The sequence below is a fragment of the Rattus rattus genome, chromosome 3, assembly GCF_011064425.1.
Source record: "Rattus rattus isolate New Zealand chromosome 3, Rrattus_CSIRO_v1, whole genome shotgun sequence".
Lineage (NCBI taxonomy): Eukaryota > Metazoa > Chordata > Mammalia > Rodentia > Muridae > Rattus > Rattus rattus.
The window spans coordinates 172,344,077-172,407,104 of NC_046156.1; the positions used below are offsets into that span (position 1 = coordinate 172,344,077).

At 40.4% G+C, this 63,028-nt stretch overlaps 1 protein-coding gene and 1 non-coding gene across 2 annotated transcripts; both read right to left on the minus strand.

Annotated features, from left to right (window-relative positions):
• Window positions 1–4,953: 4,953 nt before the first annotated feature.
• On the minus strand, window positions 4,954–57,132 carry Nup155 (nucleoporin 155). The gene is made up of 35 exons (XM_032898804.1): window positions 56,863–57,132; window positions 54,125–54,262; window positions 52,964–53,060; window positions 51,006–51,076; window positions 50,160–50,252; window positions 49,274–49,440; window positions 48,523–48,628; window positions 46,841–46,914; window positions 45,958–46,049; window positions 44,922–45,019; window positions 44,329–44,481; window positions 40,979–41,079; window positions 37,496–37,666; window positions 35,809–35,919; window positions 34,721–34,815; window positions 32,497–32,585; window positions 31,747–31,809; window positions 30,572–30,719; window positions 28,120–28,186; window positions 26,743–26,858; window positions 24,940–25,037; window positions 23,231–23,361; window positions 21,371–21,562; window positions 20,328–20,466; window positions 19,358–19,493; window positions 17,811–17,964; window positions 17,505–17,609; window positions 16,619–16,773; window positions 15,022–15,151; window positions 14,057–14,170; window positions 12,998–13,118; window positions 12,345–12,455; window positions 8,638–8,774; window positions 6,927–7,033; window positions 4,954–6,234 (listed from the first exon to the last, which is right to left on the minus strand). The coding sequence occupies exons 1-35, from the start codon at window positions 57,014–57,016 to the stop codon at window positions 6,096–6,098; spliced, it is 4,173 nt and encodes a 1,390-aa protein (XP_032754695.1). The 5' UTR covers window positions 57,017–57,132; the 3' UTR covers window positions 4,954–6,095.
• Window positions 15,530–15,634, minus strand: LOC116897498. Its single transcript, XR_004387519.1, has one exon. It is a non-coding gene; the product is annotated as a small nucleolar RNA SNORA14 (small nucleolar RNA).
• Window positions 57,133–63,028: the final 5,896 nt, after the last annotated feature.

Sequence of the window (63,028 nt, forward strand, 5' to 3'; positions counted from 1 at the left end):
ACATTTAAAATAATTTCATTAATAAATTTTTGGCTAAGAGATATGTCTGCTCCTGACAGTACCCTCACCCCCTTCATGGTTCAAAGAAGATATTGAGCATCACAACCTCCATAAACAGTTGCTCCAGTTGTGGCAAGGTAGCCTCTGGGCAAGAACTGCCCTAATTCATCTACAGACAAAATATACTGTCTAGGAAAAAGACACAATGTGGGATAGCTGACAGCTTAGCTCTGCCAAGACAGAGTAAGCTAGTCCTTTATAATTCCTGCTTCACTTTAAGGTCTGTCAGATGGTTCTTAGCCAGAAGGCTGAAGTCAGGAACATTTCAGGGTTAAAATTTTAGAGATGCGTGGGTGGCCCCATCCTTCACTATCTACTGAGGGTGTTTCCTATAGGTTGTGTCTCCCATTTGTTGGATATTTCAGCTAAAGTCATCCTTGTTGGGTCCCGGGAATCTCTCAATTCTCTGGCATCTGGTACTTTCTAGTGGCTACCTCCAGCTTGCTACATATTTCTATTCAATTTCCTGACCCTTTGTACTTCTGTCCCTTCTAATACCCCATCCTGCCCCCTCTCCTCCTCTCCCTCCCTCTACCTTTGTGATTGTTTTGTTCCCTGTTCTATTTAGGACTGAAGCATCTACACTTTGGTCTTCCTTCTTCTTAAGCTCCACATGGTTTGTGCTGTTGTATCATGGGTATTCTGAGCTTTAGGGCTAATATCCACTTATCAGTGAATACATACCATGTGTTCTTTTGTGTCTGGGTTACCTCACTGAGGATATTTTCTAGTTCCATCTATTTGTCTGCAAACTTCATGAAGTCATTACTTTTAATAGCTGAGTAGTACTTAATCATGTAAATGGATCACATGTATTCATTCTTCTGTTGAGGAACATCTAAACTCAACACAACTGGAAAATCTAGATGAAATGGGGGACTTTCTGGACAGACACCAGCATTTTTCTTATTCCCCTATCTTACATTTCATCTGCCGTTATTTGCACTGGTTGAAAATTCATTATCCAGAATCTAAGTGTTGGCAAAGGCAAAGACATTCTTTTTTTTTCTTTTTTTTTTTTTTTTTTTTCGAGACTGAGGACTGAACCCAGGGCCTTGCGCTTGCCTGAGCAGCGCTCTACCACTGAGCTAAATCCCCAACCCGGCAAAGACATTATGTTGTTATATCACTAAATTTTTCTTCCTTGTGATTTTATCTGTTACAGATGTCATAAATTTATAGGGCTAAGTTCCATTATTTCCTCCTCAGCTTGCTGAGAATTTGATTAAGCTTCTTGGGGTGGTCTTGTACATCCAGCTCTGGTTTATATTTCTTGAATCTGTAGGCTTGCAGTTTTCATAAAACATAGGAAGTGGTCTTGCAGGTGGATAGACTCTTACATGCCTGGCATCCTGTTTTCTGGCAAAGTAAATTTTTTTTAGTAATATATGGTTGTGTGAAAATTCTGAGTCCATGACTAGAAATAGGTAAATCTGAGAGCCCTTCGTAGGTCATTTTCTGTTAATTACACTTCTAGAGAATTGCTAACACAGTAACAGTACCCACATTCTTCCAGGAGTTATAGGGCAAAGAGACTAAGAATAAACAAAAAAAGTACAGCTCATTATGTTTATGCTAGTAATCCTAGCATGTGGAACACAAAGGAAGTTTTGTGTCAGATATCTGAATGAATGAGGTCTAAGCATGAGGAAAGCCAGACATTAACTTTTCAGGGTTTGCTTGGTTTGGTTTTTGGGAAGGTGTTTCTCTGTGTAGCCCTGACTGTCCTAGGACTCATTCTGTAGACTGGGTTGGCCTCAGACTCACAGGGATGTATGTGCCTGCCTCTGCCTCCTGAGTGCTGGGACTAAAGGTGTGTGTTACTGCTGCCCAGCCAGCTTTTCAGTTTTGTGCTTAAGTCAAGATTTTCGTTACATTTATTGTTAATCCTCTAATCCTCACATGTCACTCTATTATTTCTTCTAAGGGCATAATAAAGAAAGGGGTCAAACTAATGTATGGAAGAACTAGGTTTCGAAGTGACACCAGAATAAACACTCAAGCTTTGAAACAGTAAAATAATTGGACATATATGGGGATAACAGGAAACAGACTCGTTTAGAAGTTGATGACTAATATATTTTGAAGGAGGGAAGATGTTCAAGATGATATCATATTCCTAATTTACAAAACCAGATAGTAAGGACTGAGGTAGACTAAAGGAGCAAAACAGAGGGCAGAGCACAGAGAGAAAGAAATACACATTTAGGCCTGGTCAGGCCTCCAGAGAGCTTCAGAATTCAATCAAGTGTTGGTTGGAGTGTTATTATCAGGATCCTGGATCCTACATAGTAGGATTAATTTAAAATACAAAAATCATGGTAACTGTGAGATATTTTTTTTTTTCTTTTTTCTTTTTTTCGGAGCTGGGGACCAAACCCAGGGCCTTGCACTTGCTAGGCAAGCGCTCTACCACTGAGCTAAATCCCCAACCCCGAGATATTTAATTTCAAATATGCTGTATTGTGTTATAGTAATGATTTAAAATGAGAAAGTAAAACCAGTGCCAGTTAACATCTACTACCTGAAGAAAAATAAAGCGACTTAGAAACCGTGTTAGTTCTTACAAAATTAGTTTTAAGAGACTTATAATTATCTTCAACCACTTCACTTAATAGATAGGGAAAACCAAACTCTGAAGAGTTTTAGTAGAGAACTCAAAAGTATAAAAAGTTTTATTATAAAGCTAATTTAAGAAAAGCTATTAATAGAAACTATTAAAGAAAACACTAGTCTCTTTTAAAAACCTCAGATTTGGGGTTTTGGTTAATTTATTTGTTATGACTATGTCATCACTAGTGAAGGAGGGGGGCAACATGGACATACAAAATATCCTAAGGAAGAGAATAAACAATCTGTGATAGACTTCTGAGATTAAACTATAAAACATAAAGAGAAGCTTATGTAATTCCATGTTCAATGAAGAAGTGACTAGTTAACAATTAACCTGTCAAACACATATTAAATGCAAATCAGGCTAATATTGTGTATCTTGCATACACACAGTTTGTCTCTTCCCTAACCATTCCTCCATACTGAAACTATCTAAAAACACATCATGATCAACACCTTCGGTGGCCCACCTGTCTACAATAAATGTACTCTTCTAAGGTGTTCTACCAATGAATCATGCATTGCCTGTATGTATGCAATACTTACAGCATAAAGACAGTGTACTGACCAAAGCTGAACAATGTACACTTACATAGTGGATAATATGCTAGAATGCTGCCATTGTTACATCTGACCACTGACTTCCAGGTTTAGCTCCCTTTGGAGTTTCAAATCAGACATCTGAATGGATAGGCTATTTAGACGATTTCATTAGATGAATGTTCAAGTTTCAGCAACAATGGACTAGCAGTGTCTTTTCTTTTAGGAAGGCCATTGCAAACATTAGCTGTGGAACTAAAATTCTTATGCTCCCTGTAAGTGTGCTATAAGAATAAAGGGGAGTGTGTTCGGATGTCTGTCAATTACATCCTTGTTGACACAGTATCCTGCGGATCTATTAAGACACTATGCATGTATGTATGTATAGCCATATCTCTATTTTCAGTACTCCTGCCTAAACATCCTAAATACAGTGATTAGATGCAAGAGCTACCTCACCCAGATGACTAAGTATATGTAACACACATATAAATTCGTAAATGCGCTTACAACAGAACTGGAGACAGTGTCATCTATTTCTAGCACAAATGGATCCACATCTAAATTAAAGCATTTAAATAAGACCTTCATTTAAAATAAGCAGGGCAAAATTTTAAATGCATAAAACCATTAATATAACAAATTCATTCATTTTATAGACTACAAAGTTGCTTAAGATGAAAAAACTGAAAAATATGAGGTAGTGACACCCAATCAGCGTTATTTTGACCTTTTATAAAATATACATTCAAAGACTAAGTGAAAGTGGAGCTGAATTCTAAGGTATCGTGGAAAAGAAATCCGTAATCTCAGGAAAGGTAAAAGTAGAAATATATTCAAGATATATTTACAGAACTGCCCAGTTTCTATCATTGAAACAAACAGAAGAGAATACTCCCAATAGCATAGATAAGAGTGGAAGCAGGGTACGGTGGCACATGCTTGGATTTCTAGTACTTCGAAGTCTGAGGCAGGAGGATCAGACTGTGTTTGCAGCTAGCCTGGGCTATATGGTGAGACCTTGCCAAACAAAGGGGTGGCATCTGAGGACTGGGAACATAACTCAGTGGATGAGGTGCTCACCGTAGGGAGCTCTAGGTTTAACCCTGCACCACAAGTAGTAGGCACTGGGAAGCATGCTACAGTCTCAGCACTCAGTGGTAAGGCCGGAGACTGAAATTCAACTACTCTAGGCAGTTAGAGTTTGACAATAGCCTAGGCTATGTCAACATCTGTTGCAAAAATAAAATAACTAAGAAGTAGAAAGCAGTTTTTTTTCCTTTTTGGTTAGCCTTAGTAATTCTCAGTCTTTCCTTTTGTCTTTGATAATAATGTGGAACATTTAAGTTTAGTTAGCTCTTCTGACATTTTAAAGAGAATCCATGGGTTGAGGCTAATGCCTTCAGTGGAAGTGCACTTACCTGCTTAGCAGAAAAACTCTATTCAACTCACAAAAAAACACTGATTACTAACAATGTTGCTTCATATAGCAAGTCTTGGATAAAACTTGTGTTGTGGTTATTGGTAAAAAAGGAGGTTGGAAAAAGCAAATTATGCTTTTTCCTTCTATATGGAGGGAACTCATCCATATAGAAAACAGAAGATATGGGGTTGGGGATTTAGCTCAGTGGTAGGCGCTTGCCTAGGAAAGCGCAAGGCCCTGGGTTCAGTCCCCAGCTCAAAAAAAAAGAACAAAAAAAAAAAAAAAGAAAAAAGAAAAGAAAAAAACAGAAGATATCTGAGACCCAGGATTTTTTTTGTAACACATTTTGGATGCTGCTGCTGTTGCGGGCTTGAGAGGCATACAGTTTGACAGTGAGGATTCTAAGGAAACAGTCACTGTATAGCCATGGTTGAACTGTAACTCAATATGTAGACCAGACTGGCTGTGAACTCTGAGGCACCCCCGACCCCCTGGGTGTCCCAATTGATTAAAGGTGAGCCCCACCACAGCTGGATGATCATGAAGGTTTTTAAGTACAAACAAGTGTTACAAGTTTATCACATGCTCAAACAATCTTGGATATACATACACATCCTGCACACACATATATAAATGTATACATAAAATTTAATGTACATATTTATGGTAAGAGGGAGAGAAAAAAAAGGATGAGAGAACAGAAAGGGCCGTAATTGATAAAATTAGTGGTTCAGGAGATTTCTTTTTTTCTTTTTTTTTTTGGAGCTGAGGACTGAACCCAGGGCCTTGAGCTTGCTAGGCAAGCGCTCTACCACTGAGCTAAATTCCCAACCCCAGGAGATTTCTTAAAAAATAACTTAAAATGAATAATTAAGGACTGTTATAGAATCTAACACTATGGGAGAAGACCAGCCTATACGGTGTTTTTATTTTTTAAGACAAGGCTTCACTATGTAGCCCTTGGCCTGGAAATTTCAGTGAGTTCTAGAGATCCACCTGCCACTGCTTCCCCAAGTACTGGATTCAAAGGCAAGTGTCATCGAACCTGGCATGGCCTACAAGTTTTAATACTAACATAAACCTGGAGATAAATAATACAAATGCAAAATTGTTACCATTAGTAAAATTCAAAATCTTTTGTGTGTTAGAATCATACATAATCTTATTTCAGATTTTTATAAACTGATGTGTTTGTGTGTAGTACTGACTTTTTACATATTATACAAACATTTTACCACTGAGCTACATATCTGGGCCCAAGTTATCAATTAAAAAAAAAAAAAAAACAACTAGTCATAAAAAACAAATCATTCAGCAAATGCACTATTTGTAGATAACTACCATTCATTAAAAAAAAAAAATGCCTACCAAAATTCTTAGATACAACACCTGATTTCTGGACCCATCCGAGCTTTTATTTTACAGACCAAAACGCAAGCAAGAAAATATACTACAGTAATTAATGGAGCCGTTCCAACTTCGCTTGGAGAGATTTAAAATTCCCAGTGATGGCTTGTACTGCCACCGAAGAACTCATTGACTGAAGTTCAACCAGATAACCACAGACGGCATCCAGGCAGAGATTTGTAAACCTTCTCCTGTAATGAGAAAGATGCCACGTCACTCGTTTACTTGTTCAGTATTTATTCATTTATGTGTGTGAGTGCTTTGCCTGCATGTATGTATGTGCACCATGTACCTGTCCAATACCCGCAGAAGCTAGAAGAGGATACCAGATACCCTGCAACTGTTGTTAGGAATTCCTAAGCTGCTATATGGTTGCTGGGACGTGAACTCAGCAACTCTGCAAAAGCAGAAAGTGTTCGTAATCACTGAGTCTGCTTGCAAACAGAAAGGGAACTTGGCAAGGTCATCTACCTCCTAAGCACCATTCTCCATCTGAAGACTGTTAGCCCAGGGGGCAGTACAGGAGCATTCCTGTTAAAAATGGCTACATTTGCTCAGGTTTTTAAAGACTACCTTGAAATCATACCACAAATGTAGAACTGAAACGTCTCAGTCCTATGTCATAATACCAAAAGCAAAGGAACACACAGTATAAATTGTTTTCACTTTAGAAAATCTAGCATCACGGCTGAAAACTTTCTGCCCTTTCATGAATGCTAACAGTTAGGTTAGCTCTCAAATAGTTACTGCTAATGTACGACACTCATTCCCTAGTGCTCCTCCGTAATGTCTACAGCGTTCCATATCCATTCCCAACCCTTCACCCAGGTGCTTACTAGAAATGATTACAACGTTTTCACATGCAATATTTAATTATAGTTACCTCTCACAATTTAAAACTAGGCTAGGATTCTCAACATATCTTGTCAACAGTACATGGATACAATCCAAAAGGTGCAGTGGGCTTTTCACTCTGTTCCAGAATGGATCCTAGGAAAGAAAAAAAAAATGTGTATATGTATCCATCGACACAGTTTCTCTGACAACTTATCAAATGCGTGTGTGTATTTTTCCTAATTATTTATGTTGACTAAAGTCTTTGGAGTCCACATACTCAGCATTAGAAGCTGAATGTGGTGGTGGTGGTGCATGTCCTTACTCCCTACACCCTGGAGGCAGAGACAAGCAGACCTCTGTGAGATCACTCCAACTTCTAGATCAGCCAAAGCTACACAGAGAGACCCTATTTCAAAATTCCCCCCCAAGACCCCAGATATGTAGTTTCCAAATTATATACTAGATTAAGGTCAATATTTGAAACAGAGACCAGATTTGTGAGATGGGCTTAGTGGTGCACACCTTTAATCCCAACACTTGGGAGGCAGAGGCAGAGGCAGGCAAATCTCTGTGAGAGCAAGGCCAGCCTGGTCTATAAAGTGAGTTCTAAGACTGCTAGAGCTAAGCTAGGGCTGCATAGCAAGACCCTGTATCGAGAAAACAACAACAACAACAACAAAAAACAAACAAAAAAACCCTCAAAAGTTGAAAAAAAGAAAAAGAAAAAACACTATACTATACTTAAAAAAAAAAAGGAATTGATTTATCATTACAGCATATAATATGAAACTAAAGAAAAAACACTACTTCTATCAACTGTGGCCCACTTTCCTTTGAATGTATGCAGTATGGATATAAAGCAAAAAAAGTTACAGAACCTTAATCTGTTCTTACCCAAATGATAGAACATGCTGATGAGTATCTCCAGCCTTGTCTTTTAGTCATGTAAGATGAAGCACTGTTTTCACTATGGTCTAATTACAAGGCTCAGCTGAGTTATCACTGAACACGGCAAGATGCCTTGGAGGACACTGTTACAAGGCAGTGTTGTGTCACACCATGCGCTTAGGAAGATTAGGTAGGAGGACCCCCCCAAGTTCAAGGTCAACTTGGACAATAAAAGGCAAGAGCCTGTCTCCGGGAACCAAAAGGCACTGACAGCTACCATTATTGTTGCAAGTGCTCACTGACCACCTCTCTCATATCATACAGCACAGTGAGACAGGCTGTCTCACTGAACGCAGTCAGACGGCCCCAGGACGCACCTCACATAAACACACACCATTGCATTTAGTCTTTATAAGGTCCGGAGACTGACACTTGGGATAAAAAGCACTTTATTGGCTGAGTATCTCCCTATCCCGTACAGAAGATTTTTAAAAATGAGGTTACATGTATAAATGTGCTGTTATTTTGTGTGCTTAAAGCAAGTAGCTGAGAATTATGGTCTGGTCGTACAGCACTTGTCAAATGTACAAGGCCGAGGGATTTGATCTCCAGAAAAAGTCCCTACTTTGGATTATCTATGAAGACATAAATAATTATGTTTACAAACATAAAATATTAGCACTTCATTTTAGTTATTATATACTGTAAAAACAACTCTCAGCTAAGAGTCCAAAGTTTATTTTCCTTGCACCATTGAAGCATGTCTCCACTGAAAACATTAACCTGAATGCTAGGATACCTATACACACAAAGACCTCACTCTGTATCTTGGAAAAATTAGTTACAGAAGATCATTTTGTTTTCCTTACCCTTGATTTGAAGAGCTGATCATAAACTTCTAGTAGCCTAGGTAAAGGCACACCAATTTCATTCATGGTCTGTATCACAAACCCCACATCCCAGTTTAAAGTACAAACTTGCTGCTCCAAGAACTGCACAATGAAATCTGGTGGGGAAAAGTCAGAAATAAGAATTATTAAAAGATTCATTTTTACAGGTTTTTTGTTTTTTGTTTTTGGTTTTTTTTTCAGAGCTGGGGACCGAACCCAGGGCCTTGCGCTTGCTAGGCAAGCGCTCTACCACTAAGCTAAATCCCCAACCCCTAAAAGATTCATTTTTATTGCTGAATGATATGAGTGCTTTACTATATATACACGCATATATACTATATGTATAGTTGGTGTTAGTGGAGGCCAGAAATGGGCATCGCATCTCCCAGAACTGCAGTTACACATCTTTTTGAGCACTCATATGGATGCTGGGAACTGAATCAGGTCCTTGGCAAGAACAGTTGTTCTTACTGCTAAGCCAGCTATCAAGTCCCAGAAATTTGGACTCAACTCTTGATGCAGCAAACTGTCCAATAGATGAGTAGTGTCAATGGCAATCTGAAAATGAATTTCAAACATATTTGAAGGCCAGTGAGGTAGGTCATTTGGGAAAATGTTTCTCTTTAAAGCATCGAAACATGATTTGACACCATAAAAAAAATTCTAGATATGAAAAATCTCCTGAAGTTATACTGGGTCAGGTTATGTACAGATGTTAAGAGAAAATAATGAAATCTGAAAAATGTGGAGAGTCATTTCACTAGTGGAGAAGACTTGATAAGAGTAATATCTCTACTTAAGGAGTATCTATATATTCAACAGTCTGCTGTAAAGGACTATTCCACCCTGATTTTTTTTTTTTTCTTCTTTTTTTCAGAGCTGGGGACCAAACCCAGGGCCTTGCGCTTGCTCGGCAAGCGCTCTACCACTGAGCTAAATCCCCAACCCCCCACCCCGATTTTAAAATACATTTTTAATACTCTATCCTTCATGTACTTAATGTTTTTTGAGGCAGGGTCTACATAAAGCCATATACAGGTAGGCCTCAAAAATCTCGATAGAACTTCAAATGCTTGATCGTCTTGTCACGTCCTCTTGCTTGCTGGGATTACAGGCAGATATCAAACATATGGCCTTCAAATATGTTTGAAATTCATTTTCAGATTGCCATTGACACTACTCATCTATTAGTAAAGCAATTGGACAGTTTGCTGCATCAAGAGTTGAGTCTAAATTTCTGGTACTTGATAGCTGGCTTAGCAGTAAGAACAACTGTTTTTGCCAAGGACCTGAGTTCAGTTCCCAGCATCCATATGGGTGCTCAAAAAGATGTGTAACTGCAGTTCTAGGAGATGTGGTTTAGTTCTTTATATTTGTTACTTTATAGTTTTATAAATATAAATCTATAATAATTATAGAATAAATTTATAATTATGATACTTGAAATTTGAAAACCATGTAAACATCCACAGACAAGTGATGTCAATGAAAAAAATAACAAAAGAACACCCAGACTTATGCTTACTGTAGAATGCCTGCCTGCTTGCCTGCTGCCTGCCTGCCTATCTTTGAGGTAGGGTCTCTATACGGCTGTCCCGAAACTGTTTAGACCAGTCTGTCCCTGCCTCCCAAGTTCTGGGATTAAAAGTGTGTGCTACATGTTAGAGCAAATATTAAGATTTCCTCTCTTTTCTTTTAAAGTTGGGGGTCTCACTATGAAACCTTGGCTGAACCAGAACTTGTTATATAAACCAGGCTGACCTTTAGCTATTAGAATGTTGCCCATCTCTACTTCTTGGATCTGTGTAAAGTCTTGTGGGATTTGTTAAATCATTGAACCTCTACTACCCTAAACTCTTAAGACTCTCAATCAAAGCCAATGTCCCTTAAGTAGTCCCAATGTAACTATTTTCACATACTTATCAAAAAATCCAAAGAATACATAAACCCACTTGTTAATGTTACCTGTATATAATATGCATGAGTTTATGTGTACCATGTTTGTTTAAGAGCTCACACAGGCCGGAAGAGGGCTTTGTTCCCCTGCAACTGGAGTTACAGCTCTTTATGAATATTTATTATGTGGGTGTTGGGAACCAAAGCTGTGTCCTCTGAAAGAGCATCAAGCGCTCCTGCGCAGCCACTGTCCCTCATTTCTCCACACTGAAGTGGCGTGGACACAATGCAGCTTTAAACACCTCTGACAATATTTGGGATGGTCTAAGTCTGAATGTTCATTTCAAAAACAGCAAAAGATTTAGGGATGATATATAATTTAGTGTTGCTACCTTAACATGTACAAGGCCTTGGGCTGAACACCAAGCAAGGGACAGACTAAATAGGTGACTTAATATGCAATTATAAATATTTTTCCGGGCTGCAGAGATGGCTCAGTGGTTAAGAGCACTGACTGTTCTTCCAGAGTTCAAATCCCAGAAACCACGTGGTGGCTGACAGCCATCTGTAATGAGATATGATGCCTTCTTCTGGTGTGTCTGAAGACAGCTACAGTGTATTATACATAATACATAAATCTTTAAAAAGGTAATTTTTCCCCATTTCTCTATATTTTTAATAATATATGCACTCAGTATCCTACCCCATAGTGACACTTTTGTTGCAGTTACTGTTTCATAGCAGAGAAAACTATGAGTTATCAATAGGCTACAACAATCACGGAACTCAGCATATTTGGTCTAGAGGCAAGCTCATATAATTAAACTTTTAGCTTATGTGTTCCTTTAAAAAAAATAAAAGCCAGCAAGCTAATACACATCTGTGATCCCAGACCCCAAGAAGGTGAGGTTGAAAAACCCATGTTTAAGTCCAGCTTGGACTACATAGCTAGAACCTATTTCAAAAAGCACATAAATATGTGCACATAAAAGAACATGGATTCACATCCAAGACTCACATACACGGAAAGGAAAAGGAAAAGGAAAAGGAAAAGGAAAGGAAAGGAAAGAGGGAAGAGTGAGGAAAAGGGGTAAGATGAAGGAAGATCAGGTACTCATAGGCTGGGGCAAGAACATCCTGGGTTTGAGGTCAATATGGGCTTCAGAGCAAAATGCTGCCACACAGAGATAGACACACAGACACACCTTCCACCACTGTCACTTTAATGCCACAGAGAACAGCTCAAATTACTACTGACACACAAAACCACCAGCCATTTTTATTTTTTTTAATTTTTTTTAAAGACTTATTTATTATATATAAGTACACTGCAGCTGTCTTCAGACACACCAGAAGAGGGCATAAGATCTCATTACAGATGGTTGTGAGCCACCATGTGGTTGCTGGGATTTGAACTCAGGACCTCAGGAAGAGCAGTTGGTGCTCTTAACCCCTGAGCCATTTCTCCAGCTCCCATTTTTATTTTTTATTTGATACTTGCATCAGTTTTCTAACAGGATAATCACTTAAACTATATTGTTTATCAGTAAACATAATTCCAAAAAATGATATAGAAACTTGAAAAACTACTTATGGGAAAATTTCATAACCAAGTGTTCATTAACAAATTCTGTCATCCTTCAGGGATTTTTTTCCTGGAGAGTCAGGATTCAAACTACTGACTAAACAGTAAATAGATGAATTAGGAAAGAGAAACTCTACAGGCCAATAAAGTTTTCCCACTGAGAAAAACTATTAAACAAAACTAAGACAGCAAGGTCACTACTTACCCAGAGGGAAAAATCGAGGTGTGCCAGCATAGATTTTGCCAAGGAGAACAAGCTTGAGGCTAAGAGCATGCATTCGATCTGATGAACTCAATGTTACGCTATCACTCAATTCTGGAAGAGAGGTTTCACATTTTAAATGTGAAATGTTTACATTGGCTACTTAATTGTTAAAGATGCAAAATATTTCAGGACCTATATCTGCATAGATGTAATTAGCAGATTCTGTGCTTCTGAGTTTCTGACACACATGTCACTGGTTACTGGCACTGGTTACAAGATTTTGAGTGAGGGGGGTTGGGGATTTAGCTCAGTGGTAGAGCGCTTGCCTAGGAAGCGCAAGGCCCTGGGTTCGGCCCCAGCAAAAAAAAAAAAAAAAAACAAAAAAAAAAAAAAAAAAAAAAAAAAAAGAAGATTTTGAGTGAGGTGTATAAGTTAATTATGATGTGGCATACATCAAATAAACTATATACACTATCACAAATATTCCCCAGGGTCACACTGTACAATCACCTGTCCACTGTATGCACACGGCCTCCATATCCTTTCTAGTAGGTATATATAGCCCATTGCCATAAGCCCTACATATATCAGTGACTGCCACCAACTTGTATTCTAAAAACTATACAGTAACATATCTATAACTGAACACTTACCTTTCTCTATGATATCTTGCCAAAGTGTGTGTACCAATATGGGATCTGAATAACCAGCACAATGAATGATTGCAAGTTTACATTCTGCAAGTTTAAATGGATCAGCAAATTCTCCATAAAGCTGTGGGAAGAAATTCAAAAATTAAATATTCAACATTCAGTGTTTAGAGATTAACAGTGAAGTATACCTTTAAAAACAATTAAGTATTTTATCTAAAGTATAAAGTATATGTTACAAGTTGAGTAGCCATTTACAGAATATTTAGAAAGAAGCATTTTAAAATATGAGTACACACACATAAGATACATTGGGGATGGGACCCCAGTTTACATGTAAAATTTGCATGTTTCACATATACTATACATGTAGTCCAAGGGAAATTTTATACACAATTACTAGCAACACCAGGTATTCTGATAGTAACTCATCACAGAAGATCATATGTGGAATTTTCCACTTGAAGTGTTGTACCAGTACTCAAAGTTTTGGTTTTGGAACTTTAGGAAGCTGCTTCATGTCCTAGAATTAGCGGGAAATACTGGGTGACAGTGGCGCATGCCTTTAATCCCAGCACTTGGAAGGCACAGGCAGGCAGATCTGGGAATTTGAGGCCAACGTGGTCTACAAGGCAAGTTCCAGTACAACCAACACTACATAGAGAAATCATGTACAAAGCACTTGGAACCATGTACAAGAGTGTCTACAGAAGACACTGTAAGAACCATGCAGAGGGAAAGATGTTCAATTAGAAAATACCGAATCAAAACTTTACCTATAAAAACAACTGCAACAACAGAAAAGCCTACTGGTTGTAACAGGGCTCACATGAGGCTAACAAGTGGCTATGGTGACTGGTCTGGCAGGAGCAGCTCGGCCTTTTCTAGGAGTCATACTACAGTCATGTGCAGCAGTTGGGACCTATCAGGCCAGGGACAGGCTGCAGGCTGTCAAAGAGAATTCATGTAGGAGGCTGTCCCATGCAGCAAGCAAATCTCAATCCCCCCCCCACACACACACACATAATTTCTATCACAGGAATTTCCATGGATTTCTATTACCTTAGTAATGTCCATGAGCTCAGAATCCAGCTGAGAAATTGCATCCTGCACTGAAGAATGATGGGAGTACTGCCTTTGTAGTGTCTCTTGTATCTGAAGTTGGATCCTAGCAACCTAGTTTCAACAGAAAATAATACAATGTATTAATATCTTTATAATACTGAACAGGTACTTGAAACAATAATCCCTCCTCTGAAAGTTTAAGTTTGCTAAAGTGAGAGAGTATACTAATACTACAGACTTATATTGCAAGAGACTATCCTCTTAAGGTAACGAATGCCATAGGACGTGAGCTGTGACAAGGAACATTGCTCCCTAAAGTCACTGCCATAAGTAACCCAGTGATCACAGACAGACAAATGTCTAGGCTGGATCGCCAGCTGATAATGCCATTGGGCCTAAGTCATGCCAGAAGTGAGAAAAGAAGTCAAACATTTTATGTCAGGGCTGTAGTTTGCTAAGAGTAATGGTCATCTTGTAAGGTTTATCCTTTCTTTCTCCTCGAGACAAAGCAAACCTGCTTGGGGATTGTAGCATCAGAAAACAGATTCTGGGTTCCTAACATGAACAGGAGAAGGAAAGCCAGCAGGACATTTGCCTAATTTTTGTAATAAAAAAGATCTTTCATTGAGAAGAATTTTAAAATCTCAGTTAAAGCGGCTCAGTCTACTCCTTACATTTACTCAGATCCCAGGGTACATAAATGCCACACCATCCAACTGCGGCTAATCAGTTGAGAAAATGAGAAACAAAAATTGTGGATAAGCTAAAGAAGAATCTTCCAAATTACGCCCGGATGTCCCAAACACTGTTCCCTTAACATTTACCTCCTAGCATAGCAATGAGCGCACGTTCATAAGCATATTAACTCATTTAGAATTAATAACGACTTCAGCAGAACTCGAGTCATGGGTATGAGTAGACAGTAGTGTAACTGTGACAAGGCCTAAGTACCTAGTACTTACTTCCATTTTCTCTTCCAGTTCATGTAGGAATTCACCATCTGCAGCTATGGATGAAATGGCAGTGGAACTTTTCGCACTAAGAATGGCTCGAGCAATGTATTCTAGTCGCTGCTGCAGTGAAATTTCTGTGCTAGGAAGGAAAATCTGTAATTTTAGCTGCAGTTTAAGATCTTAAAATTCAAATATATCAAGAAAGACTACTATTTTAAGACGAGAACACAAAAGACTTTTAAAGAAATACAAGCTATTGTTATTATCATTATCATCATTATTATTATCAGTGGTCACGTGAGGAGGTAGGAGAGTCAGAGGAAAAGGCAGTGAGGGATTCAAGGCTTTGACAAACAGCAACCGAGAAAAGTAGCTGCAGCAGGGAAGTGATTTCTTCATTAAGAAGTGCACAATCTCATAAAGGAGGTAACACTGTCCCTAGCATGTCTTCAGGTGAATGAGCTTTCCTGTAGGCTACACTCATGGACAGATGACTGACAGACCAACTGGATGAAAACCATGGTGCAGGTATGAAGTAAGACTGAGGAGCGCAGCCCCTTGGACTCCCCCACTCTTTGTCTAGCATCCACTCACATGGATTAACTCTTAATAGAGGACATTTCCTGTCACACACTAGTGTGTAATATTTAATCTTAGGAGCAGGTCAGAATGTCATGACTTTCTTGGCCAGAGAAAGAAACAACTTTTCCTCAATGGGACCCAACAGAGTCCTGACACCATCTTTAATGGTCTCCCAGGACTTCTTTAACACGCCTTAAGCAGCTGGGATCCAAGACTCCTCCAAGAGATAGGATGGAACTGCAGATGCATGAAACTGTCTCAGTGAGAAACAAACAAGCTGATTCAACTGGGAACCTCTCCGATCAATCAGTGTTAACTCACCCTTTGCAGGGTGCTGACAAGATAGCTCAGCAGACACAGGCACTTCCCACCTCGTAACTCAAGTCTGACTCAGGGTGGAAAGAGAGACTGACCACCTCAGGTTGTCTGACCTTCACTCGAGGTGTGTGGCACCTATGCACCCAAGCTGACACGCAAATGAATACAAAAGAAAATAGATGGCAAACCCAGGTCTAATCTGCATCAGAGAAAAACTAGTCTCCTTTCTTTTCAAGGCCTGACTGCCAGGGGTGCTGCACTCCTTTAATTGCTCATCCTTAGAAGTTACACATAAAGTTCTCTGTGCATTTAGGAACTCTGTTGCTAAAAGAGATTTTCTTTTCTCCCCCTGTAGTCACTATCTACTCCCCAATTAAACTAAACATTTTCTTCTTAATTTTTAATTTTTAAATATGAGCACGCTGTCAATGACACACCAGTAGAGGGCATCAGACGCCATTATGGATGGTTGTGAGCCACCATGTGGTTGTTGGAAACTGATCTCAGAACTTCTAGAAGAGCAGCCAGTGCTCTTAACCGCTGAGCCATCTCTCCAGCCCCCTAAACTAAACATTTTTAGAGTAAATAAATAAAGGCCTAAAGAGATGTCTCAGCATCCAAGTCAGGTGGCTCACAAAGGCCCACAGCTAACGCACGCATGCGCACACACGCTCACACAGGACTCTTTGAGACCGTCCTCCCTCACCTGTGCATGTCGGCCAGCTTGGACAGGACCCGAGCAGCACTGCTGAAACTCCTGTTCTTCTCATAATACCTCCAGAGTAAATCCATATAGCGAACTCGGTTTTGATCCACTTTGGCCATTCGGACAAGATGTGGCTCAAGAAATGGAGATGCAATCTAGAAACGCAGTCACAGAAAATGTTTGCCATCACCTTGGTGCTTTTAAAGTAGAAACCAGTGTTTTTATGTGTTTGTGTGTGAGCCTTGCTTTTTGAAAATACGGAAAACCGAATCCAACATCAATAGGTAAAGTAGAAAATGTACTCACACAAGTGATTTTTGTTACAATAATTAATGAAGAACTTTCTGTAACACACTAATAAAAGATAGATTTGCTGTAAAATTCTAATAGAAAAAAAAATCTTTGGCCGGGTGTGATGGAACATGACTTTAATCTCAGCACTCAGGAAGCAGAGGCTTACGGATCTCTGTGAGTTTGAGTGAAGCTAGATCAAGTTCCAGCACCCAATGACTTAAAGACAGAGCCTAATTCCTAATCCAAAGATTTCTACCCAATAATGCTACTATTCAAAGCAGCCTCTAAACAACATTAAAACAGTGTATTCTGCTTCTTAGAAAAGAAAATTATGGGGTTGGGGATTTAGCTCAGCGGTAGAGCGCTTGCCTAGCAAGCGCAAGGCCCTGGGTTCAGTCCCCAGCTCCGAAAAAAAGAAAAAAGAAAAAAAAAAAGAAAGAAAGAAAGAAAAGAAAATTATATAGTTAGCCATATGCTAACACCTAATGTTATACAGGATAAAAAACTAATTTCGTATATCTACAAAAACTATTGTTATACAATTTGGAAATATAAATTGACATGAACTATATTGCACAAACACTATTTTTACCTGTAGCAGTTTATCTGCAAGGTCAGCTTGGATTAGCCAGTTATAGAGAGCAATACTGAAGAGCTCATCCTTGGATCGCTGAGCCAGTTTAAGCATTTGTTCAAACTAAAATAAAGAAAACAGTGAAATTAGTATGGCTAAAGGCTTACTTGCTTGACATAAACCCCACTCCCTCCCCCGCCTCAGGGCAAGGAAACAAGTGTATCAGTAATCAGAGCAGCCGCCATTCCCAGTGACCTCGCCCCCACTTCCTGCAGCACTTTCCAGCCCAGCACGCCTCCAGAGTGGATCATGCCTGCTCCTTACGTGATGTCCTGCCTCTTCATTGCTCAGCATGTTGGGATCGGATGACAACACTGGAGGACCAGGCTTTTTGGGTACACTAGGAGACTGAGGAGCTGCCTTACTTTGATTTACCAGTTCTTGAAGAGTGTCCGTAATGCACTTGTAACTGTTTAACCTGAAAGAGAAAAGGGTCAATCACACTGTTTAACTAGAACATATCTTTCTCATCTTCTATCAGGCCAGGATACAACAATCAAACTGACAGACAGATACTCATTATGATATCTGCCTCTAAATCTAACACTCAGAGGTCAAGGCAGCATTGAGTTTGAAGCTTGCTTGGACTTGGAGCTCAGGCCCCGCTACACTCCCAGATGACTAGGGTTCAATTTCCAGCACCTCTGAGGCAGAATAAAAGATATCAGACACAAAAAATGATGCACACACATGCAGGTAAAACACCTATATACATAAAATAATGATGATGGTGATAAAATTTAAATCAAATCACCCTATATCCTCTATCCTCCCTCAAAAAAAAAAAAAAAAAAAAATCAATATTTTTTTCCAAGGATCTGAAAACCATTTGGTTAAACAACAAGAATTTGTAAAATTAGTATATCTTTAAATCTTTACAGATTTTTGGCCATTTAAAAGACTTTTCATTTTGAAAAAAACGAAAACAAAAAAAACCCCAACAAACTTATTTTCACCTGGAACAGGTATGAGGGGAGCCAGTTTTGCTCTCAAAACAGAGATCTCAAAAACTACAATAAGTAAAATAAATAAATAGATAAAAGGAAGACAATCCCACAGGTACTGAACCAAAATCATTTATACGGGACAGGTGTGGTGATACATGGTTTTAATCCCAGGATTTGTGAGGAACGGAGAAACTGATCACTGACTTTGAGGTCAGATTGGTTTATAAAGATTTCTAGACTGAGCAAGGATACACATTTCAAAAAAACAAAAACTAGCCAAACCATTTTGAAGGTTGAGATGGCAGTTCAGAAGAGGAAACTGGCTGCCCTGCAAGCATGAGGACCTGGGTTCAGTTTTCCAGGACCCATGCAGAAAGAACGGGGTGGCTATCTCTGTCTGTGCTAGCAGCTCCAGAACTGCGGGGACCAAGGACTAAGGACCTGCTGAGTGCCAGCCTGAATGCAGCTTTAGTGAGAATCCCTGTAAAGGAGCAGGTCGGAGAGTGACAGAACACAGGTCACCTCGTGTCTTCACCTGACGTCCAAGCATGCATGTAAGTACACATGTGCACATAGCACAAGTATAAACACACAAAACACTTGTAAGTGCTTTCTCAATTTTCAGAAGGCTAAAATCTTACGTATAGGCTAGAAATTATAACCTGGATCCAGGACTTGATAAAAACCCAGTTCTTTTTTTTTCCCCCTCCCCCAAAAACCCAGTTCTTTTTAACTGAGAACAGAGTTAAATTTTATAAGGGTTATACTTGAAAAGTTCTTTTCCTATATTATCGATAAAGATTTTATACAAAGAGAGATCTGTCTCTTAAAATCCCAACAATCAGCCCAGGGTTGAGGACTCACCTCTCTTGGAAAGTCTGAAGACCAACCACATCCTCTTCCGGTTCCCCATGCTTATAGAAATGGAGTCCAAGACCCTGAGGATCTTTCTTCTCCGCAGCAGTAAGAGACAGTTCCACCACACCCTCATAAAAGCGCACTGATGGGAAAGACAAAGGCCAAGGGCTCAGAGCTGACTACTAAGCTGCACATGTTTTCCTTAGCAGGCATAGAAAGGAACCAAGAATGGAATGCTGTATTTCTATTAAACATTGTTATTCTGGTAATGGCATTGAAAATATTTCTGATGTGATTATGGAAAGAAGGGTCTATTCTGGCTAGAAAGCACATATTTTTCTTGGAAAAAACCTTTATATATAAAACAACAAACAAGTATCAGAGAGAAAACTTGTAATTTAAATCTGTGCTGATAGTTATAGTTTTTACTTTTAAAGTTAGACAAAAATGTGAGGCATTTAAAAATTAAGTATACTTTAGTAGTGTGGCTTAAAAAGAACTGAAACTCAAACTATATTAGCCAGAAACAGGAACATGTATACAATCTCAGGCTTTGGAGGGGGAGGCAGAAAGATCAGAGGCTGAAGGCTATCTGTGACTACAAGGAGATCAGTTCATGGCCAGCCTGAGGTACATGGAAGACTGTCTCAAAAAATAAACGAGCACTGTCTCACATGCACAGAGGCTAGTTTACTCTCCAGGATGAAAAGGAAAAAATAAATGAAAGCAACCTCACAATTCAAAGTATCACTGCGGTCACAGACGCTAGAAAACCGGCCTCTGAGCAGAGTCTCTAGATCACTGTGCTGTGTTCACACATGGCCTTGTGTCCTCTGAGCAGAGTCTCTGGATCACTGTGCTGTGTTCACACATGGCCTTGTGTCCTCTGAGCAGAGTCTCTAGATCACTGTGCTGTGTTCACACATGGCCTTGTGTCCTCTGAGTTAAAGAAGACAAAGAAGGATTTGGTTCTCACCTTGCCTATACTGAGCACACACACTGGGAAGGTCTACTTGGTTGCTGATTTTCTGGTACTCCTTCAGAGACTCCCTTAACATCCTCTCTCTCTCACTCTTATTCTGAACTTGCCGGGAACGCTGAAGAAGCTCATTTGCCTAAAGAGAGGACACAAGTGTAAACAGAGACAAAACCAAGCAGGCAGACGGTGCTGTCCGTATGTTTTAGCAGATCTGTCTAAATGTACATGTGGCTTATTATCATTATAAATAAAAATTCTACAAACTTACTTCTTACTTTTAGGCAGAAAAGATTTTGACCAAAATAATCCTAGCTAGTCTTTCCCAGAGAGCCTTGTCTGGGAATGTTCTTGCCTAGTCAATACATTATTGGTCAGCAGGCAGATCATCATGTGACACTTAATTTTTTTTTCACCTGTAGGAAAGGATCAATAAGAATTGCCTCATTAACTTTGATTCACTCCAAATTTTACTTAACGTTTTAGTGACTTTCCTTACTTTTTAAGGAAGGAAACAAACTCCAATTTTCTTAATTACTAAATTAAGTGATTTTTCCTAAATTGCTAACTTTGACCTTTTTAGACTTTATGTGTGTGGGTGTTTTGCTTGCATGTATGTCTGTGTAGCATGATCCTGATGCTCATGGATGTCAGGGCAGGGCAGCAGAACCCTTGGGACTGGTTTTACAGACAATACTAGCTGCCATATGGGTGGTGGTAGTTGAACCTGGGTCCTCTGGATAAACAGTCAGTGCTCTTAACCACAGAGCCCAAATCACTACTGTCCAGTCCTATATGCTTTGTCTTAAACCATGGCCAACACGTACTGCCAAAGAGAGTCAATATGTAACACTTAAAGGAGTATGCATGTATTTTTAAAAAACCATGTATTTCAACCCATGTCTCAGTTGAGGATTCTGACACTGTAACACATTAAGAACTGATCCTGAGGTGATATGAGGAAAGACCATCATGATTCTCCATTCCCACTCATCATTATGAAACCACACATATAAAAACACTTAAGAAGCAGGGACACAAACCTTGGAACAAACTGCATCATCTGTGCTATACAGAAGCGGACAGGTGTCCTGCAGATGTAAACTAATGCCATCTACAGCAGCATTGTCTCTGATGTAGCAGTTGATGAGAGAAGCAATTAGTGCTCCAGTGACCTCTTTGTCCCTGATTACCAGATCCTTAAAGGTAGTGATCTTCAGCTGCTCTTGAAATTCCTAGAGAGAGAAAACCTTTCATCAAAATCAAAGAATACTTTATTTCCTCACAAAGTAAAATTTGTTTGTTTTTTGGGACAGGGCCTCATGAGGTAGCACTTGTGGCCTAGAACTTACTATGTAGATATGGCTGGCCTTAAACATAAATCCACCTGCCTAGAATCCCAAATGTTAGCATTAAAGTTATGAGCCACCATGCTGAAATTTCATTTGTAATAAAAGACTCTATCAAGAGACTCTAATTTAAATAAGAATAGGGATGGGGTTTGCTTCCTAGCACTGACAAAGAAAATACACCAAACACTGACACAGCTCTGCAAAAAAGCTGCAATAAAATCATATAAGGATGCAGTTAGCCTCTAGAAGGTTTAATTCAAACCTCTGGCTTTATGTATGAGAAAAGTTAGATCAAGGCAGAGTCAGCACTAGTATCAGGACACTTTGGTCATTGGGAAGAACCTTCACTAGGCTACATGTAAACCTCTGGCTGGCCACGTGTGGTTTGTCAGCACCTGGAGGTTCAGGCAGGCAGACCTCTGTGAGATGGAGGCCAGCCTGGAGAACACCCTTAAGTTCCGGATAGTCAGAGCAACATAGTGAGATCCTGTCTCATGATCAGACAAAAAGAATCTTGTGCTTTGTTTTTCCTTCTTCCTTTTTCTTTTCTTTTCTTTTTTTTTTTGGAGCTAGGGACCGAACCCAGGGCCTTGCGCTTGCTAGGCAAGCGCTCTACCACTGAGCTAAATCCCCAACCCCGCTTTGTTTTTCCTAAATAATGTTGCAATTCCAGAATTAGATGCATGAATTTGACCTGCATTTTACACAAACGCTCTTGCTAAGATATAGCTCTAAAGTGTAGGGTTATTTATAGTCTAGTAAGTATTTTTATAGTGATAGATGTTTTTTTTAAATTTCAACAAAAATATCTACAAAATAGTGCAAGTTTTGGAGGAAATATCTAATTTGCATTCCTTGAGCACATAATTAGTAATGGAAGGCAAGGAAGGTTTGGAGACAGATCACAAACGACACAGAGGCTATGAAGTTCCTACCCTAAGTTTATAATCCAATAAAATCCAAAACATCCTACCTGGAATGGAAAATAAGATGGCTTTCATCAACTAAATAGAAGAGCTTCACATTTTAAAAAGGGGAAAACAAAAGTTTATGTAAAAAAAATCAAGGAAGACTAAACAACATCCCTAGCCACTCTCTGGCCACTGGGAAAGAGAACTGGAGATCAGTTTTTCACTTTGAAACTGTAGGGACTGGATAGGCCGCTCAGCAGTCAGGAGTAGAGGCTGCTCTTACAGAGGACCCAGGCTCAATTCCCAGCATGCACATGGAAGATCACAGCACAAGGGTACCTGATGGCTTCTTTGGGCACCACCAGGCAGGCATTTCATGCTCTTACAAAAATATAGGCAGAACACACACATGCATCAATATTGTATTTCATTTATTTATTTAGTTTGCGATGGAGTTATCCCTACACAGCCCTGGCTGACCTGGAGCTAATTCATTATATATACCAAGCTGGCCTACAATTTAGAAAGATCCGCCGCCTCAAAGGCATGTGCCACAACATACATACAACACACATAAACTTAAAAAAGAAATAAGCATTTTGAGTATTAAATAACCCTGAAGGACAAAAAGTCACCTCACCTTTTGAAGTTCTCCTACAATGACAGTAAACTGATGTTCACAAAGGAGTTTCCACAAAGCCAGAGCCTGGTACGATTTTCTAACTAGCTGTTGGATTGCCTGAAGTGAAATCTTCTCACTCAGTTGAGCCTCTAATGACAAAATACAATTATGATATTTTATCAAATGACACAAGGCAAATTGCTTCTTCACGTCAAATACAGCATAGCTAAGAGTGACATCCCCATGTCTCTCCTGCCTCCACTGCAGACAACGGGGGCATTCATTCATGTTTTCGTTCCCATGAAATACACTAGCATAAATACACATGAAAACATTTGCATATGCAAATTCATTTGCATTTGACAAGGAAAATAAAAAAACTGTAGTGTCTGTGTCTCATTTCTTAAGAATGCCACATCCAACAGTCCCACCCAATGGACATTCAGACTGCACCCAGCAGTGCCACTAAAACAATAGCTTAGAGGGCCTTGTAGAAGGTACCCCCAAATTCCCCAGGACTGAGTTTCTCAAACCTTGCATAACATATCCTAGAACATTATTAAATTAATTCAGTCAGTCATAATAACTGGCCTTATCTTATAAGTAAGCAGAATACATCAAAAGGGATAAAAATGGATAAGTGTTATACAGTGTGTGTATATATATACAAACACACACAAGACTGTTATTCAATCTTAGACCAGAAATTCTAACATATGCTACAGCATGGTTAGATGAGGAAAACAGTATGCTAATGAAGTAAGCCAGTAACACAATGAAAACGCAGTGCTTATGCCAAGTAACCAGAGTTAAATAGACAGAAGATGAAAAGTAGCCAGTGGGTGCTGTGAGCTGACGACAGGGAAAATAGGAGTTCTGTGTTAAGGTTACACAGCGCTTCACTATGGAATAATGAAAAAGTTCAATAAACAGATGCTGGCAATAGTCACACAACAACGTGAATATAATGAATTGTATACTTGAGCTTGGGGGCCCAAACCCGAGTATTCCCTAGTGATGGGTTCAGAGATAGGGACATCAGTTCCTCACCTGGGTACCCACTGGTGACCCTACAAAGTTCAGTGGACGGGCCCAGCCCAATAATCACCCAGATGGACTAAAGGATTACACCAGAAAAGTCAAGTCACGAAGTTGAGAAAGGCATGGGTGTGTGTGGGAGGTTGGACTGTTGTGGAGATGAGGGGGACAGGATGGAGGGAGAGAGTAACCAGAATGTATATGAATGTTAAAAACTAAAAGTCAACTGTAAGGTATAGATATATTACCACGATGAAAAAAAATAATCAAATAAGAGTGCAACATGGGGGCTGGAGAGGTGGCTCAGTGGTTAGGAGCACTGGCTGCTCTCCCAGAGGTCCTGAGTTCAATTCCCAGCAACCACATGGTGGCTCACAACCATCATCTGTAATGAGATCTGGTGCCCTCTTCTGGTGTGTCGAAAGACAGCGACAGTGTACTCATATATAATAAATGAATAAATCTTTAAAAAGAGTGCATCATGCTTTCTGGAGGCAAAGGGGCAAAAATCTTAGGTTGAAAAAATGGAAAGAAACAATTTCCATGCCGCTCAATTTTCCCAATCATAAAGATGGCACTTTAATTAAAAGGAAAAAGAAAAACAAACAAACAAAAAAACCCTGTGTTTTCAAACTCTCCATTGGTGGGGCCCGTCACATATGTGTAGGTGGTCACAAGAAAGCAGTTACCATGAAACTTCCTCTGCAGCTCCTGTTGCATTTGCTGGGTGTTTCCATTCTCGGGACGCATGACTCCAAGCAGCCTCTGCTGCACTTTGGCAGTGGTACTGAAGCAGAGATGACAGTGAGCGTGAGGTTTACCGGGGCTCAGAGCAGACGCTACAAAGTACAGGTGCGCACAGCACTGTGTTTTCTTGCAATTAAATTTCACACAGCCCACGCATTGGTACTTAAATGAGATATGAGCAATTACTAAGCTTCTGTGACTTGAAGGTCAATCTATACATTCAGCAAGTTTAAACACATTTTATTTCTAAAACATTATCTGAAAATATTGCTTGCTGACAAAACTTTCTTAAGTGCTGTGGCTGGATGCACAGATCATCAAATATGCCAATACGATAGAGAAAAGCATGTGTTTGAAGACTGCAATGCTCCAGAAATTCACTGGAAATAATAAAAGCCAGCAAGCAGGATTCACCTCAAGCACTAATAACCTGAACACTTCACAGTAGTCTTTTGAAGTATCTCATTAATATTTAAGACAAATTGTCAGAACCTTGGCACGATTTAGTGTCAGGTTGTCATTCTGACTGACAACCATAAGACAGTGATGAATACTCCACCAGCGCTGGGTCTGGCTAATTAACTCAAGAGTTTCTTCATAGGATTGTGAGACCATATCACAAGTGATGGTCACCATGAAAAAGGAAAAAAACAGTGTGTGGATTTATAATATGGCTAGAAAGAAAATTTTAAGACTGAATAGATGCTTTTAAAAAATAACACATTGGGGCAGGTGAGATGGCTTAGTAGCCTAGCCAACAGTGGTTGTTGCCAAGTCTGATGACCAGAGTTGGTCCCCAGAACCCACATGGTGGAGGAAAAAACCAACTGAGGCAATTTATACTTTGACCTCCACATAGACAAGACAGTACACACGCCTCTCACCCAAACAACCCCAAATAAATGTAATTTTGAAAAACAGAATAAAACAAAAATGTTATAGTTTCTTTCCTAACATTATAGAAAGAAATTAATCTATGTACAAAAGCATAATATTCCGTATTTTCACTGAGGTAAGAGAACAGGCAGATCCACTGTGGTAGAAAATCCACCAGGGTTGCAGGAACTGGGAGAGTCAATGGAGAGGGACCGAATGTGCTTATGATTGGCACAAGGAAAATATCCCAGGACTAGATACAAGTGATAATGATAACCTGAGAATTACACTACATCTACAGGAAAGGGCTGGTTATGAGGTTAGCTCGTTGCCTGGGTGTGGTGGCACAAGCCTTTAAACCCAGCACTCAGGAGATGGAAGCAGAAAAATCGTGATGTTGAGGCTGGCCTGGTCTATGAAGTTTGAGTTCTAGGATAACCAAGGCTATCCCGTGAGATCCTGTCTTAAAACAATTACAACTGGGGGCTGAAGAGATGGCTCAGCAGTTAGGAAGACTGGCTACTCCTCCAGAAGACCCCAGTTCAATTCCCAGCAACCACATAGCAGATCATACCTGACTATAACTCCAGGTCCAAGGTTTCTGACACACTTCCACAGATACACATGCTGTCCAAACCCCAATGAACGCTAAACAAAAAACTGTATGGTATAGGTCTAATGTGGTAACAAAGAACAATGGAGAGGAAAACTGGATAGCTAGCCCTGTGGTTCAGTGTAGAGTACTTGCCTACAATGTGTGAGTCCTGGGTTTTATTCCCATACCTCAAAGTAATAAGAAAAGATCCTCCATACACAGGAAAAAGGTAAGTAAGTAAGGAGTAAGTAAAATTCGTAGATCTGGTTCTCACTTTGGATTTCCTAGTGGTCCTCCTGAAAACTGAGAATTCCTGTCTAGAAATTCCTGCAAACCCTTCAGTTCCTGTAGCACTGACTCCAGCAGCTGGATGGGCACACTGCTTTCAATCTGCAAGATCGGAAACAAAAGGTTCTCAAACATTTAAAGACACAGAAAAAAATGTATGTATAAAAAAGTACTCCTTAGAGTCAACAGTGAATATATACAATTTTAGTTTTGAGCTATGCTATCTTTATAATTAATATGTAAAGCTATTTTAAGTCCATTCAACATCCAATTAGCCCAAATAAAGGGCCCTAAAGGTTAGCCATATCCTTCCCTTCCTGTCCTTCTATGACTGACATAAAATTTATATGCAGTAAAACACAAATACAAAGTGAACATCTTAATTACTTTCCATAGTTCCATGGTCATCATTCAGATAGTTCAATATGGATAACACCTACATCCTCATGTCCTTATCTGCCAATTAATCAATGAGTTCAAGGGGACTTTTCTTTACTATCATCATGGATTAATTCATACCCATTCTGAAGAGCATACAAATACTTTGTCAGATAAAATGCATTCTTGTTATTAGAAATGTGAAGTCTAAAAAGAGCATCAAAATTTGGGTTGAGCTGTGTGTATCAGTGCATGTCAGTGCGTGTGAACGCCTTTGTGTGTGTGTGTGTGTGTGTGTGTGTGTGTGTTAGAGCATGTGTACATCAGTGTGTACATGTCAGTGCATGTGTATAATCGCAGTACTTGGAGGGTGTGGAAGGAAGATTACATGATCGGAGCCAGTTTTACAAACATAGCAAGACCCTCTTGTGAAAAACAAAACAAAAAAATAGAAAAAGAGAACAGCAAAGAAAACAAAGAAGAGTAAAGGAAAGACAAATAAGATAAAACAAAAGTGCTTAAAGCAAGCCTACTTAAAGCAAGCCTGCTTAAAGCAAGCCTACTTAAAGCAAGCCTACTGGATCTGTAAAAACAAAGCTCTGGGATGTCTTTGTAAAGCAATCTGAAGTGCACGAGCTCGCATTAGTTCGGTTGAGGCTTCGAGAGTATCACGCTTCTGTAAAGTACAAGCGCGAGCAGATGGGGCGGTTAAGGATCAGCGCCGGCTCTCTGACCTCACAGCAACCTTCAGAAAGAGCCAGGCTATTCTGTTCATTTTGCACCGGGGCACCAGGCTATGAAATGTTAAAAACTTTACTTGGTAAAGTGACTGGGACAAACCCTAAACTAGAGAAAGAACAGTTTATTAGAGGAGAACAGAATACATGTTCAGACATGCTCAATACATGAGAAACAAATACTACCGACTGAATAACATCATCAACTGGTTACACACAATCAAGGAGGTAACAATTTACACACTTACTGCAGTGATCTCCCTGTTGGAACTCTTGAATACTCTTTCAACAACTAAGCTAGCATCCCAAATATTTCTGGAACAAAAATGTTTTGGTTATTGTACTGTAAACAAATACAACCTCTTACAATATGCAGTTACTGTCTTGTCTGTACAAACATGAAGGCTTTATTCATTTTTTTCTTTTTTTTTTCTTTCTTTTCTTTTTTTCAGAGCTGGGGACCGAACCCAGGGCCTTGCGCTTGCTAGACAAGCGCTCTACCACTGAGCTAAATCCCCAACCCCTATTCATTTTTTCAAATGCAGTAATGACTTATTTTTAACATTCTTAAAAATGAGGCTAGAGACAGTTCAGCAAGAAAACAAACTTGTAGACGCCTTGTGACCTGAATGGCATTCCTAGAAGCCCAGAAAGTGGAAGATTTTACAAGTGTCCCCGACATGCACATCCGCACCATGTCCACACTGCAGCACATGTACCTCTGCCTCACTGTGCACACACATCAGTATAAACACAATTTTAAGAAAAGAAGGGAAAAACTGGAAACATTTCAAACATAACATTACTCCAAAAAAATGAAAGTACACTTAAGAAAAACTCAGTGGTTAAGGGCACTTAATGCTCTAGGGATCTAGGTTCTGTTCCCAGCACTAACAGGACAGCTAACAGCAGTCCTGTATCTTAGTTCCAGGAGATCTGGTGGCCTCTTCTGGCCTTCATGGGCACCAGGCATACATGCAGTGAACATGCATACACGCAGGAAAATATTGTACACATAAAATTTTTAAAAAAATCACCACACACACACACACACACACACACACACACACACACACACACACACCCCATTGATGAAAGTGTTGATCCCAACTGACTGTAAGATCAGTCCCTACAGGCATGGCAGCTGATTAGACAGAATGGGAGGAGGACTACAAATAGTGCAACCATGCTTTATCCTTCCTTCTAACCACTTCCTGTACAGGACTTCTACACCTGTCCTTTAGAGCAGTGCTGTCTCCTCACCAGTGTCTGAATAGAAGTTGGACAGATAAGACAGGTCAGAGAATGTCACTGTTGTGAACACAGGCATAGAAGGGCTTTGGAAGTTTCAACCTTCACATGCAGTCCCACCAGCAGCAAGAGACAGATTGTTGGCTGTCATATTAAGAATGAGACTAAACAGAGAACAGAACTGTGCCCAGTCACACCAGTGTATAAATGGGCCTTGAAGCATATAGCAGTCTGGTCAAGGTACATAAACCTCTCTCTACTGTAGCATGATTGCATATGCATGAGTGAGCCAAGTAAGACCAGAGCTGCCCAGTGAAATCTAGACACATACTACTCAGGGACAGGATGGTAAGTCTAGTTATTAATGTGCGTGTAGATATAATCTGAGGCTATATGCACTGAAATACAACAATGAATACAGGTAAAGGGCTGAACAATGCAAAAAATGTTGTCAATGGATTACTTAAAACTAAATGTAAATGGGAGAGGCGCCATGGAGTTTCTGGGGGTGACTCTAGCTGAGACTCCTAGCATGGGGATATGAAGTGGCCACCTCCTGTAGCCAGGCAGGACCCACACCAGGGAGATAAGGACATCAGCTTAGCCACAAAACCTTCAACCCAAAATTTATCCTGCCTACAAGATGAAGCAGAGTCTGAGGGAATGGCTAACCAATGACCACCCAACACTGAGACCCATCCCGTGGGAAAGCACTAGTCCCTGACACTATTAATGATACGCTGTTATGCTTGCAAACAGGAGTCAAGCATAACTGTCCTCTGGGGAGCTCCACCCAGCAGTTTACTGAAACAGATGCAGAGAAGCACAGCCAAACATTGAATGGAGCTCGGGTAACTGAAAGGGACAGGAACTTCATAATAAGACCAACCAAGTCAACTAACCTGTACCTTGGGTGCTCCCAGAGACTGACTGAGCCACCAATCAAAGAGCACAGATGGACTGGACTTAGCATAACCCCCCAACCCCTAGCCCACAGAAATAGCAAATGGTCTCATGCCAGCCCCCCAACAACTGGAACAGGGGCTGTCCCTTAATCTGTTGCCTGCCTGTGGATCCAATTCCCTTAACTGAGCTAGTCTGTCTGGTCAGAGAGGATGCATCTTGTCCTGCAGTGACTTGCTGTGTCAGGGTGGGGTGGTACCCAGGGGGCTTTCCCCTTTTCCCCTTCTCAGTGGAGAAGGGAAAGAAGAAATAAGGGACTGTGTGAGGGGGAATCAAGAAACAGGGAGGGCTTTGAGAGGGATGTAAAGAGAATAAAAAAAAAAAAAAAAAAAAAAACCCAAACAAACAAAAAATAAAAACACAAAGAACTATAAGTAAAATTCAGTAAGTAATGTTCCAAATATAGATTTAGGAATATAGAGTAGGATTTTTGTCCTACTGCAAATAGGACAAAGTAAATAGCATTAGGTAGTACAAAGTACTTACCCCATGATTCGAGAAAAGTAAATGCAAATACCGTTGTGTTTTCCTGAGTACACAATCTCTGGTCCAGTCAAACCACTCAGGCTTGCAGCCTGCATGGCTGGGTTTCCAACAGCAGACATTGGGGTTGACATGGTAGGAGGCTGAGCACCTGTGCACACATAAGAAAAAGTCTCTTAGAAGTATATCCTAGGCTCATCTAAGACTCAGGAGCTCCAACTTACTACTGCTACTTTGTTAAATACAGTTAGCAAACAGCCTTCTAATTTCACATCTCATATACAGGGCCGGTGCAGCTCTCAGCCTCATCAGACAAGCTCCTTTGTGCCATAAATGGTGGCTAACAAAGAAACTGAAATGCAGAGAATGAGGATCTGTAGAGGCTTTAGTCCCAAATGGCACAGCCCAACCCCATCCCACCACCAGAAGGCACAGGGACCATCACGGGAAAGGGCATGAAAAGCCTACAAGAACCAGAGGTCAGAAAGACCGAGGAGAGAGTGTCTGCTGCACGTGACAGGGCTGCTGCACTCATGACCTCAGTCAATATTCCAGCCCAAAGAGAGAAGGGCTCCCAAGCCTCTGCCTCTAGCTGAGGACCCATTAACAGTTGATGGCCTCTGGGTTCTAAGGGTGGTTATGGCCTTTGCATGCTCCAGTGGATGGCCCCATGTCCACTGGTGTATGGACAGTACAAATTGGACTAGGTGGGCTATTAAACAAACAAACAAACCAAACAGGACACAAGGTTGAGAAGGGCTGGGGATTTGGGACTATGGTTGTGGAAGGAGTTGTGGGTAAATATGATCAAACACATTATATGCATGTATGGAATTCTCAAATTAATAAAGACAGTTAAAAAAGAAGTTGTATGTGTTTAGAAATTTCAATACTCCATTTGGTGTATCCTGACACGAAAGGGAAGTGTGTAAAGTTAATGAATAGATACCCATTTGGTTTTGTTTGTAAGAGGTAGAGACAGGGATGGGCTTTCTCAGCTGTTTTACATTGACTGTGAGGATCAAACTCAGGTCTTAACGGTATGTGAAGCACTTTACCACCTGAATCACTTCCTCAACTTTTTTTAAAAAAGGGATCATGCAAATTAATTCTTTCAACATTAAACATTAGGAACAATAATTAATGTTAGTTCTTCAAAATGAACAGAAAAAAGGTACCATGGGATGGTGTCCCCAAAGAGGACGGGTTTGGATAGGGACTCCCAGTAGGGACAGGAGAACCTGCAAAAGAAAACAAAACAAAAAAACAGAGACATGTAAAATACCTTCTCAATGCTTTGAATCTGATCAAGATTATTTAAAGAAGCTACGTATCAGTGTGACTGAGGAATGACAGGCACTACCTACTAGAGTCAAGAACCAGACACACATATTTCAACTAGACATTCTCCCATTTGGAAGATATAGATACAGGTGTTCTTATCACTTGACTACTCATCTCTGTCCTTTTCTTTTCTTTTCTTTTTTTTTTTGGTTCTTTTTTTCGGAGCTGGGGATCGAACCCAGGGCCTTCCTAGGCAAGCGCTCTACCACTGAGCTAAATCCCCAACCCCTGTCCTTTTCTTTTTTAAAATGTCTTTTCCCTTTGAATGCTAAATGACATCTGTAAATACTATTGCTTGCATATTAATTTGCTTTTTAGTATTCATTAATGGTTCATTATAGCCAGGGTGATGACAGCACACGCCTTTAATTATGACATTAGGAGACAGAGACAGGGGAATTAATTTTTGAGTTCAAAGCCAGTAGCAAGTTCCAGGCCAGCTAAAGCTACATAGGAAGACTTTAATCTCAAAACAAAATCAATCCCCCCACCCCGTAAAAGATCCCCAAAGAGTCAGCAGTCACTATCTAGAGACCATTCACTAGTGACACAGAAGCACTAATAAAACATCATGTCGTACTCACTAGAATACATAGGAGAGCCCAGGATGGGACCAACGTTACTCGGAGTGGGAAGAGTAGCTGGAAATCTCATCTGTGCCTCACCACCATACCTGTTTGTGCGACAAGAGTATGAGTTCAATGAAAATGACAATCTTATAAACACTGGGATAATCTCTGCTCCTGTTTAGTTTTACACAATGGGTAGAGACTTTGCTGTATGGTGCTCACAGTGAAATAAATATATATAGCATAATCCTTCAATAAATGTTGATCTCAAATTGCTACGAGGAAATCAGAAGGGACTCACTCTAAGTGTAGCTGGTTTTGTTGGCTCTTTCTTCTGACTTCTCCACCCTTTGACCCCATGGGAAGAGAGGAAAGGATCTCTGAATCTACTTTGCTCTTCTTGCTTCTTTTTTGACCATGTGCACTAACAAATTGTGACCTACCCTCTCAACAACTAACAACCCAACCCAATTCTCGAGGACCTGGAATTTATATACTCTCTACGAAGTTCCCAGACTCCCAAACATTGCACAAATCATTGCACTGCACAGAAGAAACTGTGCAGCTGGTAAAACCATGCCTCAGCTGGAGCATGGAGCAAATCACATAGTCAGCTGCTGTGGACAGTCTGAAGCAGTGCCATATCCCACACTTGGGATTAAAATGAAAACACACTCATATAACATTTCTGTAGCCTTTTTTTTTTTAAAGAAACCAAACTTCCAAAATTGTCTCTGTCTAAAAAAAAGGACATGTAATGAATAGTTTATTTAATGTAGAAATAACAGTCTTTCTAATAGAATATACTTAGTCACATTTAAAGAAAAAAATCAAAGATTTATTTATCTTTCTGTAAATGTTGTCTTGCCTGAATGTGTGTCTGTGCAGTTGAATATGGAGGCCACAGGAGAACGTCAGGTCCCTTGGAAGTAGAGTGAGAGTTGTCAGCCGCCATATGGGTGCTGTGAATTGAACCTGGTCCTCTAAGAGAGCAGCCAGTGTTCTTAACTCGGCCCCCATGAATTTAAAGATACAGCACAGGCATTCTTCAAATTTCTGGTTAAGTATTTTATAGAAAATGTGACTGAGGAATGACAGATACTACCTACTAGAGTCAAGAACCAGACACACGTGTTTTCACCTAGACAAAGAGACTCTGAAGGCTGGGGCATAGGTTAATGACACAGTGCTTGGTTACTGGAGTCCTGGTTTAATCCCCAGTACTGCAAACACAAAATCAAAGAAATCAGATTTTAAAACCTACCTCTGACACTATTTCCTCTCTGAATCCGTCAGCACCATTGACACACATGCTATACATTGATACACATGCTATAGAACCGGTTGTTTGAAGAAGTAAGGAAGATGGAGGAGAGTCGATGGTAAAGTGCAAAACAAGAGGACAAAAAGAAGCGAAGAAAACCCAGAGAACAGTGATGCATGCACTATGCTCCTCAGCCTGTTCCACAGGCACTCCTATCTTTCTAGATTTTACTCTTACTAATGAAGTTTAATAATTTGCCTATCTCCTCTGTTTGGCAAAGCCTTAACTATCACACTGGTATCGTCTAAAAAGTGGCCCAAGAGCAGTGTCTCTTTAATCCCAGCACTCAGCCAACACAGGATGCATGGTGCGTCCCTGTCTACAAACAAACAAACAAACAAGCACCAACACCACTACCAACAACAAAACCCGAGGGTGCAGAGAGAGTTCAGCAGTTATGAGCACAGGGTAGACCTGAAGGAGACCTGGGTTCTGTATTTAGCACCCACATGGAAGCTCACAGCTGACTACAATTGGAGTCATGGGGAATCCATTGCACTCTTCTGGTTCCCAACAGTACTGCATGCATGAACTGCACAGATGCAGCAGGGAAAACATTTATACACACACAATAATTAAGTGGCCTTGGAGATTGAGCTTAGCATGTGTTCAATTTCTGGTACCAATAAACCAACCAACCAGCAAAGAAAAAAGCAGGTCTTTTATTTATATATAAGTATTTCACAATATTTTAAAGTATTTGATGAATAGTTTTGAACTAAGGATGTAGCTCATTGGTAGACTGCTTGGTATTTATATAGCATGAGCAAAAACAAAAACAAAAAAACCCAACAACAACAAAAACAAAAACCCCAACAACAACAAAACAAACCTACATTCAACTCTCAGAATGCCCCTCAATGAAATGCAGCTCAGAACATAACACACTCTCTCTCTCTCTCCACCCTGACATACCTAAAGAATGCCCGCGTAGCCCAGGCAGACACCTCTCTGTCACAGGCAGCGGTGGAACAAGCAAGAATAAGGCACGTCGCACAAGCTTGGTCTTCCTGAAAGGACGAAAGCCCATGCATTAAAGACAAATCCAGCGCTCACGACAAGTGCTCAATAAATACTTGCTGATGGAATGAAATCAACCAACGTGAAGAAAGCCAACAGCCTGAGGTGAAGTTCAACTCAGGCACTAGTGTTTAAGATACTTTCTCTTTATTAAGATCTTCATCAACTGTTACTCTATTTTATTCTTCCTCTTTCTATCTTTTAGAAATTATCACCAAGAGCCAACATTCATTGAGTACCTATCTTGTGGTAGGCACTATTTTAATAATCCAGTATTGCTAGGCAGTGGTGGCACATACCTTCAATTCCAGCGCTCAGGAGGCAGAGGCAGGAGGATCTCCAAATTGGAGGCCAGCCCGGTCAACATACAGAGTTCCTGGACAGTCAGGGAAAGAGAGAATCCTGTCTCAAATTCAGTATATATTAGTCCTTATAGCACACAGTGCTTCAGTATAATGCAGTTTACATACAACCAAAGCGTAGTGAATACAAGTATCTCACTCCACTGGAAAAGGGTTTCATAGCAGATAGTCTGAGTCCTGAATCTGTACTTACCTTTATTGAGAAAGTCCTAATTTTAAATAAGCCTTCTCAGTTTTAAATCTATCAATTCTAATATTGCTATTAAGAACTAAGTCTCCACATTCTGCCTCAAGTTCCTGCCTTAGGTTATTCCATGTGATGGGGAACATACACACAAGTGCATGTTCATAAGGTAATGCCTGGTGCTTTTAATAAAAAGCCTATTTATCATACAACTTCAATATCGTTATTATAGTTCAGTAAAAACATATCAACATCAGAGAATAAATGTGGAAGAGTCTTATAACATTACTATTTTCAAAATCAATATATATGTGTTGATTCGAGTACAAAAGAGAACAGATAATTTCTGTGTATTACATTGTTTTACTTCTTGTTTACAAACTATTTTAATATTTTAGTTTCTTTATTTAAAATCCCTCCCTGCAGTTCATAGTTACCTGATGTAATTTGAAGAATCTCTCAATCTCTTCTCCATCCCCTCCCACGTTACTTACAAGCAGATGTCTCAGCTGATCTACGGGTCTAAGTTTGTGAAACATAAGACTACCCTAAGAAATCAAAACGGAGAAATAACATGAGAAAACGATTACCGAGCCTGACCGGTAGGGGGTTGGAGATGTAGCTCAGAGATGTACAGCCCTTTAAGTTCTGTCCCCACGAACACACACAAAAAACCTGGTGGTAATAACTGACTGCTACCGTACTTAATAACAAGCAACTCTGAGAACACAATGAAGTGGACAAGAGCAATTTATATTAAAACAGCCAGCCTACCCTCAATTTCCATATCTGTAAAAAATAGCCTTGCCTTTCTCATGCTGATTCAAAATCCAGGGAATTAGTTACATTATTCACTGGTTATATTAGCACACGTAGGTCTATTTGTACAAAAATAAAGCTGGATCCTTAGTCATCCAAAATACAGGATACACTCCAAACAGATGCAGGGTTTAAAGGGCAAAATTACATTATAAAGAAAAAACCTTAATATCTACGATACATAAATCTTAGCAATCTTAAGATAATAAATAACAACTCTAAAGAAATGGTGATACCATTATGCTCATGGCACAGATTAGAAGTACCACCTCCACCTTTAGACGCCCGCTCAACACTGCATTTCCAAATTCTATAAACAACTACAATACCAGGACAAAAGGTGACAAGACAGCCACTAAGTGGTTAAAAAGAAGCATCACACGTCACATGAAAATGTCAGAGGGACCATGCACTATGCTCCTCAGAAAATCTTGCAATTTAGGGCATACAAACGTTTCCCTTAATTTTCAGACTACATTTGATGTGGAAACTCTGGGAAGCAAAGCCAGAGAAAAGGAAGCATCACTATACAGAACAGGAACTGACAGTATACAGCAATATATAAACACTTGCAAAGGCAACTAACCTCATTCTCACCAGAGAGTAAATGTGTCAGGGCAGGTTATGGTGAAACCTAGTCATAGACATGCTTAGTGAATAAACACAGGAGGTTGGCAGCGTCTATCTAAAGTACAGACACGCATACTCTCGGTATAAGAAGAACTAACAGCACAGCACTAGGGATGCACATGAAATAAGGAAAACTAGTTTAACAGGGCACATTTACACACAAAAAAATCACTGCCAAATGCAAATTAGAAGTATAGGCATAAAACCTACAAAAGGTATTTTTGAAATTTAAAAAAGGTAGGGTTGGGATTTATCTCAGTGGTAGCTTGCCTAGGAAGCGCAAGGCCCTGGGTTGTCCCCACTCGAAAAAAAGAACCAAAAAAAAAAAAAAAAAAAAGGTATATGATACCGTATAGAATGCTAACATTTACTTAGAAATATTTACATTATTCTCTTAATGTATCTGTAAACAAATATATAGATATTGACAACACAGGTATATGGATAGGAGACGTTATTTTATATACTTTCTAGGTCAATGCATTACTTGAGATGACACCTGAGAGTATGTGACGAAAGCATTAAATAACTACACCAGGGGAGTGGCTGAGCAGTCGTGGATGCCGAGCATGCTGCAGTTCCTTAGTTAAACTGTCAGCACTACAGTGAGAAAGAAAAGAGTTTGGCATATTTGATATAGTTTCTTTCCACCATGGTAAGCAGATGTGCACATACCTGTGCTGAGAGGAGAACGAATTTCTTTGGAGGCAACATGTGCTGTTGTACTACAACTGGGGAGTCAGTTATTGGAATATGATCTTTATTTAAAGGCGTGATTATTTTATCTACTTTTAATTCATCTATTGCAGAAAGAGCCCAGGAATGACCATCAACACGAGTTGTCATCTATAAAAAAAGAAATATAGTGTTTTCATATTTGCTTTAAGTCACACATGTCAAAGCTTTTAGAAAACAAAAAATAAAACCAAACAAACCTCCTTAGTTTCAACAACATAAATATATTCAATATATACTTGGCTTTTTACCTTTTATTTTGTTTGGTTTTTGAAATAGGATTTCTCTGTGTAGCCCTGGCTGTCCTGTCGTAGATCAGGCTGGCCTCAAACTTAGAGATCTGCCTGCCAGCCTACCCAGTGCTGGGATTAAAGGTGTGCGACACCGTTCCTGGGAAGTTACTCATCTTCATTTTATGTGTGTTGGTGTTTTGCCTGCAGGTGCCTGGGTGACTGTGTCAGATCTCCTAGAGCTGGAGTTACGGAAAGATGAGAGCTGCCATGTGTGTGCTGGGAATTGAACCCAGGTCCTCTGGAAGAGCAGCCAAGGACTATGAGCTCAAATACCTCTCCCTTGTGACAGGACAAGGGTTTCCCCACCTGTCTCAGCTGGAGCCATCTTTGTTTCAACCTGAAACTGAGCCTTCCTTTTCTACCCACCGTCCTGGGGAGAAGTATGCTGTCCTGAGAAGTACCCTGCACTGTTCTAGAAACAGGGTTGAAATGCCCCAGCTAACCAAATGTTTTTGTCTTCTGATAAACTGCTTACTTGCTTATAAACTCCTGCAACTGGCAACCAGGATGTAGTTTTTCTGTTCTTTGCCTGTCCTCACACAGAGTTTTTCCCCACACAGTTGCTGACTACTTCAGTACAGATCCTCGGTTTGGAATTTGGTTGTACTGAGTGGCCTTTGGTTCTATCTAGGCATAGTCCTGATTCTCATAACCACCTTCTGTTTACTACTGTAACTAGTGTCTTCACTTCTACAAAGTAACAAACTGAGGGTAAAAATAATGACTGACTTAAAAGCCTTCAGTTAGGTGTGATGGTGAAGCTTCTAATTCCAGAATTCACAAGATTGATGCAGGGGGATTACCATGAATTCCAGGCCAACATGGGCTAAGATATCTAGTTCTAAACCAGATATAGAGTGAACAAACAAAAAAACAAAATCCAAACAAAGAAAGGCACAAACTCCCGAAAGCAGAGAGAACACAACACATTAAATGGAGGTGGCTGGTTTAGCTGGGCCTGGTTAGCAGAGCAGCTGACTAGCATGGAGTAGCAGAGGACACCAGGGGGAGAAGAGCTGACCAGGAGCTGACGCCAGGAGCTGACGCCAGGACAACCTCGGTGGACTCACGGTAGTGCTGCTCCAAGTGCTGCATACATTAAAGCTAACACTTACCAGGCGCAATGACCCACATCTTTAATCCCAGTGCCTGGGAGGCAGAGGCAGGAAGATGTCTCAAAACAAGGGCAGAGCTCTCTTTCAGAGAGAAACCTTGTCTCACCATCAGCACCACCTGCTACACACACACACACACACACACACACACACACACACACACACACACCCCGACATAGTGGTACACACCTTTACTCCTAGTAGATCTCTGAGTTCAAGGCCAGTCTAGTCTAAAAAGTCTGTAGACAGATCCTGTCTCAAAAACAAAAACTAAACAGAAAACCCCTCAAAACTCTAGTCAGTGTGTGTGTGTTTATATGTAGAAGAGAAATATGTAATGAAATGTTGGCAATTTTCTTGTGAGGTTCAGTTTAGCACTGAAACCATTTTAAAGTTTTCTAATGAATATGAATACTTTAATCCTGAGTGCTAAGATTTTTCTGATTAACAAGAATACTTTACTTTAACCCCAGCACTTGAGGCAGAAGCAGGAGCGTCTACAGAGCGAGTTCCAAGACATTCAGAGCTGCACTTTGTCAAAGAGAAACTTTGTCTCATAAAACCAAACAGAAGGGAAAAAAAGACTACAAGTGAGATGAACTTCACAGGTTAGTAATACAGAATTCTAATTCAGAGCCTAAGTAGCTCATCACTAACTAAAATTAGATTTAAATGTGATGAAAATCATTTCAGAAAAATCACATTTATTTTCAGCTATATTACAGAAAACATTCTAAAATGGTTCCAGGGTCGGCAAGATGGTTCAGATAAGACAATGACCTGAGTTTGCTACCCAGAACTCATGGAAAGATGGAGAAAGAGAAGCAACTCAACAAAGCCATCCTCTGACATATGCATGCTCCACAAATACAGAACACAAGGAAGGAAACAAGAGCTCCAGTGTGCTCTTTAAAGACATTTTTAGAGTCCAAGCATGGCAGGCTGATAATCCTATCATTTGCGATGGAGGGGACGGTGGGTCTCTGTGAGTTCAAGGTTAGTCTGGTTTAGCCATCTAGGATTACATAATGAGAACTGCCAAAAAGAAAGATTTTTGCTTGTTTAGTTATTACTGTAATCATCTCTAGTCTGACAAAGTCAAAAATAAGAATTATTAAGAGATATTTCCTCACTCTAAGATTGCTTTCTTTTGGGATGGAGAGATGGCTGAGTTAAGGACACTTGCCAATCTTGGGGAGGACCCAGTTTTGACTCCCAGCATTTATATGGTGGTGGCGCAATTCCAGTTGCAGGGAACTCTTTGTTCTTTCCTAACCTTAGTGGGTATTAGGCATGCACATAGTGTGTGTACGTACATACATATGTACATATGTACATACATATATACATACATACATGCATACGTGCATGCAGGAAAAGCACTAATGCACATTAAATCTAAAAACCTTAAAAAAAAAAATTTAGGGGCTGGAGAGATGGTTCAGCAGTTGTTAACCCTGACCGCTCTTCCAGAGGTCCTGAGTTCAATTCCCAGCAACCACATGGTGGCTTACAACCATCTGTAATGAGGTCTGATGCCCTCTTCTGGTGTGTCTGAAGACAGCAACACTGTAGCCATATACATAAAATAAATTAATCTTTTAAAAAAATTTATTTTCTTTCTTTAAAGAAATTTTTGTTTGTGCACATTAGTGTGTAAGTGTGCAAGGAAGCAAGAAGGGGGCACCAGCTCCCTTACAGCTAAAGCTACAGGTGTTTGAAAGCCACTTGATGAGAATGCTAGGATCAGAATTTCAGTTTCCTGATTGAGCACCAAGTGCTCTCAGCCTAGGAGCCATCTCACCAGAGCCACTCGAAGAGTTCTAATCATACACCACTGTGGAAGTAGCCATAATTGGGAAGACAGTTACTAACCATTCCATTTCTTATTTAAACTGTTTATACTTGGAGTAGGGATGTGTGTAAGCAGCTGAGTGCCTGACTAACACGCACAGACTCTAGGCCTGATTCACAGCACCACACACAACTTTTACTAAAGTCTCAGAGCAACTGACCTGAGTTTCCATCATTGGCTTTTGGAAAGGAAATGTATCATGGTTGACACACCATAAAATGTCATTATCTTCATTTTCTGAGGCTGTCATCAGTAAAATTCCTAAAAGTCAAACACACAGAATATTATTACCTGATGCTAAATAATCTGCATTCTCAACAGCCTTAATTATCAGCCATATATACAATCTATTCAATGGCACAAACAGTCTGATGGGGAGAGAAAAGGACCTTGCTTTTAAATAAACAGTGCTTAGAAAAGATCAGCAACCTAAAAATGCTTGCAAATATATTGAACACTTTTTTTAATTTAGAGTTTCTGAGATTAGAATATATTTTGTAATTGATTATTTTATCAATTTCATTAACTTTAAAAAAACTTACTCAGAATATAAATTTTTCTTAAAGTCACTAACTTTTCAGTTGGCAAAGAGGTCTATGTAGCAGTGAATTCAAACGCATCCTGACTGAAAGGTGACATGGGTACCAGGGTATGCTTTCCTGTGCTTGAGTGCAGCTCCTCTACCTATACTGCCCCATGAATATGGGCTTGAGTGACATCAATCCAGCGTCCATTGTTGGTGTAGGCCAGGACGTTGTTTAGGTAGTAAAATATTCAGTGCCACTAATTTATATTAAAGTGGTAGAAGATAATTCTTAAATTCTAGTTTGTGGCACTCTGAACACCTGCAGTATCCAGGGCCTAAAGGTGAGGCACAGTGGTGATGCATACTGGCTGTGCAGAGGACCTGGGCTCCATTTCCAGCACCCACACGACAGCTCACAACTATTTGTAACTGTAGTTCCAGAGGAACTGACGCCCTCTTCTAAGTACTAGACATGCACATGATGCACAAACATGCATGCAGGCAAAATACCAATACATATAAAATAATAAATTAGTTTTAAAAAGGAGAGGTTCCAGGATTTATTGCATGGTATACAATTGAGAACAACATCATTCTTTTCCAGAACATCTTTTCTGGGTTTAAAACTTAATTCTAGAGAGGGGGAAGAAGAGGAAAATAAAACACAGAAACTTTATTTGTAATGGCTTCAAAGAGAATACACATATTATGAATTTAAAAAGAAGTCAATTTTCATAAGTTGGAAGAGTGACCTAACTTTAAAATCTAAAACAAGGGACTAAGAAATGACTCAGAGATCAAAAGCTCATACTGATTTGTACAAGACCTGAATTCAGTTCCTAACACCCTGTAACCACAACTTTAGGGAATTTCAATGTCTCTCGTTTTGTAGAGCACTGGTCCATATACACACATTCAGGAAGAGAGAGGTAATTAAAAGTGAATCTTAAAAAGAAAACAGAAGGTGTGGTGGTATAGGACTGTAATGTACATCCTCAGGAGGATCATGATCAAGGCTAGCCCGCCTGAAACAGTGAGGTCTAGTAACAAACAAAACCACTGTGATCAAAACTCTGACTAGCTTAAGCAGAAGTATATAGGTCAACAGGCAGAACTGAGTCCAGAGACCGTAGATCTATAGGCAATTCACTTGAGACAATGGCACAAACAATCCAATAGTGAAAGATTTAAACAAACAAACAAACAAACCACTTGCAAAATAATATCCAAAGCAAAAGAATGAAATAAAACCCTTCCTGGAGGTTAAGCATGTAGCTGGAGGCAGGCCCTAAGCTCTGGGTTTAACCTGAGGCACCATTTAAAAAAAAAGCCAACAAATACTTTTCTTTAGATGATATATAAAAGTTACAACATAATTTGGAAGATGGCTCATCAAGGAAAGCTCTTGTCACAAAGACAGAGCCTGAGTTTGATCCCAGAACCTCCTTGGGGGAGGTAACAGACATGTGCCTACGCACATAGACCAATGCAAAATAAATGTTTAATATTGGAAGGAAAAATTCAACCCCCTACTAAATTAACAGTAAAATGATTAAGGGACCTGTATCTAGAATCCATAATGAAGTCTCAATTCAATAAGAGAAATAAAGGTAAAGGCTTGGAACTGTCTCTTTTGGTTTTGCAAAAGGGAAAGGTGAGTGGCTGGTAAGCACCTAAAAAAACCGCTCAACATCTTTAGCCATCAGATAAAAACAATTTCACTTCCACTAAGATGGACTAAACCAGAAACAGTACTGGCTAGAATGCAGCCAAAGTGGGTATGCCTTACACAATGGGGAAAATGTTAACTGTCCTAGTTACTTTGAAAGACAGCCTGAGAATCTCATAGGTAAACCACATGGCCCAACAATTTCAATCCCAAAGAAATGAAAACAGATTGTCCTTATGAAAACACAAACATTTACAGGAACAGGGTAATTCACAATACAAAGTAGAAAGGATGCAAGTGTACAATTTCCACAAATAAACATCGTTCAACAATAAAAGGGAGCACGGGGTATGCTAGCTCTTGCCTGAAGTCCCAGCACCCAGGGTGAGAGAGCTCAACAGGCAAAGGCACCGGCTGTCAAGCCTGACGACCTGGCTTGATTTCTGGAACCCACTGGGTTGAACGAGAGAACCCACTCCCTAGAGTTGTCCTCGCATGCCCACAAACAACTATCCCCACCTCTACACACACAGTAATCCTTTTAAACTGGAGACACAGCACTAATTACACCACCATTAACCTTTAAAGCACTGTGTTCAGTGCAACTCAATGCCAATCATATATTCTTCTATTGATATATGTCCAAAATGGACAAATTATTAAGAAATGGCCGTCAAAGTTTCCCAAGGCTAGAACAAGTGTCAGTGGGCACGGCCTTTTGTTGGGTAAGGAAAATATTTTCAAGTTGGACAGTGGTGATCACTGTGCAAGCCTGAAAAAACTAACACCCACTGATTTTATACTTTAGAAAGTTAAATTTCAATCATGAGTAATGCCTATAACGTTATAATTTAAAGAGTGCTGTGATGATACACAGTATTAGTCACTTGAAAAAAATTCTTCTAGCAAAGGAAGTTTAGCTATTGAACATCACATGTTGGAAGAACCTGTGTGGTGTTGCACCTCTTTAATGCTAACACTTAGGAGGTAAAGACACGTAGATCTCGAAAGTTCAAGTACAGTCTGTTGTACAGAGGGGTTCAGGCCAGCTAGGGGTACACAGTGTGACTCTGTGGTACTCAGAAAGGTAGCTCAGCTGTTAAGAGCACTTGTTGCTCTTGCAGAAAACCTGTGTTCAATTCCCAGCTCCCATGTGGCAGCTCAGAGCCACCTGTAAACACTTCAGTTCCAGATCTGGTACGCTCTTCTGATCTCCGATGGCAGTGGACACTCTCATGGTGGGAGTATACACATATGCAAAGCACTCAGAGACATTTAAAAAATATCTTAAGTCTTACAGCATTGCAGAACTTACCTTTACTGTAAAGTGCTTTATGTACTTTTGAAGGCTTTTCGACTGTTGAAGACGCTGAGAAGCCAGGAGGTAACCGGACGTGAACCAGTGTCAGTGTATTGGGCCGAGCTAATGGCTGTCTAAACGGACAAGTGCTGAAATACAACCTCACACCTGATGAGGAGGTAAATATACACATTAGGGAAAGGAAGGATGTGAAGAAGTCCACATGTTCTGAAGAAATTCCACACACACACAGACTTCTGCGAAAGCACACATCAATGTCCTCATTGGCCTAAAATGATAGACTAGCCACTTAAACTTCTACAAAATGTCTATAATTGAGCAGTGACTCAGTGTATTTCTGTAGCAGGAACCTGTGACAAGTCAAGGAAATCTGTGTCTCAGACAAGGTTCTGTCACTAAACACAAGCTACTTCACTTTACATGCCTGGCTATGCCTCACAAAATTAGGAGAGAAAACAGTATCTCCCACTGAAAAAGAATTCTTGACATCTCAGTAACTAAAGAAAGAGTGAAACATTTTCAACCATACATTTCCAATCCAAGCAGCATGAAAACTGGTAGAAGAGCAGATATGGAAAGAAGCATACCTGCATGAGTGACAGCCAGTAACTGACAGTCCAGTGATTCAGAGTTCTCAATCACAGCTATTTGAACAATTGGCTTAAAAACAGAACGATCGATAGTCCTTTAAGAAACAAAAACGGAAGTTTATCTCTAATTTATAAAAAGTCAAGTCTGAGGTAGGTGTGGTGGCTCATGCCTTTGATCCTAGTACAGAGAGACAGAGGCAAGTAGATCTCTGCGAGTTTGAGGCCAGCCTGATTATGTAGTGAGTTCCAGGATGGCCAACTAGATATGCCCCATCTCAATAAAAAAATAAGATTAATTCCTTAGAAAGCAACACAATACAGCAGGAAATGGTAAAATTCCAGCATATGTATAGTTTTAAGACTAGCCCTCTTCACAAACCACTGCTATACAGTGAGGAGAATGTCTACAGATCACTAAGAACTCATGAAGTTTGCAACAATCAGTTCAGCATCCAATACAGATTCCTTAGACCCCACATTGGGTTCTAGTCCTTAAGAGGCCATAGGAATCCATTATATCCTTTAGCTTCAGTTTTATCATGAATTATATAAGGATATTACAGCTATGAAATTCCAGCTTGTACCATGTAGGCCTGCTGTAAGGGGAAAGTAGGGGGACCCGTGTTATAATGTCTACAATATTTGCAGCAAAGAGCCTGAGCTTAACGTTTCAAGGAAAAAGGCTAGAGGTCTAGCTAAGTGGTAGAATGCTTGCCTAGTCTGAGGGAGACCTGGGCTTTGATTCTTAGTGCCTTTGAAAAAAAAAAGTCCAAGAGAATAAAACACAAGTATTTCACTCAGTAAGAAACCTTATGTTTCAAACCAACACGAGAACTGTCTGTAACAAGGTCCAAATACAATGTATTGTGATACTCCTTAACCATTCATAATCTTTTAGAGATGTTTGAATAATTTAATTTAATAATAGTATATAATACATATACATTATATAGTGACCATATAACATATGGACTGTATGTGAACAGTATCAGTATGTTGGCAAATGAAATACGGACAGTAAAGTACACTTTACCTAGCAATGTTCCCAGCAGCATAGACAATGGCATTCTGTGAAACTGAAGCAACTCTACTCATCCCCTGTCCATCATGGCCCAAATCATAAACCTGGGAATAAAGTATTCTCCTTTAGACACAATTGCATAACGTCTACATTATATTAAAGTTAGCATATCTTCTTAAAGAAGAGTTACGGTGGTACTTACTGAACAGTAAATATTTGAAATCTCACTAAGATAAACAAACAACAAAAAGTGGTCTAGGAAATGGTCTGAGGTGTGTGTCTGAAAAGCACACAGATGAAGCCAAGCATGGTGATGCACAAGAGCAATGCCAGACAATCGGGAGGCAGAGGCAGGAGAGTTCAAGGTCACCCTTGGCTACAGAACACACTTAAGGCCAGTCTGAGTTACAAGAAATCCTGTGTCAACAACAGTCACAGGAAGTTTGAACACTTACATAACACAAGGATGTACACAGGTAAGATAATCCACTAACTAAAGGCACAGGCCACAACCGGCCTCACACCTTGAGTTCCATCTCTGGATCTCACAGCAGAAAGAGAGAACTGACTCTAAGTAATCCTCTCCCTCCACATGTGGGCTGGGTCACATAAGTGTGCATGCGCACAGTCGTACACACACACACAAATAATTTTTTTAAAATTAAAAATAATGGGAGTGGGTGTGGGAGTACCCTCCTAGAAGCAGAGGGAAGGGGCACCCTCCTAGAAGCAGGGGTGAGGGGCACCCTCCTAGAAGCAGGGGTGAGGAGAGAGAGGGGAAACCTGGAAGGAGGATGACATTTGAAATGTAAATAAATAAAATAATAAAAAAAAATTAGAAAATAAAACAGGAATGCTTTTCTAATCTTAAATGGTAGCAAATATGCATATTTACCTGTATCACTCCTTTCTCCGATCGGGTATACAAAATATTTCTGGAATTATCAATTTCAATTTGAACAATAGGATCTAAAAGTAAAACAAGAGAAGGAAACTCAACCCTAAGGATTATCAACTGAACACAGTGTCCACTCACAGCAAATTAAAACTGCGCCATTAGGATTTATATTCAGGGGCTTTCTGCTCTCTTGCCTGCTTGTTATCTTGCTATACTCAATACTCAGGGTATGATACATAACTTACACTATTAGGCAAGACAACCAATGCTGCTCTCCAGTAACCCTGGCTTGCCGTGGCACAAGAACTGCTTAGCGTCTGAGAAATATGTTAAGAGTTACAAAGCCAGATGGGGCTATACAGTAAAATTCGGTCTTTTTTTTTTTTTTTTTTTTAAAGATTTATTTGTTTTATTTATATGAGTGTACTGTCTCTGTCTTCAGACTCACCAGAAGTGGGCATCAGATCCCATTACAGATGGCTGTGGAGCCACCATGTGGTTGCTGGAATTGAACTCAGGACCTCTGCAAGAGCAGTCAGTGCTCTTAACCACTGAGCCATCTCTCCAGCCCATAAAACTCTGTCTTAAAACAAAAACAACTTATTCTGACTTCTTTTTTTTTTTTGAATAAAGATTTATTCATTTATTATATATAAGTACACTGTAGCTGTCTTCAGATACACCAGAAGAGGGCATTGGATCTCTTTACAGATGGTTGTGAGCCACCATGTGGTTGCTGGGAATTGAACTCAGGACCCCTGGAAGAGTAGTCAGGTGCTCTTAACCGCTGAGCCATCTCTCCAGCCCTTATTGTGTCTTCTAAGTGAATTTTTAACTCTTTAAAATTATGGCTTTTGGGCTGGAAATGGGGGATTTGATGCCCTCTTCTGGTGTGTCTGAAGACAGAGACAGTGTACTCATACATAAAATCAATCAATCAATCAATCAATCAATCTTTAAAATTTTGTTTTTGAGACAGAGTCTCACCACACACTTCTGGCTTGCCTTAAACTTACTATGCAGCCCAGGCTAGTCTTGAATGTACAAAAACTACCATGGCTCTACCTCTCAATAGGAAATTAGACCTATGTGCCACTATGCCCAGTTTAGACTATTCCTTCATTCAGTAATACTTAACAAATTAACTATATGCTAGAAACACAAAGACTATTACACTCCTAATTTTTCAATAAAAAGGAAGCATGACATCTAGGTTGGACAAGTCAGTGGTAAGGAGCACATTCTAGCCAGGCTGTGCTGACCCATGCCTTAATCCTACAAGTTTATCTTTATCTTTTCACATTCACTAAAACTCAGGAATATAAAGTTTAACAGGGAATTTGTCCTTGATCCTTTATCACATATGCAAATTAGTCTCTTTCATTACTCTTGCATGTATGCAGACAGATAGACACCCATACATGTTTTGGTTTAAGTAGATAACTGTTTTGGTCATATGATCCAGGAACAACCAAAGTTTTTAGGAAATAATTAACTTGAGGATAAAATCCATGTATTTTCTGCTTTATAATGCCTCTGGTCTTTAAGCGACTTCATAGACATAGAACAAATGCAATTTAATGGCAATCATTTTAAATAAGGATGGAAAGTTCTGAAGAAAACATTAAGTCTTGAAGCATGAAAATCTGTTTTACTTGCCAAATGTGTCTCCTACTTACCATCTTCTGAGAAGGTGAACTGCAGCAAGGAAGGCACGAGGAAGGAGAGCGAGCTCTTGGAGTGGTTTATCTTCCTACATCTTTGACTGAACCAGCCTGCTTCTGCCTTGGAGGAAAAACAGCACACTTGTAAAGCTGTAACAACAACGGTACCCATGTTTGTTTATTAAAGTCTGCCAGTCTCCATGCTTGCCCAGTGATTGTGAACACACTAAAACATACTTTTCAAAATTACCTACTGAGTTTTATTTTGTAATTAAAACTACTAAACACAACAAATGACTTTCAGGACACATAATCTAATGAAAAGCTAATTGTGAAAACAAGTAACAATAGCCTAAGGAAGGACATACATTTAGGAAAGTGTACTGTTGCTTGTACATCCACTAACACACATACACAGGCAATTTATATGTGTATAAATCCACATACGCCAATGAGGACTCGGTTACAGACAAACACGTCGGGTTGTCATGTGACAGAGCTGACGGTGCAGCTCAGAGACACGGTGTGTGTCTAACAGTTGTAACGCTCTGCGCTGAGTTCCATAACACTGACAACTGTCCCACCAAGAAAAACAGCTTCTGCTTAGGAAGGACTGGGTCTGTGGGTGTGAAGCAGTGATGGAAGACGATACTTAAATTTATGCTTGAATATTCTAGTAATATATGCTATGCAATTAGAAAATTAAAAGAAAAGCTTTTGCTACTAAACCAAAGTCAAAGAAAAGTTTGTAAACGTCAAGACTTACTTGGTATGCTACTTCATACAAACAGCCGTCCTTTCCAGCCAAAAAAATCCTGCCATTATCCGTGGAGGTGATAGTTAAAAGGTAAGTGTTGTCCGTGGGAAGGGAGTACAACGGATCTGGAAGCAGCTGCAGGCCACCACACACACTGTCATTAAGGATGCCAGAGCCTGTGTGTGTGCAACAAGAGAAACCAGTTTCTTAGCTTTTTGAAAATAATTTTCACGTTATGTTGAAAACTGGTAATTTTTACTAAAATATCCCAAATTACATATTTTACAAAGTTACCATAAAAGCTTGAGAGGCTTGAGCTGACTCAGACTCAGTGGTTAAAACGCACTTGGTGCTATTGTAGAGGACCTAGGCTCAGTGGTTAAAACGCACTTGGTGCTACTGTAGAGGACCTAGGCTCAGTTCCCCAGCACCCAGCAGAGTTGTGGCTGTTCACAAACACCCGTAACTTAAGTTCTACGGGATCTAACATCATCCTCCAGCCTCCTCAGGCTCCAGGAACACACAGGATGCATACACATCCCCACGCATGCGCGCACACACACACTCAGGCAAAAGAGTCATACACAAAAAATACAAATAAATATTTTTAAAAAGTTTAACTCATTGGCCAGGGATGTTGTTTAGTAGTAAAGTGGTTGTATTCTAAATGCAAGGCCCTGAACTCAATTCCTAGCAACGCACGCACAGCTTCACTCAAGATAATTTGGTAATTCATCTTAAACCGGACCTATAGTATACACATATAACACACAGTAAAATATCCAAGAAAAAACAACTCAAACTACTGTGAGGATCTGGTATCGTAAGCATTATAATGTTAATCTTCAACATGGTGTTATTTTAAAAAACCTAGCACATGAGTGGGTTGCCATACCTGTCTGAACATTAGCATAGCTGAGTCCAAGAATTACTATATCCACAGGTGTTGCCAAAACCAACAAATGTCTTACATGAGGTTGAAAGATTCCTATGGCAAAGCAGACATAGGCTAATTATCTTCTGAAAAACACCTAGCATTTAGACATGAGAAAAATATGGCTTTATCATTAAAGTGAACTCCTAATTAAACAGTACAAGTCTGAATCCAGTTCAACAAATTCTGATGTTTAAACGTTACAATGTTAAAGCATTAAAGTACATAGACAGCAGGAAAAACTAACTCAGGAAATAACTGGTTCAACAATTACTGTCATTTTAAAGTGTCTTAATAGATTTTGGTTTACAGAACTATAAACATCTGTATCTGTATACCTAAAGTAACAGGAACACCATTCACAAAAGTCTAAAAGATAGAAGCAATGTAAGTGTCTTTCAACAGATAAGACAGCAAGATGAGCATACGCATGCCATACAGGAGGAGGAAGGTTTGGGGACATTTGAGGTAGCCTGAGGTAGCCTCAATATTGTATTTTAGCTGAAGACACTGAGCTGCTTTCCCTTTCCCCATCCCCATACAGAGCTGGGATTAAAGGCATGCACCACCATACCTAGCTGAAAAAGGAAATTCAGATACACCCAACACATATTATCTGTGAAGACTCGTACTAAATAAAGTGAGCTGGACACAAAGTGACAAATGCTACTGGAAAAAACTTATTCATATAGATAAAATAGAGTGGTCGCTGCCAAGCATTAGAAGAATAAGATTTTTTCTGATTCAGCTCTAAAACACTGGGAGACAGTACAGTCATCATCTCATTCTGATAGTTTTACTTCTTACCAGCTTTTGGTTTCACAAGCCCCACAGCAAGAATTGTCTCACTGAGTCCATCAAAATAGGCAAGGTCACCTCTGCCCAAAAGGAAAGAAAACATGTTTATATATATACATATACTAAATTATACTTACAATGCTCTTTATTAGTTGAAACAAATTTAGATATAGACTAAAAACCTAAAATAGCAAACAAAACTAGGGCAAAATTAATACCCAGGCATACAGACCTGCGTAAGGCTAAGCTAGAGTAACAAGTAAAGGTATACGGCCTTCCAAACAACTGCCCAACAAGGCTGCAAGCAATGACCATCAAGTCCACACTGATCTGCTAAGACAGGGGCTCAGAAAGCTTACTGTTAATTCTCTATCCTGAGATGGAAATTCTAAAGGAATTCAGAAGCACAAGCTACTGAGATCACTACAGCAACAAACAAATCCAAAAGCCAACTCTTGCTACAATAAATGCTTACCCATTGTACGCTAGTCATAGGGGAGGCAAGGCATAGCCACGTCTCAAGATACATATTTGTTAAATGAGTGCATGTTAAATTTGAAAGTAAAAATGCTACTAATGTGAAGACCTTTTAGTTCAATTACAACCACAGATCACTGTTATTATGACTAAAACACCCACAGAAACGTCTAAATAGTTTTAGCTGGAAGTTTTCTATAGAATGTGAGTGGATGTGTGTTCGTGTACACATGCTTGATTCTAGAAGGAGCGTCAGTTAGTGACTGTGAGTAACAGCTCAGCTGTATGAGCCCTTATGACGTTTCCTATCTCAATAGGGATAATATATGTGACTCAAAACAGGCAACTGAATAACTGAAGTATGGAGTGTAAGTAAAACAACATTTACCTCTAAAGCCAAGTGAGCAACCGCTCTATTTAAGGAACACTGACTTGGGCCTTTATATGTTCTATATATTTAATTGGACACAAAGTCAAAAACTATGAAACAATCAAATTATCTTTTCAATACCTATCAGATTCTTAGTCCATAGAAATGCCAGGAAAAAGTCTTTAAAATGTCAGTTAAGGAACTGTCACAAGGACCTACATGGTAGAAAAAATTTCAGATCTCCACATGTACACTGTGGTACACATTCACACACCTAAACCTCCCCCCTCACATGTACACAAAAGAAATAAAATATAATAAAAGGGGTTGGGGATTTAGCTCAGTGGTAGAGCGCTTGCCTAGGAAGCGCAAGGCCCTGGGTTCGGTTGCCAGCTCCGAAAAAAAGAAAAGAAAAAAAAATATATATATATAATAAAAAAATTAAAGTACCAAATAATGGCTCAAAAATACCAGTGTATAGTCTTTTCTACAGACTACGAACCTGGAATTAATGCTTGCTTCTCAAGAGAAGTACTTCAGAAGCTGGGAACATTACTCAATGAGAGAAGGCTTACCTAGCATGCATGAGACACTAGGTTTAATCCCCATGACTGCAAACATTCAAACCAACAAAAAATAGCAAACAAAAAAACAAGAATGGTATTTTGTAGTGGGGAATGTAGCTCTGTGGAGTGCTTGCCATGAGTTGGCTCTGGCAGTACTAAGACCAAGAACCTTGTTCGAGAAATTGCTACAAACAGAATTCACATGTGTGAATGAGTGTGCATATGTGTGCATGTGTAGTCAGAGGTTGGTCAATGGGTGTCTTCTCTCACTCTCTACCTTACTTCTGAGACAACCTCTCTCACGGAAGCTGAGTTCAGTGTTTCAGCTACATCAGCTGGCCAGTAAGATCCCAGCATCAGAGCTCAGGCTTTTGTTCACACAGCCAGCACTGAGTCACTGAGCCAGCTCCCAAGCCCCAAACCACACTTCAACGCCCACCCCCACCACCAGGTGACTGCTGTGCACTGGCAATCACTGACTTCAGATGAGCACAACACGAGCTGCAACAAACAGTAGAGGTTAGGAGGGTCCCAAACCAGCCTTCCATACATACCCGTCTTCATAGTTCCACATGAATATGTCACTGTCAATTGTAAGCCAAGCTCTGCTGATAGGAGGGAAAACACCCATCATGCAGTTACACTGCATGTCTGAGGAAGCACGAATGTAAGGTGCAAAGAGTCCAATTATTGTTTTTCTCAATCTGTTCAATAGCTTTTGACTTAAAACTTATGATTTAAAACAATCTTTTAGATTTACCACTCAGTGATATAGAGCTTGCCTGGTACCCATGAGGCTTCTGTCCACATTGCTATCTTCTTTTCTCTTTCCCTCTCCCCTTAAAACACACACACACGCACACACATCTATGTATGTGTTTTGTCCTCATGTCTGTCTACGTACCATTTGTCTGCCCATGGAGACCAGAAGAGGGCACTGGAGCCCCTGGAACTGGAGTTACAGACGGTTGTGAGCCACCTAGGTGCTGGGCCTATAATGTGGGTCCTCTATAAGAACAGCCTGTACTCTAACTGCTGAATCTTCTCAGTTGCCAACAGTTTTCTTTTTTCTTGAGGCAGTCTCACTATTAGCTCAGGCTAGCCTGAGAGCTGCAATCCTTTTGCCTCATCTTCTTGACTGCTGAGGTGACAGGCATGTACCACCATATTTATTCATGCCAACTACTCCACTATCCATTCACTCTTGAGACAGGGTCTCACTATGTAGTTCTGTCTGTCTGTCCTAGACTCACTAATATAGACCAGGCTGGACCTGAACTCATAAAGATCCACCTGCCCCTGCCTCCTAAGTGCTAGGATTAAAGGTGTGCGCCCCCACACACGTGCTTATCTAACAGAAAGAAAACAAAGTACCCAAGCACTCTTATGTTCCAGATAAGGTCTCACTATACAGCCCAAGTAGGCCACAAGAATGCCGAAGAATCCTCCTGCCTCGACCTCCTGAGGACTGGCATTGTAGGCTGAAGATGATAGGACAGAAAAGCCGAGCCTCAGGCATGCTAGACAAACAAGCCTTACCTGCAGCTCTAAAAAAGCAAACTCTTAAATAACTTACAAACATTATGTAAACATAGAGCAAGAATTATAATCATGAAAATGACTAATCTAACAGTTATCCAACTTCAGTACATGTGCTGCCGAAGCGAGCACAGTCTAATAGTTATCAACTAGCCAAATCCAAAGCAGTAGGATACGTCCAAACTGTTCAACCAGCTCAGGCGGGAGGGGAACTCTTCGGATGGTGCTGATCTCTGGAAGGCTCGGTACTGACAGTAGACCTGGTCCTTGCAGAGGGTAATCCATATCAGACATTCCAGAAACAGTAGGACTGTCTACAAAAATGATAAAAGCAAGCATTTATATACAACAATAAAGCGCCACTCATCAACCAGAAATAGATAAGCAGCAAGTCACCCCAGTGCCTCTAAAGTCTCTGGAAAGAAGGAGTCCTGGCCTGCCACAAGCTGGACCCAAGAAATCTCACTATTACAGGGTGGCACTGTTACTGGCTTCAAAAAAACGAGAAAAAGTTATCAAGAGTGGGGCTGAAGCTCAGCAGCTTTGGTCTAGAGACATTAATCCCTGGGTGTAACTCCCAGCTGAGCATAAAACAGAGCAGAGTGGCATATGTCTGTACTTTTAGCTATCGGGAGGATTAGAAATCCAAGGTTATCCTTGACACAGTTAGAAACCATCTCCAGTTACTTTAGATCCTGTCCTAAAAATAACACAACTGGGTTCAAATCAAACAATCCCTTTTTTCTCTCTAGATTTCTCCCCAAGACCAACACATCACATACAAGAACAGATAATCCACTCCATCACTGGAAGTTGGTGGGGATCCAGACTGCTCTCAGTAAAGAATTCTTCTTGTGCTTCATATCTCTTACTCTATGACTCAGAGCCTAGGGGCAGGAGTGGGCTGGTCTACTTGACCTGTCCTGCAGGACACTTAACACTAGACCTGATCGACAACTTAATTATTCCAGCCACCTTATCGGGGTCTAGTTTAGAATAGAAGGATCTTCTGAGAACCGACATTAAATATGACATGGGGCTGGAGAGATGGCTTAGCAGTTAAGAGCACTGACTCCTCTTCCAGAGGTCCAGAGTTCAATTCCCAGCAACCACATGGTGGCTCACAGCCATCTGTAATGGGATTTGACGCCCTCTTCTGGTGTGTCTGAAGACAGCAACAGTGTACTCATACACATTTAATAAATAAATCTTAAAAAAAAAACAAACAAAACTAACATTGGAAATGTAAATAAAGAAAATAACAAAAAAAAAAAAAATACTGATTACTGAACAATCATGGGTATGCCGGCCCCAACATGGTTCACTTACATAACTGTTTCCCTCTTCACTGGGTTCTTTCTAAAAATAAATCTTAATCCTAAAATACAATTTCAATAGAACAATGCTCATAGGAACTGCAGTGAAAATACAAAAGGGAAGAATAACCTCTTTGACGGTGAGACTCTGAATGGTTCAGAAAAATGTCAAGAAACTAAAGACTTCCTTTTTTTGGAGCAGGGTCTAACTTTTTTGTTCTGGTCAGGTTGGAACTCACTAAGAAGTAAAGACTGACCTCAAACTCAAAGAGATCTTCCTGCCTCTGCCCTCCAAGTGCTGAAATGAAAGGCATTCGCCACTATGCCTGACTTAGAACTAGAGTCTTTCCCTAAGAACTGGGAGCCAGGCTTCAATGTCCATGCCTTTAACACAACACTTCCCCAGGCAGAGGCAGGCAGATCTCCTGGAATTCCAGGACAGCCAGGGCCACACAGAGAAAACCTGTCTAGGAGGAGTCTGTTAGGCAGAGGGGGAAAAAAGTGCTAGAAGGGGATTAGTGTGAGAAGGAAAGCATACTAAAGAGATCACACATTTAAAAAGATCACACATTTAACTGAAGCATGGTGGGAGGGGTGATGACGACACACGGACGACACACGGACACACAAATCAAGACAACAGCAGTTAATAGGTCAAACTCATAAGGCAAGTTCATTTTGTTAGTAGTTGTCAAGTTCAAAGAATAGCTTTGCTTCTGGTATTTTTCTTTTCAGCTTTTGACGACAGGGCTTTTCTGTGTAGCTTTAGTTGCTGTGGAGCTCCCTCTGTATGTAGACCAGCCTGGCCTGGAACTCACAGAGATCCTCCTGCCTCTGCCTCCCAAGGGCTGAGATTAAAAGAATGAACCACCACTGCCTGGCTGCTTCTACTATTTCTGGTTTAATTAAAACAAAAAAACTCTTAATAGATTTTTATAAGTTCCTACACTTGTACTTTTGTCTACTTGCCATTGATTATTCTGTTTAAGTTACTCCCATTTTTTTGCTCACAAGTCTCATCTATATCTTATATTTCTCTGTTTTTCTCCAACTTTCATCTCACTAGAAACATTTTGTAGCAACTAATGCAACTCCACAAAGCTTTAGCTGGTTACAAGTTTTAAAGTTAAGGCAAATACTTCCAAGTTATCTCCTTTGTTGGCGGATATACTTTGTTCTATTCTCTCTGTCAGCCAAATTCTGACTCCTACATTTCTTTATTAGTCAGTTCCAGAATCTCACGTGACATAGCTGAGAGAACATGGCAGATTTCCAAATTTTAACTCATTTGCTTTTCTGAGTAGCTCATAATTGCAGCAAAAAATGTACAGAAATGGAATATGGACCAGGAGATTCTTCTCATTTGGATTTAATGAGCTTGCTTTTACCTCTTCGAGTATCTACAGTGAACAAAGTGTAGACAAGACAAAATAAGCAATAAAGGTGGTTGCTGTTCGCCATATTTTCAAGAAACCGAGCCCTAATCTTTGACTATCCACGCGGGCACCAGTGTACAGAAAAAGACTAAGACAGGGGAATCGGACTAGAATCCTTTAGCGGGGAAACAGAGCGTCCAATCCAATGGACCGATCACTCACTTGGGGCCGACACCATGAGCAGCTCAGAAAGGTCCGGGTACATGCGGTCTTCTTGCAACTGTCGGTCGATAAGCCTCCCCGCATTTTCCAAAGCTTCTTGCAGGGAGGGGGCCGACGTAGAGGCCACCATCATCGAGCCCAGCATAGATGGCATGTCGACAACCGTCGTCACCGCGTTACAAAAATACTCCAAAGCCGCGAAGAGCCGTGAGAAAAACCAAGAGAATCCAAAATCCTCCTCTCGGACGCGCGCGCCAAACGAATAACTGGGCGCCAGGTCATGACGCACTTCCGGTTCGTCCCTTAAACGGCGAAAGACGCCGGTTCAGGGACGGAAAGAGGAAGCGGTTGAGGGTTGGACTTTGAGGAAGGAGCGAGAGAGCAGACTAGAGTTGAATTTGTAGATTGCCTGGGGAAGGGAGGAGGGGAAGGGGAGAGAGGTAAAGGAGAGGGGAGGGGACTGGAGGAGAGGGCTGGGCGGGGTAGGAAGGGGAAGGAAGGAGGAACTCCCAGTGCTGGAGTCTGGTGGTGGGTGCTTGCAGTCCGCTGAGCGGTGGTGACCTCGCGCGTGTTGATCCTTTGCCTTGAGCCCCACCCCCACTTTGGAATGCGGCGACTGCCTCTGCTTAAGAGTGCACACATCCATCCATTATCGTGGTTCCCTAATGACTTCTAACAAGAGTTAGAAATTGGTCCCGATTCTAGGAACAGGTTACCTCTGAGCCAAAAATTCACAGCATTTCAAACAATAGGGTGAATTAAAAATTCATTGGATTTTTTTCCATGTGCATATATCTCTGTCATTGGCTTTGTGGTCAATCATTGTGAAATCTTTTGTGTTGGAGGTCACCATTGGGGAGTGTCTCACGCCTGTTAATACTCGTACTTGGGGGGCTATGGCAAAAGGATTACTGTGAGTTCACTTGGGGAGTTCATGTACAGAATGTGATCCTGATCTCGAACAAAACAAAAACGGGGTCAGGGAGGGAGATTATTGTGTGATAGGTCGAGCCGGGAATTTGGGCAGTGGAGGCAGGAGGATAAGGAGTTAAAGATCATCCTCGGCTGTGTTGCAAGTTTATAGTAAACTTGAGACTCCGTCTCAAGAAAAAGAAGAAAAAAAGTATTTGCTGTTACTGTATGCCTTTACCCCTGTTGCCTTGGGAGGGCACTCATCTAATTCATCTGTTCTCATCTCAAAGTACAAGGATTGATAATTAAATAATGTATGCATTCAACAGATCATATAATTCTAGGAAACTGAATAGGTACTGTGTCGAGCACCATGCCTACTGTTGGAAATAACAAACTAAGACACTTTTGCAGTAAATGAATCATGAAGTCCAGGCATAGAGGCACACTCCTGTAATTGGAAGCCAGACTGGGCTATGTACTGAGACCTTTTGAAGAATCAGCCTGCCTTCGTTTTAGGCTTAAAAGCCATCTATAATAAAAACAAACAAGGTTTGTTCCTGTTTATGATCAAACCTCTCTTTCTCAACTCCCCAGCCTTAATTACAAATGGTTCTGTAACACTTGTTCCAGGAATGGAGCTCATGCCTTTGTTCCAAAAAGTTGTTTGTAATCATCTGGCAACCCTACCTTTGTTTCAAAAGGTTATTATATGACCAGGAGGTGGTGGTGTGTGCCTTTAATCCCAGCACTTGGCAGGCAATTGCAGACTGAATCTCTAAGTTCAATGCCAGCCTGGTCTACAAAGGAGGTTCCAGGACAGCCAGAACTGTTATACAGAGAAACCATTTCTCAAAAAACCAAACAAACAAAGGTTCTATGACCACCTATGCCTACCTTGTTATAATTACCTTGTCATGCCCACCTTACAACCATGTCTTTGTTTCAGGAGGAAACTGACTTATGCTTACATTCCACTCCTCTAATACCACCTGTTTTGTCCACCAAACCCCCCTACCGTTGCAGGATATTTGATCACACTGTGAACCCTGATATTGTGGTAGTGTCTGGGGGAAGCCTGCTTTCAGTTGCGGTGTGGCTCAGCCTCAGGATATACTTTTTTTTTTCTTTTTCTCTTTTCTTTTTTTTGGAGCTGGGGACGGAACTCAGGGCCTTGCGGTTGCTAGACAAGCACTCTACCACTGAGCTAAATCCCCAACCCCCAGGATATACCTTTAATTCAAGAGCTTTCTGCTTGAATGTTATAAATAGGATTAAATGAAGTCAACCATAGGTCAAGAGGCAGAGCAAGTGTCCAGTTGACAGGAAGTGAACATAGGATTATTAAGAAAAACCATTGAGAGTCAGAGGGAGTAGAAGGGAGGGACATTCAGTTGGCAGGAGGTTTTTTGTTTGTTTGTTTGTTTGTTTGTTTTGTTTTTTTAGTGGGAGTGGGGGGCATTGCTCTGGAGTATCAGCTGAGGAAGACAGTCAGCTAGGTGCTTTCTCTGTCTCTGAGCTAGCAGGCTTTCACCCCAGCATCTGACTCCCAAGTCTTCATTGGTAAAATCAAACACGTGAGATTTTGTTCTAAAACAACAGCCTACCCGCTGAGCTCTAAAAAGCCTTGTCTTCCTCATATTCAAAGCTGACATCTCCTTAGGAGGAGGCAAACAGTATACAAATACATAGCTTGCTTTAATTAATTGCTTGTGAAAGAATAAAGATTTCAAACTATCCCCCACTGACCCTGCTGTGAGGACAAGTGCACCTCACAGCAAAGAATAACATAACATGTTTTGGGGATGTAGCCTGGCTATAGCCACCACAAACCATCTGGCCTCAATAAGGCCTGACTCAACAGTCCTGAGAAAACCAAGAACTAGGGTCAGCTTGCCCCAGAAGCAGGGTGGCCTAGAGTTGAACTGAGCCCAAGTTACAAACCAATGAAATTGCTTTGTGTGACTGTTGCCAACTACCTATGTAATTTTCCCTATAAATCCCTTCCCCTAATTGGGCTCGGGGTCGACTCCTCTGTCTCCTGTGTGAGATAGGTGTCGTCCCCAGAGCTCTGGTCCCTCAAATACACCTCTTGTTTATTACATCAAGACTGGTTTCTCGTGAGTTCTTAGGGGTTGCGTCATCTCGAGATTTGAGTGGGGGTCTTCCACACCCCGGTGGTCTTTCACTTGTTTTAAGTAATTTGGCCATGATGATCTTTCTCCTTTCGTCTTTGAGATCAACCCTTTTTCAGAAATAGAAAATGAAAAGTACTATAATAATGGGATTGGCTATAGATTTTCTAGTGGGGTATATACAGAATTCAGTAGCATATAGGAGCAATGAGAAGGGAGGCTTTGTTTTCAACACAAGGACACTTTGGTAGACAGGGTAACCACCTGCCAAAGCAGCTAAGATCTGTATATTTTTTTCTTTTTTCTTTTTGTAATGAGACTAGGTTTTACTACATTGGTCAGGCTGACCTTGAACTCACAACGTAGCCTGCACAGGATACAAATTTGCAACCCCAATCCCACCTCAAGGATCAGGGTAGCTGTGATTATAGTTGTCATCTGCCACACCCAGCCAAATTTTTTTTAAAAAAAAAATTCTTGGACTTCCCAACATTTTGTTATTTTCTTAATACTGCTGTTCCTGAGCTCTCCGCTAATCCCTACCAGTTGTCTATGTTTTCAGGACGTCAGACTGCTGAGGAGAGATCCTTTGGATCCTATGCTTAAGATGAAAACAAGGATTTATTTTTAGTTATGTATGTGTGTGCATGCATGTGTACATGTGTGCATGCCCATGGAGACACGAACAGGACAACTGACACCCTGGACCTGGAGGTACAGGAGATGTAGGCTGCTCAATGTCTCAGAAACCAGACAGGTCTTCTGAAAGAGCAGAGAGGGGTTTAACTATGGAGCAATCTCTGCAGCTCCTTAATCTGAATAATTAAGGTAACATTTAATTTAACATGTCTGATTTTAAGACATTTATATTACCCATATTTATATAGGGTACCGATTCTATGATAGCATGACTGAATGCCTACCTCAAGGTACCATACACCCTTTCAGAAATGGGTATTAGAGGAAATGAAGCAAAATAAAGGATTTAAGATACTAAGAAAAAAAATCAAACTTTTATGATTGACTTGAAACCAAGCCATTATGTTCTCCCCTGTTAATTTACTTTTATTTTGTAGGTCACAGCTATAGCCTGGTAGTTATTTTTATTTATTTTTAGATTCATTTACTTAGTGGGTATGGGTGTTTTGCCTGCATGTATATTTATGCACCACAATGCATGTTTCTAGTGTCCTCAGAAGTCAAAAGAAGGCACTGGATACATTGGGACCGCGTTACAGCTGTTTTGGGGCCCTGTGTGGATGCTGGGAACCTAGCTCCGATCTTTTCTCAAGAACAACAAATGCTCTTATCAGCCCAGCCACCTCTCCAGTCCCCAGGTGGTTGTTTGTAAGTTGACATAAAATAGATGCTCCAGTGATTTCCGCCACACAAATGGAATGATCTAACATCGTTGCTCTAATATTTCTCATAGTAATGATCCCAATGGTCAAACTCAGCCATTTCCATATTAAAAATTATGTGTATGTGTGTGAATATAGTGTCTAGCAGATACAAGTGTTATTTCATGAGACATATAACAACCCAATTACTAGTCGTTTTCTTATAATAAATTACAGTCATTCTTTTATTCTTATCAGAAGTACATCGTGTATAATTTTCATTTCGCCGACCAAGTACTAAAAAGCCATATTCAGGGGACACAACCTAATGAATGCTACTTCATTACAGCCATTTTTAATGGAAAGTGATTCCCTTGTAGCAGATTTGTGCCAGAAGTACACATAGTGGCTACAACAATGGTTTGCTTGCCAGTGCCTTGGTTTTTGCTCTAGCTCAGCTTCACCCACTGACTGGTTGGAAGGCTATCGATCACAGAAGCTCAGGACCCCTGTGTTCTTACATGAGCAGATCAAAACCCATTTCAGGGACTGGGCAGACGGCTCAGTTGGTAAAGCGCTTACCGTCACCTGCAAGGACTTGAGTTGAGACCCCCTGTATCCATGTAAGAAGCTGGACAATCTCACTCGGGGAAAGTGGTGTCTAGACAGATGCATCCTGGGGCTTACTGGGTCTTGCTGACTAACTAGTCTTGGGCTCCAGGTTCTGTAAGAGATCCTGGGCCAAGAAATAAGGTGGAGGAATAGAGGCCACCTGCCACTGACTTCTGACCTCCACACAGGAATAGGTACACACATTTGCACACACACTATATACTCCACAAAATTCTGATCTGTTATAAATGGTTATTTTTTTCCACCCATCAGAAACAGATGACCCAGCTAGAGAGATGGTTAAGAGCACTTATTTCTCTTCCCGAGGACCTGAATTTGATTCCTAGCACCCATATAGACTTATAACTGTCTATAACTCCACTTCCAGGGCATCTAATGCTTTCTTCTGTCCTCTACAGATACAGGTGTGCTCCTGGGGTACAGACAGAAGCAAGCGAAACACCCATACACATAACTTTTTTTTTTTTAACACTTGTTGCTCTTCCAGAGGACCTTGGTTTGCTTCCCACACCCTCGTGGAGACTCCCAACCACCTGTAACTCTAGTTCTAGGAGATCCAGTACAATCTTCTAGCCTTCGAGGGTCTCAGGCATACATGTGGTGCCCACACATGCATGCAGGCATCACACTCATAGACATAAAGTAAATCTGAAAGATAAAAGAGTCAGAGAACTGAATCTAGCATTGTGGCCTGTATTCCTGACATTTGGGAGGCAGAGACAGGAGAGTCAGGGTTTTAAGGCCAGTTTCAGAGAGATTTTGAAGTGTCTGGGTTACATGAGACCCTGTTTCCAAAATAGAAATTGAGACTGTCTTAGTTGGGGTTTTACTGCTGTGAACAGTCACCATGACCAAGGCAACTCTGATAAAGGACAACACTTAATTGAGGCTGGCTTACAGGTTCAGAGGTTCAGTTCATTATCATCAAGGTGGGAGCATGGCAGCATCCAGACAGGCATGATGCTGGAGGAGCTAAGAATTGTACATCTTGTTCCAAAGGCAAACAGGACAAATCTGATCCCCATGTGGTTGGGGGAGGTCTCATTGCCCTCTCCAACAGTGACACACATCCTCCCACAAGGCCACAGCTCCTAATAGTGCCACTCCCTGGGCTAAGCATATTCAAACCACCACAGAGAACAAACC

Coding starts and splice junctions, on each gene's coding strand:
- Nup155 (XM_032898804.1), bottom strand. CDS start 57,016: ATGCCATCTATGCTGGGCTCGATGATGGTGGCCTCTACGTCGGCCCCC. Junction 46,915..48,522: donor GTTCACCTTCTCAGAAGATG/GTAAGTAGGAGA, acceptor TTTTACTTTTAG/ATCCTATTGTTCAAATTGAA. Junction 34,816..35,808: donor GATTCTTCAAATTACATCAG/GTAACTATGAAC, acceptor TCGTCCTTTCAG/GAAGACCAAGCTTGTGCGAC.